The 72,089-nt window shown below is 37.2% G+C and overlaps 4 protein-coding genes across 5 annotated transcripts; 2 read left to right on the top strand and 2 right to left on the bottom strand.

Annotated features, from left to right (window-relative positions):
• The first annotated feature begins 55,885 nt into the window (after positions 1 to 55,885).
• On the top strand, positions 55,886 to 57,905 carry LOC143627320 (putative phospholipid hydroperoxide glutathione peroxidase). The gene is made up of 6 exons (XM_077097169.1): positions 55,886 to 56,123; positions 56,787 to 56,863; positions 56,940 to 57,001; positions 57,086 to 57,204; positions 57,525 to 57,692; positions 57,781 to 57,905. Exons 1-6 carry the CDS (start codon positions 56,082 to 56,084, stop codon positions 57,811 to 57,813), a joined length of 501 nt encoding a protein of 166 aa, XP_076953284.1. The 5' UTR covers positions 55,886 to 56,081; the 3' UTR covers positions 57,814 to 57,905.
• A 49-nt stretch (positions 57,906 to 57,954) lies between these two features.
• Positions 57,955 to 58,571, bottom strand: LOC143627319 (kiwellin-1-like). The gene has a single exon (XM_077097168.1). The coding sequence runs from the start codon at positions 58,569 to 58,571 to the stop codon at positions 58,044 to 58,046; it is 528 nt and encodes a 175-aa protein (XP_076953283.1). The 3' UTR covers positions 57,955 to 58,043.
• An 847-nt stretch (positions 58,572 to 59,418) lies between these two features.
• Positions 59,419 to 62,153, top strand: LOC143627318 (glutathione peroxidase 1). 2 transcript variants are annotated; one of them, XM_077097166.1, is made up of 6 exons: positions 59,419 to 59,524; positions 60,533 to 60,609; positions 60,728 to 60,789; positions 61,526 to 61,644; positions 61,734 to 61,901; positions 61,994 to 62,151. In XM_077097166.1, the coding sequence occupies exons 1-6, from the start codon at positions 59,480 to 59,482 to the stop codon at positions 62,024 to 62,026; spliced, it is 504 nt and encodes a 167-aa protein (XP_076953281.1). In that variant the 5' UTR covers positions 59,419 to 59,479; the 3' UTR covers positions 62,027 to 62,151. The 2 variants fall into 2 exon arrangements, with proteins under 2 accessions (XP_076953281.1, XP_076953282.1); XM_077097167.1 differs by lacking the exon at positions 59,419 to 59,524 and having other exon boundaries at positions 60,389 to 60,609; positions 61,994 to 62,153.
• Positions 62,154 to 62,183: 30 nt separating this feature from the next.
• On the bottom strand, positions 62,184 to 64,702 carry LOC143627317 (AT-hook motif nuclear-localized protein 5-like). Its single transcript, XM_077097165.1, has 5 exons — positions 63,567 to 64,702; positions 63,273 to 63,340; positions 62,802 to 62,933; positions 62,554 to 62,715; positions 62,184 to 62,473 (listed from the first exon to the last, which is right to left on the bottom strand). Exons 1-5 carry the CDS (start codon positions 64,108 to 64,110, stop codon positions 62,354 to 62,356), a joined length of 1,026 nt encoding a protein of 341 aa, XP_076953280.1. The 5' UTR covers positions 64,111 to 64,702; the 3' UTR covers positions 62,184 to 62,353.
• Between the last annotated feature and the right edge of the window lie 7,387 nt (positions 64,703 to 72,089).

Here is a 72,089-nt window from a genome sequence, read left to right as displayed (position 1 = left end):
TGCCCTAATAATATCTGCGAATGTAGGGAACAGACTGTAACACCCCGACCAAAGGCGGATTATACATCGGGGCGCCACATATTGTTTCATTACTCGTGACACTATTGGGTGTCAATATTTAATAAATACATTCATTCGCGCACGCGCAGGGTAAACAAGATAACATAAAACATCATAAATCAATATATTATAAATCATAATATTCGAACAGCAAAAACTTGTCTTGATACATTTTAATCTAGGTCCAAAATAAAGAAAACTTCCTATGTGTCCACAAGCTCCAAAACAGCTACTGCAAACCTGAACATGTGTTAAAATAAACGTCAAACACTTGCGTGTTGGTGAGAAATCAAGTTTAATACAATACATAGATAACAATAAATCTGAGCGCAACATGTGTATGTCTGGTTTTCAACAAGGGTGTAATCTGATCGGGACCAACTCTAAGATTCATAAGACTGCCAGTGCTCACAATTGAGCTCACAAACAAGACAAACTGTGCATGTGCAAACAAAAGAGAAAATCATAAACGATAGTTCTCCCGTGTTCATCTAATGGTACCATGAAAACTGCGGAATAGACCGACAAGACGGTTAATGATCCACACATACAAATAAACAGCCAAGTCTACGTCCTCAACACATGGGATACTGCGCGACTAAAGTTCATAAACAAGTTTAAGACTAAGTTTGTATGAACACATGAACATCCCAAAACATTAAAAGCAAAAAGGGATTACGTACGAGATTACTCACATGATAAACGATGCGGTGTAAGATAAAGCAAGAACCAACTTTAAACAAGCACAAGTTAACCTATAAATAAGATTATTGTTTTAATGAATTGATTTTAAGTCTTGATTATAAGTTAGCATAATTAATAAGTAAATTATTATATATAATATATATATATTACCGGAAAAGCAGGGCAGAACAGAAAGGAAGACGGAGGCAGAGAGGAAGGCGGCAGAGAGAGCAAGGGGCAAGAGAACAGGAGAGATTAAGTATTTTGTGTGTGTAGTGTTATGAAAATATTATTATTATTTATAGGAAAACCCTAGGAGACATAATCCCTAGAAAAGGGGAAAGGATCTTTAACAGGATCAAGCAAAAGATATCAAAAAGCATAAGAATCCAAAAGCAAAAGATATGGAAAGATATGGCAGCTGTAGAGGCAAGATAAAGCTGTCAGGGAACAGTAAAAAGCATGGGCGGATCAGATAAAGGTACTGGTCAAGCATGGAAAAAGCAGATCTCAAAAGATAATGTCAGTCACTTTTTCTGTCAACCAATGGGGTTGGTGCGCATGCTGCGCCAAAAGTGGCTTTTCAGACATAAAGCAGATTAGGTCAACAGCACAAAAGATAAGACAACACAAAAGCAAACGGCTAGATTAAACAGAAGAAAACTCAAAGGGTTCAGCGCGAGAAGGCTAAGGCGCGCCGCGGGAAGAATCACATTTCTTAGCGCGCCGCGGGAGGAACTATAATTCCTAGCGCGCCGCGGGAAGAACTATAATTCTTCGCGCGTCGAGGGATGAACTACGATTCTTAGCGCGCTGCGAGAAGAACTACAAATCCTTAGCGCGTCGCGGGAAGAACTACCGTTCTTCGCGCGCTGCGAGAAGAATTACAATTCTTAGCGCGCTGCGAGAAGAGTTCGTCTCGCGTATCGCTGGAACAGATGGTCTTCACGCAGGCTTCCTTGAAAGGAGTCTGGCGCGTGGAGCTGCGCAGACAACCTTAGGCGGGAAGGAACAAAGGACAAGCAAAGAGTTAGAAGAAAAAGAGGGAAACAAGGCGTAAGGGCGGGACGGCGACAAGAGGGAAAAGAAGGCGGAAAGAGAGAAGGAGAGGGACGGGACGGCGGAAAGAAAGAGAGAGAGAGAGGCGGGAAGGAAAATATATTATTATTATTAAAAGTAAAATATAAGTATAAATAAATATTAAATCATAAAAGAAAGAGGTCGGGTCAGAGAAACGGGTACCTGGGTCGGGTCGGAGCAGGGCAGATGTCACAGTCTCCCCTACTTTAAGAAATTTCGTCCCGAAATTTATCTCGAAGTAGGTTGCGCAGAGAACAGGTGCGGGTACTTGATCTTCATTTGATCTTCCCTTTCCCATGTAAACTCGGCTCCGCGCTTGGACTCCCAACGAACTTTCACGATAGGGATACGACTGCGCTTGGTTTGCTTAACCTCGCGATCCATAATCTCAACAGGCTTCTCCACGAAATGCATAGTTTTATCAACTTGAACTTCATCAAGCGGAATGTGAAGGTTCTCGTCAGCTAAACACTTCTTGAGATTGGATACATGGAACGTTGGATGCACATTACTGAGCGCGGGCGGCAGGTCAAGTCTGTAGGCAACTTTTCCTACACGCGCGAGAATCTTGAATGGACCAACATAACGAGGAGCAAGCTTACCCTTCTTCCCAAAGCGGACAACACCTTTCCAAGGCGACACTTTGAGGAGAACAAGATCACCAACTTGAAATTCGAGAGGCTTTCGCCTACGATCTGCGTAACTCTTCTGTCGGCTTCTGGCAGTCAGCAGATGATCACGGATCTTGGCGATTTTATCGGTTGTCTCTTGAACAAGTTCGGGTCCTGTGATTTGAGCTTCTCCCACTTCGCTCCAACAAATCGGGGAGCGGCACTTACAACCGTAAAGTGCTTCAAATGGGGCCTTACCAATACTGGAATGATAGCTGTTATTATAAGAGAACTCGATCAAAGGCAGGTGCGAATCCCAATTACCTCCAAAATCAAGAACACAAGATCGGAGCATATCCTCAAGAGTTTGAATAGTTCGCTCAGACTGACCGTCAGTCTGGGGATGATATGCCGTACTCATGTCCAAGCGAGTTCCTAGCGCAGATTGGAGAGATTTCCAAAAGCGAGATATAAAACGGCCATCGCGATCGGATATGATGCTCAAAGGAGTACCATGGTGGCAGACAATTTCCTTGACATAAAGCTGCGCGAGTTGCTCAACACGGTAGTTTTCACGAATGGGCAGAAAGTGAGCAGACTTAGTCAAACGATCCACTATTACCCAAATGCTATCATGTTTGCTTGCTGTCAAAGGTAACTTGGTAATAAAGTCCATCGCTACACATTCCCATTTCCACGTAGGAATTTCTGGTTGTTCGAGCAAACCAGATGGGCGTTGGTGTTCAGCTTTTACTTTAGAACAAGTCAGGCATCTAGCTACGAACACAGCAATATCCTTTTTCATACCGGGCCACCGATAAGTTATGCGCAAATCCTTGTACATCTTATCAGCGCCAGGATGAATAGAATACCGAGATTTGTGCGCTTCACTCAGGATATCAGCGCGAAGATTCTCATCACAGGGAATCCAGATGCGATTAAGATAGCAGAGAATTCCACTCAGATTAGGGACAAAGTGCGCTTCCGCGCCACACGCTAACTCGGCGCGAAGGTTACCATTACTGATGGATGCGCGCTGCGCGTCACGAATGCGCGATTCAAGGTTGCTTTGGATCGGCGCGAAGTGAAGCTGCGTGCGCGGCAAGATACAGTTAAGCTGGCAGGGTTTTCGGCTGAGCGCATCGGCTACCACATTAGCCTTACCAGGATGATACCGGATCTCACAATCGTAATCGCTGATGAGTTCGTTCCATCGGCGTTGCCTCATGTTAAGTTCCTTCTGATCAAAGATATGCTGAAGGCTTTTATGGTCAGTGTAAAGGATACACTTAGTACCATAAAGGTAGTGTCTCCAGATCTTTAAGGCAAAAACAACTGCACCAAGTTCGAGATCGTGAGTTGTATAATTCTTTTCATGAACCTTGAGTTGCCTTGATGCGTAAGCGATAACCTTGCCTCGTTGCATAAGAACACAACCGAGACCTTGGTTGGAGGCATCGCAGTACACGACAAAATCATCATTACCCTCAGGTAGCGCAAGAACAGGAGCTTCACACAACAAACGCTTGAGCGATAGAAAGGCTTCTTCTTGCTTCGAGCCCCAAATATACGGTTTACCTTTGTGCGTTAGAGCTGTTAAAGGCAAAGCGATCTTCGAGAAGTTCGAAATGAAGCGCCGGTAATAACCAGCTAAGCCCAGAAAGGAACGGATCTCAGAAGGAGAGGATGGCGTAATCCAGTTCTTGATTGCTTCAATCTTGGATGGGTCGACATGAATACCCATCTTGTTTACAACATGACCAAGAAACTGTACTTCATCAGACCAGAATTCACACTTGGAAAGCTTAGCATAGAGTTCCTCAGCTCTAAGCTTTTGCAATACCAATCGGAGATGTTGCTCATGCTCGGCCTTGGTCTTAGAATACACCAGAACATCATCGATAAACACAATCACGAATTTATCCAAGAAAGGCCTACACACCCGATTCATTAGATCCATGAAAACGGCGGGTGCGTTGGTTAAACCGAAGGACATGACCAAGAATTCAAAATGGCCATAACGAGTTCGAAAAGCAGTCTTCGGAACATCTTCATCGCGGATGCGCAACTGGTGATAGCCAGAGCGGAGATCAATCTTCGAGAAACAAGAGGCACATTGGAGTTGATCAAAGAGGTCGTCAATACGCGGTAAGGGATACCGGTTTTTAATGGTGAGTTTGTTCAACTCGCGGTAATCTATACACATGCGAAACGATCCATCTTTCTTTTTAACGAACAACACCGGAGCACCCCAGGGCGAAGAGCTAGGGCGAATGAATCCTTTAGCAGTCAACTCTTGAAGTTGGCTTGCCAATTCTTGCATCTCAGCGGGCGCAAGACGGTAAGGAGATTTGGCTACGGGGGAAGCACCAGGGACAAGATCAATACGGAACTCGACTTCACGAGCGGGAGGGATACCAGGAAGATCATCAGGAAAAACTTCAGGGAAATCACGCACAACAGGGATATCGCGAAGCTTCTTTTCTTCAGCAGGTTTAACCACATGGGCTAGAAATGCAATACACTTCTTCCGCATGAGTCTTTGGGCTTCGGCGCAAGACATAAGTTTAAGACCACTGGAGGGTTTTTCGCCGTAGATGTGAAGATCACCGTTTTCTCGAGGAATGCGAATCAACTTCTTGGCGCAAATAACTTCGGCGCGATTCTTCGAGAGCCAGTCCATACCAATGATAACATCAAAGCTTCCAAGAGGCATAGGGATGAGGTCAATCAGAAAATCGTTTTCGTTAAGATTAAGCGTGCAATCTTTAATCACAGAGTTAATTAAAACAGTTTCGCCATTAGCCAATTCAACTGAAAAATTTTCTTTTAAATCGTTGCGCTGTCGCGCAAGCTTCTGCTCGAAGGCGCGAGAGATAAAACTTCGATCGGCGCCAGTATCAAAAAGTACAGAAGCATAAAATCCGTTAAGTAAAAATGTACCATTAACTACGTCATTATTCGCTTGCGCTTGGTGCGCGGTTATATTAAAAGCTCGTCCACGCGTCGCCTGGTTCGAAATCTGGTTCACCGGATTCGCTTGCGTGATTTGCACTTGTAGTCTCGGGCACGCGTTCCGGAAATGACTGGGATCACCGCAGTTAAAGCACGATCTGGGTCGTGGGTTTTGGTAGGTTGGTTGTGGGTTCTGCGGGTAGACTGGTGGTGTTGGCGCAATTGGGTTGGCAGGAAGGACTCTACAGTTCTCAGCAGTGTGACCAGCGCGGCCACATCGGGTACAAAGTCGACATGGGACTTGAGGTGGGTGGTGAAGTCTACAGGTTGGGCAAAAGGGGTGGTTTCCTGTGTAAGGTTTCTTAGGTGGCGGGGCAGGGAGTGCGGGATTGGTTAAGGCATAGTTATGGACTACAGGAGGTGTTGGGTAGGCTGACAGAGGGTTAGGCGCATAAACTGGGTGTTGGTAAGTGGGTTGCTGGACGATGGGCGGGTTGGTAAGCGCATAGGCCTTGCGCCTGCGCTTGAGGTTGTTACGGTTTGAGGGTTCTGGTTTGGTTTCTGTTGGTTCAGGAACAGTCTTGGTGAGTTTGGTCTTTTCTGTTCCCCGCAGGAACAGGGTTCCTGCTCTGACATGGTTGTCGCTGAGCACGGCGGCCAACTCGATGGCGTCAGAGAGGGTTACTGGGTTTCTGGCCCATACAGAATCTTGAATTTCCATGGGGAGACCCCCAAGGAATTTCTCTATGGCTCGGCGGGAAGGGGTAACAAGGTGAGGGACAAGCAGGCTTAGTTCATGGAAGCGCGTCGCGTACTCGCGCGCTTCACCGCTGTATTGCTTAAGATTCCAAAATTCTTCCTCCAGGCGCTTAACTTCGTTGGGAGGGCAGAATTCTCGCGTCAAGAGATCCTTAAATTCCTCCCAGAGTAAGCTGGAAGCAGCTTCTGCGCCACGCGCATGGGCTACTCCATTCCACCATGTAAGCGCTCTGGATTCCAGGACACTGGAAGCATAAAGGGTTCGTCTGTCTGAGGGGCATTGGGTGTGGAGGAAAGTGTTTTCTATTTTCTCAAGCCACTGGAGCATCACGGTGGCTCCTTCAAGACCTGTGAACTTTGGAGGGTTACCCGCGTTAAAGGACTTAATGTTGTAACCAGAGGTGTTGGTATTGTTTTGGCTCAAAGCTTGGGCTATTGCGGCGGCCATTTCCTGGGAACGTTGCTGTCTACGCATGCGCGAGGCTTCTCTTCTCTGAAATCGGCGAGATAGCGGAGGCATTCTATAAAAGTTTTAATTTTAGTTAATATCTTGGTTTTAGCACAAAGTATAACCTCGAAAAGCTTGGTTTCGCGGAGTCAGTTACTATCAAAAGTTAAAGTAAAATAAATGATCCTAAATGCAGACTTAATAAAGGTAACAAATTCGAATCAAGAATCGACAATTCATGTATCACCATGACTTTCCGAATTCCCAATTTAAAATATACGAGCAAACGAGTATTGGAGATTGACGATTCATGTATCACCATGACTTTTCAAGTCTCCAACCTCAGAACATAATCGTAAATGGAAATTGAAAATCAACTATTCATGTATCACCATGACCTTTCGGATTTTCAAATCCAACAAACGAATATGTAAGTAAAATCAATAAAAATCGAAATTCAACAAAAATCGAAATATCGCGAAATAAAACATAAAATCATATACTGCGCAAGCGCGAGCATATTCATAAATAACGAGTAATTAACAATAAGCGCGCAAACATGAGATTTCTCTCATGCGCGAGAAGGGACTCTTAGGTATTCTAGGCCGTTACGTCTAACCACCTATCCTAAAGTCAACGAGCTCTGATACCAATCTGTAACACCCCGACCAAAGGCGGATTATACATCGGGGCGCCACATATTGTTTCATTACTCGTGACACTATTGGGTGTCAATATTTAATAAATACATTCATTCGCGCACGCGCAGGGTAAACAAGATAACATAAAACATCATAAATCAATATATTATAAATCATAATATTCGAACAGCAAAAACTTGTCTTGATACATTTTAATCTAGGTCCAAAATAAAGAAAACTTCCTATGTGTCCACAAGCTCCAAAACAGCTACTGCAAACCTGAACATGTGTTAAAATAAACGTCAAACACTTGCGTGTTGGTGAGAAATCAAGTTTAATACAATACATAGATAACAATAAATCTGCGCGCAACATGTGTATGTCTGGTTTTCAACAAGGGTGTAATCTGATCGGGACCAACTCTAAGATTCATAAGACTGCCAGTGCTCACAATTGAGCTCACAAACAAGACAAACTGTGCATGTGCAAACAAAAGAGAAAATCATAAACGATAGTTCTCCCGTGTTCATCTAATGGTACCATGAAAACTGCGGAATAGACCGACAAGACGGTTAATGATCCACACATACAAATAAACAGCCAAGTCTACGTCCTCAACACATGGGATACTGCGCGACTAAAGTTCATAAACAAGTTTAAGACTAAGTTTGTATGAACACATGAACATCCCAAAACATTAAAAGCAAAAAGGGATTAGGTACGAGATTACTCACATGATAAACGATGCGGTGTAAGATAAAGCAAGAACCAACTTTAAACAAGCACAAGTTAACCTATAAATAAGATTATTGTTTTAATGAATTGATTTTAAGTCTTGATTATAAGTTAGCATAATTAATAAGTAAATTATTATATATAATATATATATATTACCGGAAAAGCAGGGCAGAACAGAAAGGAAGACGGAGGCAGAGAGGAAGGCGGCAGAGAGAGCAAGGGGCAAGAGAACAGGAGAGATTAAGTGTTTTGTGTGTGTAGTGTTATGAAAATATTATTATTATTTATAGGAAAACCCTAGGAGACATAATCCCTAGAAAAGGGGAAAGGATCTTTAACAGGATCAAGCAAAAGATATCAAAAAGCATAAGAATCCAAAAGCAAAAGATATGGAAAGATATGGCAGCTGCAGAGGCAAGATAAAGCTGTCAGGGAACAGTAAAAAGCATGGGCGGATCAGATAAAGGTACTGGTCAAGCATGGAAAAAGCAGATCTCAAAAGATAATGTCAGTCACTTTTTCTGTCAACCAATGGGGTTGGTGCGCATGCTGCGCCAAAAGTGGCTTTTCAGACATAAAGCAGATTAGGTCAACAGCACAAAAGATAAGACAACACAAAAGCAAACGGCTAGATTAAACAGAAGAAAACTCAAAGGGTTCAGCGCGAGAAGGCTAAGGCGCGCCGCGGGAAGAATCACATTTCTTAGCGCGCCGCGGGAGGAACTATAATTCCTAGCGCGCCGCGGGAAGAACTATAATTCTTCGTGCGTCGAGGGATGAACTACGATTCTTAGCGCGCTGCGAGAAGAACTACAAATCCTTAGCGCGTCGCGGGAAGAACTACCGTTCTTCGCGCGCTGCGAGAAGAATTACAATTCTTAGCGCGCTGCGAGAAGAGTTCGTCTCGCGTATCGCTGGAACAGATGGTCTTCACGCAGGCTTCCTTGAAAGGAGTCTGGCGCGTGGAGCTGCGCAGACAACCTTAGGCGGGAAGGAACAAAGGACAAGCAAAGAGTTAGAAGAAAAAGAGGGAAACAATGCGTAAGGGCGGGACGGCGACAAGAGGGAAAAGAAGGCGGAAAGAGAGAAGGAGAGGGACGGGATGGCGGAAAGAAAGAGAGAGAGAGAGAGGCGGGAAGGAAAATATATTATTATTAAAAGTAAAATATAAGTATAAATAAATATTAAATCATAAAAGAAAGAGGTCGGGTCAGAGAAACGGGTACCTGGGTCGGGTCGGAGCAGGGCAGATGTCACACAGACCCTAATAATATCCGTGAATGTAGGGAACAGACCCTAATAATATCCGCGAATGTAGGAAACAGACCCTAATGATATTTGCAAAGGTTATAGGGCGTAATGCTCTTAAAAACGTATATGTATGTATGTATGTAAGTATGAAAGAAAGAATGAATATATGAATGTATGTAAGTATGTGAGGAAAGATGAAGGTAAGTATATTCGGATACGTATTTATGAAGGTATGTTGCCTGATTAACTAGAACTCACTCAGCGTTGCTGACTTTTAGTATGCACGCAGGTTAATAGACTGAGATAGCTGATTTGAGAAGGACACATGGCAAGATTGAAGAGGCTGACATTTGAAGATTTGTCATGATGTTTTAAATACTATGTTTATGTATGTTTTTAAAAGACGAGTTATGGATGTTTGTAATGAATGGTTGACTTTTTATATTATTCCGCGAAAGTTTTAATTAACTCTGATATTTAGAACTGTGTATATGAGTAAATCCAACGTCCAAGTAGGGCACCGGGACCGGGGCCTTACATGAATAACTGTACAAAATGACTATCTTACCCCCTAGAACAATTTTGTGTTGAATGAAATGTATCTGTTTAGTCAGTGCTCTTAATAACTATACAAAATGACCACACTCTAATTATAGCCAATCAAAATACATCTTAAAACAAACTTTTGTTACAACCAACCAAAATAGATCTTATAAATAGTTTACCAAGTCATTGACACAAATAACTTAACACTACACACATAAGTTGATAAAACCCCTACACATCAAACAAGTCTTAAGCTACATTTGCTTGCTCACTCCATTGTTGAGTTGTATTTCAAAGGCATTTGACAATTTAGGCCACAAACTTTCAAGTATTACTCCTGCAACTAAAAAGTCAATGTTTGAAAGAAATAATATGCTTTCATCATAATAATATGTATGTTTCTTATGGTGACCTTAAGGTTAAAATTGGTCGGCTCAACCTATACATAACCTCAAAATAAAGTTATAAGCTCATAATCATAAGCTTAAAAAGCTAAACCAAATACTAAATTAAGCTTATTTGTAAAAAAAAGCTAAAAAAGCTAGGCCAAACACCCCCTAAGTAGTCCCTAGAGCAATGTTTTAAAAACTTTATTTTTATTGGCACTGAATTTGATTCAAAAATGGTACAGTTGGTTGAAACACGATATAAAGGTTACTTAAACAGTTTAATAAGTAATTCCATAAAAATACAATTCAACTTAAAAAGGTAACTCAAAAGTACATTAATAAACATCACACATGAATCAAACATCATAAATGAAGTCAAATAGGAACTTTGTATTTTTTATGCAAACTTAATCAATTACAAAATATTCAAAGAAACCAACATTTGATTTGCTGGACACAAAATATGTTGATTAGCAAATCATCTTAACCGGGTTTACTCGTTTCAATTTTATTCGTTGGTTTTAAAACCAGTTTGTCGGTTTAAACCGGTATGTTTAAAAAAACAAGCGGTACGATGTTCTAGTAAACCGCACAAAAATACCGAGCTCTAAATATCGGTTGTCTTACCAATATTCGATAGATACGATTCAACCTACTAGTACGTATCGGTTTTTAAAATATTACCCTACATGACATGTACCCAATATAGAAGAAAAAAGAAGAGGGTTTTGGTTCGCTGACATGACTTTTTTTTCTTAAATAAGTTACGCCGAGCATGATCCGTTTAAAAAATGGATCTTCTCAAACACAACTTGTAAGTTGTGAAGAGTTTTAAGAGAAATTAGTATTTTGATTTTACAAATGGGCATTAAAATTTAAAGTTAGATATTTTGATTATTATATATATTTATATAAAAATTAAGTTTTAAAAGTAAAACTAATAAATTTTGTAAACTTTTTTTTCTGATCTTCACTTCTAGTAGTAGGCATTACACATATTTGTAAAGAAACGTAAAATGGGTCCACACGTCATGAGTTTTAAATGTATTGGGCAAGTTATGATTGAAAAACCTCCATACACCAGCCCACCATTTTAAACGTATAAACCCAATTGTATACCCATGATTAACACTACCTAGTTGAAACCATTTAAATTGAAGTAAGTTGATTGGTTTAAATGTTTAATTGGTTAGGAGTGAACCTGTCTGGTTTACAATTTATGGTTCATTCAACGAAATATAAGAATTTAGAAAATAAATTAAGACATTTTAAATCTATGAGAAAACTATGATTTGCCTCCCTGTGTAATATCAGCGGGCGCACGTTGAACCACTGAAAACTAAATTTTGGGTATTGAACCCATGTGTTTTTCTGGCGGGATCATTATGCCCCACACCGTGTAATTATTGGTTAAATGGCTAATATACCCTTCATCTTCATAACCAACATTCAAACACAAACCCAGATCTTCATCATCATACCCAAAACCTGAAAATCTCCGGCTAAGAACCCTAACCCAAACCCAAACTCAGAAAACACATAAATCTTATACAAACACATAAAGTTACATCATCAACATACCCACTTAAACCTAAGTGGGTATGTTATACAAACCCATAAATCTTATATCACCACCACCACCGTACATAAATTCGACGGAGGTGACCGCCGGAAAATCAGGAACACGTTGCCAGAAGTTCAAGAAAGATATCCTTCATTAGAGTTGAGAATGAGCCGGCGCACTGCCACCATCGACGACAGTCGCCATCACCACCGTCTTCATCCTTCATTGTCGTCGTCTTCATCCGCCGCAACCACCACTGTCTTCATCCACCACTATGATTCCTTAGTGTTTAGAATTGATTCCAAGCTATAAAATTTGTAAAATCCCAAATTATTTCGAAACCCTAGGTTACTAATGTTCATAGATCTTGCAAACTGTAAGAAAATCGACACATGGGTTTTGTTCTTCCCGAAAAATCACTTAAGATCCATATAAATTTTTTTAGATTTGGTGGTGATTTTAGAGAAATATGGTAGAGAGAAGATGATGAATATGATGTTCTTGAGGATGAAGTTGAGAAGATGATTATGATGGTGTTCACATGAAAATGATGATGAGTTGCTCTATTATTATTATTATTATTATTATTATTATTATTATTATTATTATTATTATTATTATTATTATTATTATTATTAATCTAATTACTAAAGTGCCCTTGAACCTAGCGGTAACTAACAGTCAACTTAAAAACAGAGGTTCAATATGCGTAACCAGTGGCTCATATCAGCATTATAAAATTACATGGGTTCAATACCCGAAATTTAGTTTTCAGGGGTTCAACATGCGTCCGTCGATATTACACAGTGAGGCAAATCGTAGTTTTCTCTAAATATATATATCTCTTCTCTACTATATATAAAGCTTGAGTTAGGGACCTCTTAAATTTTAAAAGGTACCTAACTTGTTGCTTATTGTACAACATACTATGCATAAATTTAAGAAATTTTAAGGGTAATGTTGTCTTTATGGTTACTTTAGTTTCTTACATAATAGTTTCAATTTTAGTCCTCCAACTTTAATCAAATTTTCTTAAGTTATATAATAATTACACATTCACCCCTAATTTAAAACAAACTACCACCACGAATTTTAAACGTCTATAACTTTTTCACACGTCAATATTTTTTTAAAAAAATAATTCTGCAAAAATGAATATTCTATTCTCTTTAATTTGAGTATGATATTGCTAGATTTTATTAATTTCAAAAAATCAACATTTACGTGATTATCGGTTTGTAACGACAATGGGTCAGGTTGGGTGGTTCGAATCATGGGTCAAAATGAATTAGAGTAGGAACATGTCAATACAAAAGCTGGTTAATTTGGTTATGGTCGGGATGGGTTCAGATCGAAAGGGGTCATGTCAAAAGAGTATCGGGTCGAAATGGGTTTCGGGTTAAAACAGTGTCTGGTCCAGTTGGGTTTCGGGTCAAAATGGGTTGGTTTGAAAATCAATTTATTGAAATTGTTGCACATTATAGGCGTCAGTTACGTGATGACATTGTTTACACGTACTCCGCTCATAGCGCGGGCACATCTAACAATACTATTAAAGCAAAACTTATTGTCCACAAGTCACTCAACTAGGCTCTTCAAAACCTATTGTCCACATATCACTCAACTAGACTCTCTACATCAATGCCACACCATTGCCAACTCACCTATTTCCTTTCCTATTATTGCCAAATCATCTCATACACCTTATTTAAACATTAATATTTGTCACACCCCAAAACACGGCCTAGGAGTGTGACACCTTATGTTGGTACCAAAAGTGTAAACAAATCAGAGTTTCGTTGTTATTGCGGAAGACTTATAAAACTTGTGGATTAAAGTTGTAAATATTTACATAAGCAAAAGTCGGGATTAAAAGATTCCCGAACTTAGTTTAAAAGATTATGTGTTTTATATTACAAAACCACCATTTATATATTAAAGTTTATACAAAATATTCCGAGCCATCGGATTCAAATATAGCACTTCGATACTCCAAGTGCTAATCTTGTTCACCTGCAAAATGTAAATAAAATACGTCAGCAACGAATGCTGGTGAACACGCTGACGCAAAAATATTTTCTTTTACTTTATTACCCCTTGAGACTACGCCTGCCTCTGCCCAACGTGGCTTAGGAATAACAAAGTTAAATAACACATTTATAAATTCGAGTCTCTACACTAGGTCACCCCAGCAAACACCGCAGCGTTTGACTTAGTTAAGTACCCGTAAATATACACAAAGGTCGTACTCCCTGTAGGAGAGCGTCCTACGACCAAGGGTGGTGCGGCGTGCCCACCGCGTAGTACCACCTATGTAAGGATCCAGACACACGTATACCACAGCCTGAGGGCTAGGCTCATACTCTTATTTATAACGGTTTTAGGAACACATAGTTCCTTGTAAACAATTTTCATATAACATGTTTGACTCATTTGAAAACAAGTTTATAAAAGTTTGGGGGCGTATTCACCTTATCGCTTTGGGATCGGCTTCACTCACCGTCCGAGGGTCTTTCCCTTTCTATCTCGCACCTATAGTACGAGTATAACCATTTATTAGTCGGATATACAATCCGGCTTAAGACCTTTAGTCTTGTTTTATACCTCGATGAACCTGTAGTTCATATATCTCATTTACTTGAAAACCTTTAGTTTAAAAGTAATTATAAACCTTTAGTTTATATAAAAACCCGATGTTTCTTCTTCTCTAAGAAACGTATTCTTTTTCTTTTATTATTTAAGAATATTCATTATTACTTGAATAATAATTCCATAACAAAGAATATAATCATATATACTTTCACACATATATATTTATCAATACTCATATTCTTATTTTCTTATTTCTTTGTTATGTTTTCTTTTCTCTTTTATCGAGGTATCGAGTATAACCTCGACTTAAGGTTTAAGCCTTTATAATATTTCATTATTATATTCATTGGCGTTTAAGCCTTACCTTAAAGGCTTATGGAAACCCTAATGATTCGAGCAACACTCCAACGCCGCTTCTCTTTTCTCGATCTTAACTTTGCACTCAACGACAACACCAATCTTCGACAATTGATGGCAAACCTTTCGAGAAAAAGCTTTTTGTTGGTCGAATGTGGGTGGAGGATGGCACACACTTCGAGGAAACGTCAGCACATAAATCGAGGGATCGGGGCTGCTTATCGAGGCAGATTGTTAATATGATTGTGGGAATGTAGTAGGATGATAGAGAGAAAGGATTACTGAATTTGAGGTGTGGATTGTGAGAACCCGGATGTTGCTACTTATAGGCAAAATCTGGTGTCCCATCGCGTATCGCGATGGGCTCCTGACACCCATCGCGTAGCGCGATGTAGCTCAGCCAGTCACACCCTAGACCTGCCACGTGGCAGACGTTGCGCCACGTGACGACACGTGGCGGAAAGTGATGCCACCGTGTGCCACGTGGCACACGTGTCACAACGTGTCAGGCCACGTCATCGCGGTACGCGACGACATAGGCTCAACAGCGATAGCTCTATCAAGAAACTTGGACCAACACCAATCGCGTATCGTGATGGGCTTTTCTTTTTTTTGTCGCGTAACGCGATAGGACAAGAAAACATATTTTTCAATTTAAACCCTCAAGTTTGGAATTTGGAAATTTTAGTCCTTAGACTTTTGAAAGTTTTATATTTTGAACTCGAAATTTTCACGATGTTACATCCTCCCCACCTTGAAACAAATCTCGTCCTCGAGATTGCTTTACAAAAACAAGTGGGGGTATTTTTTTCTCATTTTCGATTCGAGTTCCCATGTATATTCGGGCTCTCTACGCGAGTCCCATTTTACTTTCACAATTTTCAACGTTCTTCTTTTTAATTTCTTTGTTTTCGAATCTTCAATTTGAATTGGACGTTCTACGAATTTTAATATCTCATTTATTTCAACGTCTTTTAATGGCATAGTTAACGATTCATCGTTTAAACACTTATGCAGATTCGAAACATGGAATACATCGTGTATCCATTACATTTCCTCGGGCAGTCTCAAATGGTATGCAACAGTGCCGATTCGTTCAAGTACCTCGAAAGGTCCAACGAATCGAGGGCTCAACTTTCCTTTCTTACCGAATCGAACAACGCCTTTCCAAGGCGAGACTTTTAATAACACTTTGTCACCAACTTTGAATTCCAACAGCTTATGACGGACAACGGCGTAACTCTTTTGGTGATCACGTGCCGTCTTAAGTCGTTCTCGGATTTGGAGAATTTTGTCGGTGGTTTCTTGGACTATCTCGGGTCCAGATAATTGATCGTCTCCGGTTTCAGACCAACACACAGGCGTTCTACACTTTCGGCCATATAACGCCTCGAATGGTGCGGCTTGAATACTTGCGTGATAGCTATTATTGTATGAAAATTCCATTAAAGGTAAGTGGTCATCCCAACTTCCACCTAAGTCGATCACACAAGCGCGAAGAATATCTTCCAACATTTTGTAAGGCCCCGTTACCGGTAACCCTACTTTCATGTTGGATTTACTCATAAACACAGTTCTAAATATCAGAGTTAATTAAAACATTTATGCGGAATATAAAACTTTCATAAAACATTACAATATTTCATAACTTGTCTCAAAACATCCTTTGTCTTTCACATTAAAACATTAAAGTTAAAACATCATAAGTCTTCAGATGCCAGGCTCTTATCCTTCTGCCATGTGTCTCCGCTCAAGCCAGCTGTCTCATCCTACTCACCTGCGTGCATACTAAAAGTCAGCTACGCTGAGTGAGTTCTAGTTAATCACATAATCATACAATACATTCCTTACACTTCATACTTAACCTCTTAACTTTCTTTCATACACACTTAAGTGCTTTTACTTTCATTTTTACTTTCATACTTTCTTTACATTCCTAATCATACGTTCATTTTTACCTTCACGCTTTCCCTACATACAAAATCATACTTTTTAAAGAGCCTTTTGCTCTATAACCTCACAGATATTATAAGGGTCTGGTCCCTAGTTTTCGAATATTAGAAGGGTTCGATTCCCTAACATCACAGATATCATAAGGGTCTGGTCCCTATCATCATAGATATTATAAGGGTCTGGTCCCTAGTTTTCGAATATTAGAAGGGTTCGATTCCCTAACATCACAGATATTATAAGGGTCTGGTCCCTAGTTTTCGAATATTAGAAGGGTTCGATTCCCTAACATCACAGATATTATAAGGGTCTGGTCCCTATCATCACAGATATTATAAGGGTCTGGTCCCTAGTTTTCGAATATTAGAAGGGTTCGATTCCCTCTTCGTTACCATACAACCATACATCATACCTCGAGTATTAGTAGGGCTCGGTACCCTTTTTGTAACCATACAACCATACATCATACCTCGAGTATTATTAGGGCTCGGTACCCTTTTCGTAACCATACATTATCATTTCTTTCTTCTATTATCTCTATCATGTTCATACACATAAACATACATAACATACTTACCTTATACATAGCGTTACAACCTGACAGTACGTGCAATATCCGAAGATCGTTCACGTACTATCAAGCAATCATTCATACATTTCACATTATCCACATAAGGCATACACTTATCTCTTAGGATAAATGTATTAACAAACATATTGAGTATGCACACAGCCCCTAAAACGTAACACATAAATGGGGCTAGAAACTCACCTGAATACGGTTACGTTCTCCGTTGAGCGTAATCCCTTTCTTCAGTTGTGCACGGCTGACTGTATAACAAGTATACATATCAATTTAACTATCACTACTTATAACATCTTTCTAGTCTTAATTACTACCCACAACGAACGGGGGTCCGGGGGCAGCGCCCCTGGCAGCGGGGTCTAGGGGCGGCAGCCCCTAGCAGGGTCCAAGGGGCAGAGCCCCTGGCTGGGGTCGAGCTGACCTGGAAAAATTTTATTTCCATTAACTGTCTTAACACATTTTTCATTAGGTTTTTAATTTATTTTCTAAACGAACTTGGCTTTAGGCGAAGTTAAACCTCAGGCGAACTTGTCATCAGGCGAAGTTAAACCTCAGGCGAACTTAGCTTTAGGCGAAGTTAAACCTCAGGCGAACTTAGCTTTAGGCGAAGTTAAACCTCAGGCGAACTTGTCATCAGGCGAACTTAAACCTCAGGCGAACTTGTCATCAGGCGAACTTAAACCTCAGGCGAACTTGTCATCAGGCGAACTTAGCTTGCAGGCGAAGTTCATCAGGCGAACTTAGCTTGCAGGCGAAGTTCATCGCTTGAAGGCGAAGTTGCCCAGATGAAGGCGAAGTTGCCCAGATGAAGGCGAAGTTGCCCAGACAGCCTGCTGTTTGGTTTCTGTCCAATATTTCGAGCGATTTTAACACCCCCGCTATGGTTCAATATCACCCACTACGCTTCCCGACCATTTCCGGTCACTTAACACTAAAAAGCTTGGATCTTTAAACTTCAAAGTTCAAGAATCTTACCTTTTTGAGCTTGTAGGATCTTGTTTCCTTGCTTAATCACAACCAACCGCTCTCTCTTCTCTCTCGGATCTTGGTCTCTCTCTCTACGGCTCTCGGCGTCTCTCTCTCTCCTCGGATCTCGGCCGCCGGTCGGCTTGTGTATGGGGTGTGTGTGTTTTGGAAGTGTGAAGGAATAGATGTAAATGAAGATATTTTTGGGTTTAGGGGATATTTATATCCTTTAAATCCCATTCTCATTTAACCCATCTCAATTAATCCAAGTCCCTGATCCGCTCCTACCCGATAATAATAATTAAAAACGCGAAATCACTAACATAACTTTCTTTATTCAGCATTATAAATTTTAGGATGTTACACATTTGAATCGTCCTTTTGCTTTGCCCATCAGTTTGCAGATGATAGGCAGTGCTAAGGTTAAGCTTTGTACCGAGAGCTTGTTGGAAGCTTTTCCAAAAGTGAGACGTAAAACGACTGTCTCTGTTAGTGCACGGTCTTGCGTCTCAAGTCTTTGTAATTATCATTAATGTTTATTTGATTATTTTAATGTAATATTTTAATGTTATTTATCTAATTCGTTATGTTTAGTCTAGTTCGCTAGGAATGTTAGCGAACTAAGACTAGTTCGTTAAGATTAAGTCTAGTTCGCTAGGGATGTTAACAAACTAGGACTTTATAATGTATTCCCTCCTGATTCGTTAGGGGATGTTAACGAATCAGGGGGTGGTTCGTTAAGTTAAGTTATTTAACGAAGGGGATGCTGGTTCGCTAGGGGATGTTAGCGAACCAGATCGTCTTCTATAAATAGTGAACCACTGTTCACTTGTAAAGTGTTGAAGTTTTGAGAGAATTAACATTATTCAGAAAGTTTAAAGTATTCTCTCTCTCTCACAAGCTTCACGTTAATCTTATTGATAATATATATATATACTACTAACAATCAAGCTAAGGTATTAAAAGAGTTAGATCCGTTTAATTAATATCAATGTATAGATCTGGATTAGATCTAAGATATTGATTAGCACGAGTGATAACAAAGAAAGGGGATCAAACAAGTGGTATCAGAGCTTTCGGGTCTCAATTCACTTGGTTTGATTGTTATTGTTATAGTTTTGTGTTTATTTTCTGTTTGGTTTGAATTTGAATCAATTTGGGTTGTTTTGGATTGAATCTGGATGGATTAGAGTGAATCTGGTTTCGTTAAGGTATTATTGATGTTCAATTGAGTGGAATTGGATTGTGGATTTGATTTGTGATGTTTATTGGGTTTTCGGTTTGAGTCCGTGAACAAGGGATTAATTGTGGTTGAAATTGATTCGTGTATTGTGATAATCGGTTACGAGATGTGTTGGGTTGAATTCGCGTTGTGATTACGAAGAATTTGGTATATTATTTGTTAAATTTGGTTAAGAATTGAGTGTATATTACAGATCTGGAATTAATAAGTTTCTGGGTTTGATCTTCATATTTCTGGAAAATTGTTCTTGAATGTTTGAAGATTTGAAGATGAATGCGATTCGTTATAAAGTTTCATGCGATTCGCTATGTCTTTAACTTGATTCGCTATCAGTTCTTGCCATTCGCTAATCAGTTCGCTAACTGATTCGTGTGAGTTAATCAATTCGTGTTATCTAGTTCGTTAACTAGATAACTGATTCGTTTGACACGTGGTTATCTTGGAATTTGTGTCATAACAACTTTTTGCCACGTGGCAGAAAGGAATCAAGTTTGTTACAAACGGTTGTAACAACCTGATTCGTTATAGTATAATTCGTTATAGTTAATTCGCTAAGCTCTCCTTAGTAATTCGTTAAGTTGACTTGGTCAATTCGCTTGATCAATTCGTTAAGTTGACTTGGTCAATTCGCTTGATCAATTCGTTAAGTTGACTTGGTCAATTCGTTTGTTCAATTCGTTAAGTTGACTTGTGATTCGTTAAATCTTCATCACATTCGTTATCTGTTTCGCCATTTGGGTGATTCGTTAAATTTATTTGTGATTCGTTAAGTTGACTCGTTGGGTTGACTTTGATTCGCTAACTCACCCACCTCATTCGTTAAGATTTGATTCGTTAAAACTCAATTCGCTACATTATTCACAATTCGCTACACTGTTCACTGTTCGCTATTGCTGATTCACTGATTCGTTAAGATATTTTATTATTTGTTTAATTTTCAAAGATGGCTGGTATGTATGCATTGGCGTCTCAAAATATGTTGATGCAATAAATGTTGCAACTTGATACCGAGATAGGTTCACATTCTAAATGTCCAAGATTGATGAAGTTCAGTGACTTTGCCAAATGGGAACCTCGGTTTCGTGCACATTTGGGATCTGTTCATCCTGACTGTTCTTATTGTCTTGATGAGGTTTATGTTGCACCAATGATTGGTGATGATACTATTGGGTATACTCCTAAAGCAGTTTCTCAATACTCACAAGAAGAGAAGAAAGCTTTAGAAATCGAGATAAAAGCATATTCTACTTTGACTATGGCTTTACCAGAGAATATTTTTCATCAAGTTGGAAGTATCAAGAGATGTGCATCTTTGTTTCAACATCTGCGTATGAGAAGCATGGGAAACACAGCTGAGAGTAAGAAAGTGATGCTCAAGTTTCAATTTCGAAACTTTAATTTTTTGAAAGGAGAAACAGTTGAAGAGATGACTACAAGATTTAGTCACTTAATTGCTGAAATGGACAAAATGAAAATAGAAATTTCTGAAAGAGATAAAATTGACACTATCAAGAGTGTGCTTCCTAGTTCCTATTCAACATTTCTCATGGTTTTGAAAGAGAATGATTATTTTCTGAATGAAGATTTGACAGCACTTGAATTTCTACAAAAGATCGAAGCTAGAGAATATGATCTTAAGTGTCAAAAATCTTCCAAAGAAAATCAAGATCCGGCTTTCTATGGTGGAAGTATGCCTCTGAGTTCAACGATTTCACCTATCACTGCTTTTCTTACTCATGCTGCTAGTGAAAAAGAATCTGCTATATTTAATGATCCAAAAGTTTGTTTCTACTCTGCTAGTAATTCAGGTGGTTCTGGAAGTTCTACTAGTACTAATCCATTTGCTACACCACCTAGTGTGAATGTGAAGGAAGCTGAGCAAAACTTTGCTTTTCTGACGGCATTTATGTCCTCATATGAAAACTTGGTGAGTAGTAAAATTGCCACGAGTGAGTTAACAGATAGGATTATGATCAGATATATCCGGATGATCTAGAGATCATGGATTTGAAATGGAATATGGCCATGATCGTTCGTAAAGTTAAAAGATTCATGCAGAGAACTGGAAAAGATCTTCCAGCGTTAAAAAAGAAGTTGGGTTTTGATAAATTGAAGTTGAAATGTTATAATTGTCAAGAATTCGGGCATTTCGCAAAGGAATGTGACAAACCAAGAAAAGAATACATTGGACCTCGTGGTCAAAGTCAAAATGCTTCTTCACCACGGAGAAGTGATGCTGAAAAGAAACCATCTTCTTCAACAACACAAGCAATGTTAGCAGACGGGACTGATTGGTCACAACGGCTACTATGCAATGATGTTCAAGCAAATTTAGCTATGTTTGGGTTACATGAAGATTGTCAAGATGCTACTGCTAGTGTGATGTCTTCAGATAATGATTCTGGATCTGATTCTGACGATTATTGCGACAAGTCTTCTGAATCAATGTTTGCTTGCATGGCTAAGATCAATGAGGTTAGTAATTCTATTTCTTCTACTTCATTTGTTAAAGCATCATGTGTTGATTGTGAATCTAGCAACTCTAAGTTAGAAGCTTTGAAAAGTCAAAATGATAATCTTATAAGAGAAATTGCTTCTCTTAAGGACACTTATTGACAATCTCTTGAGTCTCAAATGAAATCTCGAGAAAAGATTGAAGCATTGTCGACAAGTAATCATGATCTCAAAGCCGAGTTATCTGTGAAAATGACCATTAATGACCAAAAGTTTCAGGAAATCTTGAAACATCGTTCTAAGATAACTGAGCTTGAGAATGAGGTTCTTGAGTTGAAGAACAAGTTGGGTAAATTTCGGAATTCTTTATTTTTATTGAATGAAATTATTGAAGTTTCTGGAAAACAAAAAGATTCTAAGAAAGGTATTGGTTTTGTTGAAATTCCACCACCTTTTCATAATGATTATAAAATTAATCCTTTTGCAAGAAAAGAAGAGGATTTGATTCAAAAGGAATCTGTGATTTCTGAAAAACCTAAAATGATTAAACCTGAAATTGTTAAACCCCAAGTTGCTCCTCAAAAATCTCATGTCCAAAGCAAAAAGGTGTTTGTTGAACACAATGACGAGGTCATTATCGAGGATGTGTTTGAACCAGAGATTATACACAAGAATAAGAACATTCCCAGTTCTAATCATATTCTGTGCGAACCTCACGAATTTGAGGAAGCAGTGTATGGTTCACACAAACCTCAAGCGACAAAGGAAAATTCAAAGAAAGTGAACTCTATGAAGGCAAAGAAGTCAGTCAAACTGAAAATTTCTGATGAGGATCTAATGCGTTTCATTAATCCTTCTAGTTCTAAGCCGTCTGCTGCTAGAGTTTTTAAGTTAAAAGGAATGGACACAATGTTCACTGAAAAAGACATTCCAATAAGTATTATCAAACCTGAACTTATTGAGAGTGTTTTTGTCAATGAAACTTCAAAATTTCAAGAACTTGAAAGTGTGTATGCTCAAACGAAAACATCAGTTCAGTGTGATCCATTGACTAAGGCAAAACAATTTTTAAAACAAGCTAAGAAGATTAATTTTGTTAAGTCAACTGGAACAGATACACTAAAAAGTTTTTCAAATAGTTCTAATTTAGATTTTTATTTAAAGAAGAAATCTGAATTATCTGATGAGTTTGCTAAGAGCATGACTAAAAATGTGAGTCATCATCAATCATCTGCATCATTTATTCCAATTTCTTCTAAACATCATCATGTAGACATGCGAACGTGTTTTTTATGCGGTCAACAAGGTCATGTTGTGAGAAATTGCAGTCAACAGAACTATCAGAATCTTCATCCTTTTCTCAAGGACAAATCTAAGCCAATTCCAATGGTTAAGGAGATTTTGAAATGACCAATGTCGTTTGCTGATGATACTCATATTTTATTCTCTGATGTGAATCCTCGGAAGGTGTTTCAGATCAATGAGACACACGGTCAACCAAAATTCATTCCAACTGAACCTATATGTCAAAACAGAAATTCAAACATTGTTCAAGCAGCATACTTAAGACGAAAGTCTAAGAAGCCTGTAACTTATTCACAAGTGGCTGAACAACAATTGAAAACTGTTAAAGTTAATGATCAAAGAGAAAACCAAAAGGTGCCCAAGACTGAGGCCTGGGCTGCCTTTTTGAACTAATCACTTTTGTTTATGTGTAGGGTTCATCCAAGACCATTTCTGGTGAAAACTGGATCATGGATAGCGGATGTTCTCGTCATATCACCGGAAATCTCGACCTATTAACCAACGTAAGAAATATTCAAGGAGGTTATGTAGCGTTTGCTGGGAATTCTGGGGGCATGATCACACAAGAGGGTGAAGTTTCAAATGGTCACATTACGTTTGAGAAAGTGAATTATTGCGATGTAACATCCTAAAATTTATAATGTTAAATAAAGAAAGTTACGTTTAGTGATTTCGCGTTATTAATTAATTAATGTCGAGTAAAGAACGGATCATGGACTTAGATTATTAAGATGGGTTAAATGAGAATGGGCCTTAGGTCCATGGGCTTTAAGGGATATAAATATCCCCTAAACCAACCTAAAACCCTAAACCCTCATTTCATTTCCATCATAATCTCTACACACTCAAAAACACACACATACACTACACCATATTCGGCCGAGAGAGAGACATCCGAGACCAAGAATCAAGCCGACCGTTATTAGATCTTCAATATACGAGATAACCAAGCAAACCGCGACCACACCGAACGTATAAAAGGTATGTTCTTGACCTTTAAAGTTTACGTAGTATTGAACGTTTTTACCTTAAAGGTCCAAGCTTTATAGTATATACGGGATATATATACGAACGAAAACGGTTAGGGAACGTAGGGGGTGATGTCGAACCATAACAAGGGTATTAAAATCGCCAAAATGCTTGATAAAAACCAAACCCGTGGCTGACCTGAACAACTTCGCCTGCAAAAGCTTAACTTCGCCTTCAAAGCATAACTTCGCCTTCAAAGCTTAACTTCGCCTACGGCCAAGTTCGCCTAACTGGTAACTTCGCCTAAGGCCAAGTTCGCCTAATTGATAACTTCGCCTAAGGCCAAGTTCGCCTAATTGATAACTTCGCCTACGGCCAAGTTCGCCTAACTGATAACTTCGCCTAAGGCCAAGTTCGCCTAACTGATAACTTTGCCTAAAGCTAAGTTCGCTTAAGGTTTAACTTCGCCTAAAGTTAAGTTCGCTTAGAAAATAAATTAAAAACCAAATGAAAAATGTGTTAAGACAGTTAATGGAAATAAAATTTTTCCAGGTCAGCTCGACCCCAGCCAGGAGCTCTGCCCCTTGGACCCTGCTAGGGGCTGCCGCCCCTAGACCCCGCTGCCAGGGGCGCTGCCCCCGGACCCCCGTTCGTTGTGGGTAGTAGTTAAGACTAGAAAGATGATATGAGTAGTGATAGTTAATTGATACGTATACTTGTTATACAGTCAGCCGTGCACAACTGAAGAAAGGGATTACGATTAACGGTGAACGTAACCGTGTTCAGGTGAGCTTCTAGCCCCACTTCTGTGTTATGTTTTCGGGGCTGTGTGCATACTCTATATGTTTGTTAATACACTTATCCTAAGTGATAAGTGTATGCCTTATATGAATGATGTGAAATGTATGAATGATTGCTTGTTAGTACGTGAACGATCTTCGAATATTGCACGTACTGTCAGGTTGTAACGCTATGTATAAGGTAAGTATGATATGTATGCTTATATGTATGAACGTGATAAAGTTAATAAAAGAAGGAAATGATGGTTGTATGGTTGTATGGTTACGAAAAGGGTACCGAGCCCTAATAATACTCGAGGTATGATGTATGGTTGTATGGTAACGAAGAGGGAATCGAACCCTACTAATATTCGAGAACTAGGGAACCGAAACCTACTAATATTCGAGGAAAGAGGGTACCGAGCCCTAATAATACTCGACGAAAGAGGGTACCGAGCCCTAATAATACTCGAGGAAGGAGGGTACCGAGCCCTAATAATACTCGAGGAAGGAGGGTACCGAGCCCTAATAATACTCGAGGAATGTAGGGCGTAATGCTCTTTATAACGTAAGATGTGAAAGTAAGAAAGTATGAAAGTATGAATGAAAGAATATAAGTTATAGTGTATTGTATAATGTATGATTAACTAGAACTCACTCAGCGTAGCTGACTTTTAGTATGCACGCAGGTGAGTAGGATGAGACAGCTAGCTTGAGTGGGGACACATGGCAGAAGAATAAGAGTCTGGCATCTGAAGACTTATGATGTTTTAACTTTAATGCTTTAATGTTGAAAGACAAAGGATGTTTTGAGACAAGTTATGAATTATGTAATGTTTTATGAAAGTTTTATATTCCGCGTAAAGTTTTAATTAACTCTGATATTTAGAACTGTGTTTATGAGTAAATCCAACACGAAAGTAGGGCTACCGGTAACGGGGCCTTACATGCGATAAGGTTGATCATAACTTATTGAGTGTATCGCAGATTTGTGATAAAAAGTACACTACAATATTTACTGACAAAGAGTGTCTTATCTTGAAACCGGGTTTTATTATTCCTGAGGACATGGTTGTCATGCGATCACCACGATCAAATGATATTTATGTCTTAAACATGAGTTCTAAGATATCAACATCGATCGAAACATGTTTTGTCTCGAAAGCAACCGAGAAAAACTCGATTCTATGGCATCGAAGAATGGGTCACATTCATGTTAGAAAGATGAATTATTTAATGGCAAATAATTTAGTTGAGGGTGTCTCGTTAAAGAACTTTAAGTTATCTGATCACTGTGTTGCATGCAAGAAGGGCAAACAGAAGAAGAAGACACATCCTTCTAAGTTATTGAATTCCATTAATACTCCTCTTGAATGACTTCATATGGATTTGTTTGGTCCAGTGAATCGTGCGAGTATTTCTGGAGACTGGTATTGTCTTGTAGTGACAGATGATTATTCAAGATATTCATGGGTGTTATTTATGAGTTCAAAAGATCAAACACCTGTTTTGGTACAAAAACTTATTACTAAGATAGAATCACTGTATAAACAAAAGGTGAGGAGAATCCGATATGATAATGGTACTGAATTCAAAAACACTATTTTGGATTTCTTTTGTATTCAAAAGGGAATTCACCAAGAATATAGTGCACCTTATGTACCACAACAAAACGGTGTTGCTGAAAGGAAAAATAGAACTCTAATTGAAGCTGCACGTACAATGCTTGCTGATTCAAAGCTTCCTATTCAATTTTGGAATGAAGCAGTGAACACAGCTTGTTATATACTTAATCGGGTTCTAACAGTAAAACGACTCAAGAAGACAAGCTATGAAATATTGAATAACAGAAAACCTAATTTAAAGTACCTGGAACCATTTGGGTATCCGTGTACAATGTTGAAGAAGGATTCAGGTAAATTCGATGAAAAGGCTATTGAAGGATATTTCTTGGGATATGCGTCTCCAAAGAAAAGAGTATTTAATTTTACATCTGGCTGTGTTGAAGAATGGTACCATGTGGACTGTCAAAAGTACACAACTCCTCCTCAAGGGAAAGGTCCAGACTGGATGTTTGATCACGATAGTTTATTTAATTCTTTTACTCCTTCGACTGATCACATCGATGAAGATCTGGTTAGAGCATACTTTGAAGAACACTTGAACATTCCAAGCTCTTCAATTTCAAATGCAATTGACGTTCAACCAGATGCTCCAACTGAAGACTCACATGTTGTTCCTCCAGTTGTTATTGACAGTGCTTCTACTTCTTCTGATGATGATCAAGCTAAGATTCAAGTTATTGATCTTGATAGTGATAATGCTTCATCTCCCGAGTTGGGTGAACATTACACTAATTTATTTGATAATGTTGTTGTTCCTGAAAATCCTACTCTTCGGATTCATGGATATCATCCACAGGGCAATATCATTGGAGAACTTGATGTGGGCGTCCGTACACGTCATCAAGTTGCTTCGTCAAGCGACAATAACATATTGTGTGCTTACACTAATTTACACTCTTCGGGAATTGTGAATATTGCTAAATTCAATTCCTTTCTATCTCAAGTTGAGCCAACGACAGCTCGTAAGGAACTTGAAGATTCTTCTTGGGTAGAAGCTATGCAAGAGGAATTACAGCAATTTGCACGATTGGGTGTTTGGGATTTAATAGACAAGCCTGCTAGGGTCAAGAAAGCTATTCCAACGTCAGAAACAAAGCACGTTTAGTGGTGCAAGGTTTTCATCAGCAAGAGGGTATTGATTATACTGAGGTATATGCTCCAGTTGCAAGATTAGAGTCGATTCGAATCTTCCTGGCTTATGCTGCTTACAAGAATATCAAGGTCTATCAAATGGATGTTAAAAGTGCTTTTCTCAATGGTGAACTACATGAGGAAGTGTTTGTTCAACAACCACCTGGTTTTGAAGATCCTGATTATCCAGACCGTGTTTACCATTTAAACAAGGCCCTGTATGGTCTACATCAAGCCCCAAGAGCTTGGTATGGCACGCTCGCCGACCATCTGACTGATAATGGCTTCAAACGAGGAACTGTTGACTGCACTTTATTTCATAAACCTGTTGGTGATGATCTTCTTCTAGTCCAAATTTATGTTGATGATATTATTTTTGGGTCTACAAACGACACTTTATGTAAGGAGTTCGAGAAGTCCATGCAAACAAAGTTCAAAATGAGCTCGATGGGAGAGATGAATTTCTTTTTAGGGCTGCAGGTTCATCAATCTAATAAGGGAATCTTCATTCATCAGACTAAATATGTGAACGATGTCTTGAGCCGATTCAAGATAACTGCCGGAAAAATCCCTTCAACTCCTCTTCCAGTGGGTCACAATTTATCACCGGATGAATTGGAGGATACCGTTGATCCGACCCTTTATCGTGCTATGATTGGTTCTCTAATGTATTTAACTGCTTCTCGACCCGACATAATGTTTGTTGTTTGTGTGTGTGCTAGGTACCAAGCTAGTCCCCGAGTGACTCACCTGGCAGCGGTCAAGCGTATTTTGCAATATCTACGGGGAAATCCTGACATCGGGTTATGGTACCCCAAATATAATACTTTCGATTTTACCGCCTATTCAGACTCAGATTATGGAGGATGCAAGATCAACTTCAAATCAACGACTGCAGGATGTCAATTCTTAGGAAACCGGCTTGTTTCCTGGCAGTGTAAGAAGCAGACAACGGTCTCTACTTCAACCGCCGAAGCTGAATATGCTGCAGCCTCGAGTTGCTGTTCCCAGGTTCTGTGGATACAACAACATCTTCGCGACTACGGTTTGAAGTTTCTTACTACTCCCATCTTGATTGATAATTCTGCTGCGCTTAGTATCACCAAGAATCCCGTACAACATTCTAAAACGAAACAAATCGAGATTCGATATCATTTTATACGGGATTGTTATGAAAAGAAATTAACTGATCTTGAGAAAGTACACACTGATTTTCAAAAAGCCGATCTGTTTACCAAAGAGTTTGATAAAACACGTTTTATTTTTTTGCTTGGTTTAAATGGATTGAAGACCCTTGTTGAAATCCTAAAATTAGGATAATTATCTTTTAATTGCTTTATAGATTTAGTCTTATTTTTTAATGTTTTAGATTTTAGGGGGTGAAAAGTATAGAAAATACAAAAAGAATGTGTTTTCGTTTGTATAGATAAAATCCAAAAACATTAAAAAAATTTTTTTTTCAAAATTCAAAAAATATTGTGATTTCTGTTCTTAAATTGTCTTTTCCTTTAAAATTCAGAAAAATCAAAATCATTTTAAAATTCTGAAAAACCAAAAAGAATGTGATTTATGTTTTTGTACAGAAAAACCGAAAATTAAAAATATTGTGAAGATTATTTCGTTTGTAAGAAATTTAAAAAAAAAACAAAAATATTGTTTTTTTTTAAGTTTTGTACAGAGAAAAACCAAAAAGATTTTTAGATTATTTTCTCGCTGAAAATTATGTCGGTTATTTAAGATTGTGAAGCATGCTTGCATGTCTTGGTCCTATGATTCACTTGTGAATTGAAGGTTAGCCATTAATTTATTCTCTTAAGTTAACTGGGGCGATTAAGTTATCTTTATTTTGTTTTTTATGCTCCTCAAAATTTTGAGTTTTTGAAGCAAAAAGAGAAAATGATAGTACATTGATTATCTTGACCCCAAGTTCAGCAAAAAGTAAGCTTAAAAGACTGTGTGCTTAATTGCATTGGTGCATTGGTAGGTCTTAAAACAACCCAGTAGAGTAAAGTATGTGATATAAACATAAAGAAACGCCAAATTGAAAGGGGTGTTAGTCTCTGGCAAAAGTCTTGGTGAGGATGGCAGAAATGTAATAACCAGTCATACTCAAGCCTTATATTTGTTGATCACCCAAAAATCAAATAAAGCAAATAACAAGCGTTAGGATTCTGAACATTGTGAGTCTTTATGCGGCTTAACCATCTGGGTATTCATATGCATGAATATTTCACTCGCTTTCTAGAGCAAACCCAAAGTCATTAAACTTGATCACCGTTGTACCTCGTACAATTTACATTACTGACTTGATCAAAATCCGCTGTTAGTTATACAATTGTTCCTCCCTTGCGTGCGTCTTAATACCACTAAGAAACGGACCCCAGGGGATACAATGTATGTAAGCCGACAGATGGACTCGTGCATACTCACTCACAGTAAAGGAAACGTGATGCATTGCTTAAAATTTCTTAATTAGTATCAAAATTTTTGATCAACAATATAATGGTTTAAGTCAAGTTGGGGTGATTTGGCAAAAATCAATTTAAGCTTGAACCAAGATTAGAGGCTGATAATTTCTGATATTCTGTGCTATAATTGAACTATTTAATCATATCACAAAAATGTTTGAATGTGTGTTATTAGACTTATGTGGACAACAATACCAATGACCGACTTATTGCCAGTCATAATATCGCTGAAATATAAAACTGTGATGGAAGGGCAGTTTGGTCAATATGATTCTCTGCTCAAACTCGACAAAATTACAAAAATATGTATTGTTTTTGAAAAATCTTTGAAAAATACAAAAAGATTATTTTTTTTAATAGTTCGGATATTTTTCTGTAAATACATTCTTTAATTCTTTAATTTTTACAAAATACCAAAAAAATATTTTCGTTTTCTTTATACTAAATTTTTTAAATAATTTTTTAAGTTAAGTTTCGGTAATCTAAAACAATTTTAACGTATTAGGTTGTCGGGATATAAAGGTTTCTCGATATTTTAACTTATTGATTTAATTTAACTTATTGATTTATTTCATTAATTTATTCATTTATTTATTTAATTTAAAATTAAATAAAAGGGTTTAATTCGCTAAAATTCAATTCGTTATGTATGGTTAACGAACTTGATGATTCTTTAGCGAACTAGCTTCTGGTTCGCTAACCTAATTCGCTTCCGCACTCTGTAACGAATCATCCCTTCGTTATACATATTTAACGAATCATGACACGAATCATGTCTTGATTCGCTATCTTTAATTTAACGAATCACATTGTGATTCACTAACCTAAGGTAACGAATTGAGTTAGCGAATGGGCTAATTCGCTAAATTTAAGTTATACGAATCGTCTGATTCATGCAAGCTGTGCCTAGGTTTTCGTGTATCGCTATATAAGACAAGATAACGAATAGCATTTCACTGTTCGTCTTCTTTCTTCATCTTTCAGAAACTATTCAAATTCTATCTGATATTTTCGATCTTTGTGTTTGAACATTTCAAAGATTAATTTGAGTTTCTAAGGTATACATGTCTTTGGCGATATCATTTTCGTCAACAATGACATTGATTTAACTGTTTAATTATGTGATTTTAGAGGTTTAAGGGTTTTGAACTTCTGAAACCGTTTTGTGTATAATTTATGTTTTTTTTAATTGTCTGATTTTGATATAATTTTGATCGGAATCCCTTTCCGATACCCTTGGTGGACTCTAATCATCTTTTGAATATTGTTTGCTGGGTTAATTATTGTTGTGTATTCTTGATGATTGCTGTTGGTTCGTTGATCCTTAGTACACTTAGGTAATGAGTCTCAATCTCATTCACCTACAATTAACGAATGTGTTTCCGAGCTCAACGAGCTGATTATCGTGATAGTTTAACGATGATTATGGCCAAATTGAATCTGGGTTAAGATGTTGACTATTATTGTTCTTAATAATTTTGACCTTGACTTTGTGAAGTCAAAGAAAAAGTTTTAATTTTGACCATTCGTTAGTCTTAGCGAATTGGAACTGTTTCGTGTCCAATTCGTTAAGATTTCACACGAACGAGCTTAGCAAATAAGACGTCACACGAATCAGAGTTTGATTCGCTTAAAATATAACGAACTAGAGTTTAGTTCGTTAACTTAATTAGTGATTCGCTAGGTCCAGTTCGTGAAGTTATTTACTTGATAGCGAATCGCCTGATTCGTTATCTTTGTATAACGAATCAGTGTGATTGTTAACGAATGACATTTAAAAAAAAAAAACTTTAATTAATTAATTAAATTGAATATTCAATTAATTTAATTAAAGGATTTAAATCGTCTAATACGCGTAACTATATTAAATACATATTTTTTCTATATATATTGTGTGTTATCTATTCTTATATACGGTTTTTAATTTATATAGTAACAATGGCTGATCACGAACAACAAATTCAACCGCCACAAGAACAACCGTCACAGGAACAACCACAAGGACAACAACCACAACAAGCTCAACAAGTCGAAATGATTCTATTACCGTCCGATAAAAAGCACAACATATGTGCTTATGTCGATCATGATGTGGCTGATTTAAGGACGTTCGAAGCTATGTTGAATTTCTTACGCCGTTCAAAGATACATTATGCAATCACTGCCAAACCTAAGGTGTATCTTAGTATTATCAGGCAGTTCTGGAACACGGCAGTATATGTTGAGGAGAGTAATTGGGTTCAAGCTACAATTAATCAGCTTCCGATCACGATTGATGTTGAGGTCATTCGTCGGGTACTTCAATTTGACGACAGTGACGATTACCCGAGGGAATTTGACAGGACGCTGGTTAGGGGGTTATTCACAAGATTAAATTATGGGGGTGATATTCGTCGATCAATGTTGAACAAGAATGGGTTGTGTCCACCTTACAAGTATTTGTTGCATGTCTTGCTTCATTGCTTGAGTGGACGTCGCGGTGGTTTCGATGAATGTAGACTGAGCTTACAATCGGCATTTGTTGCTTTAATCCTGAACAAGCCATTCAACTATTCAGAACTCATCTTTGATCATTTGAAAGAGCAAGTTCAGCAAACTCTACCGACAAAGAAGTTCTTGATGTATCCACGCTTTCTACAATTAATTATTCAAGATTTGATACCGGATTTGGTGATTGATCGATCGTTGGTGAACGATGTTCTTGATATGGAACATATGAAAGCTGAAACGGTGCATCGGATGTTGATTTATCGAAAGGATAAGCCACAAGACAAAAGGATGATTGGTCATATAATCAATCCAGATTATGTATGTCCTCCTAATGAGCGCTGGATCCATGATGACTCGGATTCCGAGCGTGAAGGGGGAGAAGGTGGGAACAATGATGATGGGGATGATGATGGTAACGATGGTGATGGTGATGATGGAGCTGGTGAGCGAGCTCTAAAAGAACAACAAGATGCAGTTGATGCTGCTCTAGCTGCCACCATGAAAGCTCAGCAAGAAAGAAAACGAAAGGGTAAGGCTGTAGCTACTGATGAGCCACCAAAGAAGTCCCGTGTGTCCTCTGGGGCTAGTGTAATTATTGGTGCACCACCACCTCGTCAATCAACTACTCAAAGCTCGGCGGTGCCGCTAACTACTAGCACTCCGATGCTCACCTTGACAACGACGATGGTGTCTAATGAGAGGCTCGGTTTAATTCCTCAAATGGCGTTGACCGAAATACCGAGGCCTCCTGCTGTACTGTCAACTGTTTCTTCCACCACTAAAATGGGACCTCCTCCTCTGCCAACAACTACTTTTCCTCCGCCTCTGCCTAGTGATGTCTCTTTCATGAGAATCACTTGGCCTCAGGGACCTATTCAACCAGTTCATCCTTCTGTATACAATTTGTCACCTGGACGTCAAACGGAAATGCTGCTTAATCTGTTACACTTATATGAAAATTAAATGGCAGCTGACCGACTCAATCAAGAACGACTCATGGAGAATCAAAGAAAAATGATGAGTTACATTTCGTTCTGTCAGAAGGAGACCAAGTCGTTGCGTGCGATTGTTGAGTCTCAGGGGGTGAAATTAAAAGAACAAGATGAGTTAATTTTACAATTAACTTGTAAAGAAGATGACCTCAAGAAACTCAAAAATGATGATGATGAACCTGACGAGTCTGATGCAGGAGATGAGCCTAAACAATCGCATGGTTCATCCTCTGGAGCTGGTGTGAGTGGCGCTGATGACTCAAACAAGCAGATAATTTCATTTCAAGATCCAACAACTGCCAAGCCGATAGAAATGATTGAGGCTAACACGGTGATATTTATTGACGAATTGGGGATAGTTAGAAGTATGGTGAACAAAGATGAGATACAGATCGGTGAGTTTGTGGTTAGATCTTTAACAAGGGAGCAGATCTCGATTCTACTTGGGCTAAATGACGATCAGCTGACTGCATTAGAGACTGAGCCCGATGTCGAAGTGATCAATGAGAACGAAATGGAAGATGATCCATTATTTATGAATACAGATTTTATTTATGAGAATGAGGAGATTGATATGGAGGACGTTACAGCTGATGAGTATCCGGACTTGTATCAACACGCAAATGTTGATCAAGGTGCTCCGGTATTTCATGAAGACGTAATTAAAGAAACTGAGGATGATTTGGAGAAGATTGTGCAGCGAACGGTTCCTTCACTCAAAGAAGTGACTGATGATGACATTGAAAGATGGTTCAAACGCCGGAAAGTGGGTAAGATCATCAGTGCTTTTCGATATGTAGATAAAGAAAGAAAGGATACCGCTGCTGCTTGGATTGAGGCAAATCAAATGACTACCTTCAAGACTGTTTCTAAGGTACATGGTGATATTTTCTCCTGGCTCTATGATTCAGACCTTAAGGTATGTATTGTTAAATGGGAAAAAGGTGTGCAATATTACGAGAGGATAATGGATGTTCTAACACTACCGTGTTGGGATGTACGCACCCTCGCGAGACGTCCATTTATCAATCGTGGGGGCAACCGAACTGCTGAGTGGTTTCATCAACACTTACTGTTCGAGGTCAATCATGGCTTCAAGTTCTTCAAGCCTCAGGTCCCAAGACGTACGTACTGATGAGATTGATACAAGGACCGGCTGGAAGAAACTTGTTTTGAAAGTGAAGCCACCAAAGACAATGAAAAGAGTTCCTGTGAAGACAATGCCGCAAGATATTTATCTGTCTTTCAACCGTTGGTACTATGACAATCGTACTAGCGAGGCCATTATTGTTCGTGGTCGAGGACTACAGACTGAGCTCATCAAGATAATCGAACCGATGTGGTTGGTTAATTTATCAGAGACAGACAATGACGTGCTACACAGGAAGCAGATTTTGTTTGAACGCCAAGAAGATTACGACCTGGCTATGCAATTCCAACGTGTTGTTCGTGTATGCCATGAACATGGGATTCATAGTTGCAGAGATTAGCAGACAAAGCGTTTCAAATAAGTTAAAGACAAAGAGCTCAAGACGAGGGGGTGTCTGTTAGTGCACGGTCTTGCGTCTCGAGTCTTTGTAATTATCATTAATGTTTATTTGATTATTTTAATGTAATATTTTAATGTTATTTATCTAATTCGTTATGTTTAGTCTAGTTCGCTAAGAATGTTAGCGAACTAAGACTAGTTCGTTAAGATTAAGTCTAGATTGCTAGGGATGTTAACGAACTAGGACTTTATAATGTATTCCCTCCTGATTCGTTAGGGGATGTTAACGAATCAGGGGGTGGTTCGTTAAGTTAAGTTATTTAATGAAGGGGATGCTGGTTCGCTAGGGGATGTTAGCGAACCACATCGTCTTCTATAAATAGTGAACCACTGTTCACTTGTAAAGTGTTGAAGTTTTGAGAGAATTAATATTATTCAGAAAGTTTAAAGTATTCTCTCTCTCACACAAGCTTCACGTTAATCTTATTGATAATATATATATATATACTACTAACAATCAAGCTAAGGTATTAAAAGAGTTAGATCCGTTTAATTAATATCAATGTATAGATCTGGATTAGATCTAAGATATTGATTAGCACGAGTGATAACAAAGAAAGGGGATCAAACAGTCTCGATCAGAGATTATAGACAGCGGTACTCCATGCAAAACAACGATGTTGTTTACATAAATACGCGCTAGTCTATCCATTGAGTACGACTCATTGATGGGTATGAAATGTGCGGAGTTTGTTAATCGATCCACAATCACCCAAATAGCATTGTGTTGGCGAGTCGTCTTCGGGAGTTTTGTAATGAAATCCATGGTTATTAAATCCCATTTCCATATGGGAAGTTCGGGTTGCTGGAGCAGTCCCGAAGGCCTTTGATGTTCAGCCTTGAATTTCAAACAAGTTAAACATTTCGCAACATGCGAAGCGACATCCCTTTTCATCCCATTCCAACAATAATTCGCTTTGAGATTATGGTACATTTTATCACTTCCAGGATGCATCATGTATTTTAACTTATGAGCTTCGTTCAAGATTTTCTCACGCAAGCCTCCAATGATTGGTACCCAAATCCTATTACCGAGTCTAAGGATACCATCGTCACCCTTGACTAGAGAGTCAATGGTGCCGTTACGTTTTTCATTGGAGATTTGATTTTCGTTGATCGCTTGCGTTTGAGCCAATTTGATTTGTTCGATGAGATCGATTTGGAGTTCTAGGCGCAATGCTCAAACTCTTTTGGGCTTTTCATGTTCCTTGCGACTTAAGGCATCGGCTACGACGTTGGCTTTGCCTTCATGGTAAACAATCTCACAATCGTAGTCGTTGAGTGTCTCCATCCATCGCCGTTGGCGCATGTTAAGCTCTTTTTGATCAAAAATGTGTTTTAAGATTTTATGATCAGTGTACACGGTAAATCTTACTCCTTAGAGATAGTGCATCCATATCTTAAGTGCAAATATTATGGCGCCCAACTCTAGATCGTGAGTCGTGTAGTTATTTTCGTGCACTTTTAGTTTACGAGAGGCGTAAGCGATTACTTTCTTGCGTTGCATTAGTACACATCCCAAACCATAATGGGAAGCGTCACTAAAGACCACAAAATCTTCGGTACCTTCTGGCAGAGCCAGTATAGGTGCTTGGGTGAGTTTTTGTTTAAGTACATCGAACGCCTCTTGTTGTTTCGTTCCCCATTCATACTTGATGTTCTTGCGAGTTAAGGAAGTTAGGGGAACAACAATACGAGAGAAATTTTCGATGAATCTACGATAATAGCCGGCCAAACCTAAGAAACTTCGAATCTCGGTTGGCGATTTTGGAGTCTCCCACTTAGAGATGGATTCAATCTTAGCTGGATCGACTTGAATACCATTGACATTGATAATGTGACCAAGAAATTGTACCTCGTGTAACCAGAACTCGCATTTTGAGAATTTTGCATACAACTTCTCGGTTCTAAGAATTTCAAGCAAAGTTCGAAGATGGACTTCATGATTAGCCTTGGACTTTGAATAAATAAGTATGTCGTCGATGAATACGATAACAAATTTATCCAAGTAAGGCTTACAGATACGGTTCATCATGTCCATGAACCAGCCGGCGCATTAGTAAGTCCAAACGGCATAACGGTGAACTCATAATGGACGTACCTTGTTTGAAATGCAGTTTTCGGAATATCCTAAAAATGGACTTTGAGTTGGTGATAGCCGGAACGAAGATCGATTTTTGAAAAGAAACTAGCACCTTGAAGTTAGTCAAAAAGATCATCGATTCGAGGAAGTGGATAACGATTCTTAATTGTAACTTTATTCAACGCACGATAATCAATACACATTCTCATTGATCCATCCTTCTTCTTGACTAGGATTGGCGCTCCCCAAGGCGACGAACTCGGTCGAATGAAACCCTTTTCCAGTAGCTCATCGAGTTTTTTCTTTAACTCCTTCATTTCCGTTGGCGCTAAGCGATACGGATCTTTGGCAATCGGAGCAGTACCGGGAACAAGATCGATCCTAAACTCTACTTCACGATCGGGAGGAATTCCAGGAAGTTCATCAGGAAAGACGTTAGAAAAGTCGGAGACTATAGGTACGTCCTTTATCTCCTTTGGCTTTGATTCTTCAGTGACTTAGGCCATGAATGCTAAGCATCCTTGATTTAAACATTTGTTAGCCCTAATCATGGAAATTATGCTAACTTGGTCAGCGTCTTTGTCCCCTTCAATTCGAATCGTTCATTTATCGGGGGCCTGAAGTTCAACAGTTTTGCTATTGCAGATGATACGGGCATGGTTATCGGATAACCAATCCATACCAAGTACAATATCAAAACCAGCCAGACTCATGGGTAGCAAACAAATTGGTAGAATATAACCAGCTAAAAGAATTTTTCCGTTTTCAAGGGCTTCGAAGATCTTAATGATTTCGCCACTAGCAGTCTCGACGCTTAGAGTTTTATCTAACTTTATTAAAGGTTCGTTTAATAGACTACAAATACTATAATCCATAAAACTTCGATTGGCACCCGAAACAAATAAAACTCTAGCATAGGTGTCGTTGACTAGAAACGTACCGGTGATGGTTTCCGGCAAGGCAGTGGCTTTCTTTGTGTTGAGTACGAAGACTCGAGCGTTTCCCTTCTTGTTTTGGCTACTTCCACCCGCACCACCAGTCGCGGGTTTGTTCTTTGGGCACTCGAAGCTCAAATGGCCCATCTCCTTGCAATTGTAGCAAGTCATCTTCTTCTTCCAACAGTCAGCAGCCGCATGACCCGTACGGTTGCATGACTCACAGACTTTAGTAGGCGGGGCGAAATTGCATCGACCCTTGTGATACCTCCTACAGGTGTTGCATGGCGTAGAGTTGTTTCGATTTACGCCCTTTTCTTTGAAGTTAGCACTTCCTCCAGCTCTCCCTTGGGTTGTTGTTGTTGTAACCTTCTTTTCCTCTTCCTTGTTGCGGACCATGCCGCCCATTAGATAACCGGCTAACTCCAACGCAGAGTCAGCGGTTTGAGGTAGGTGTGACCTCACCATGTCGCGGATTTCCCGCGGCAGTCCCCATATATACCTTGTAACCTTGCTGGATTCAGGATTCACCAGCTGGGGAACTAGACGGCAATACTCGTGAAACTTTGTGTTGTATTCACGGAGATTCTTCCCCACGACCTTAAGATTTAGAAATTTCGTTTGGATCTGGTCGGTTTCATGAATGGGACAAAATTTTCCCATCAACAAAGACTTAAACTCTTCCCAGCTCAAACCATACATCATCTCTCTCCCTTTGCTCATCAACAGAGCATTCCACCACTCAAGTGCCTCACCCTTGAACATAAGGGCAGAATATTGAATCTTTTCGTCCTCGGAACAATTACTCGTTATCACAATCGTTTCCATCTCTTCTAGCCACCTCACAGTTGTGATGGCTCCTTTATCACCACGGAACTCTTTCGGTCCATTAGTATTTGAAATCTTTAAACGAACACCCACTTATTTTGAGTTTCTTGAACTCTCGCCTAACTCCACCATTGGCGTTAGACTCATGAACACTCTCCTCGACTTGAGACGGGTTCGGATGGGATTTAACGGAATTTAGGGAAGGATTATTAGAATGAGAACTTTTAGTTTGCCTAGATTGAGATCTAGCCATGGATTCTTCCCTAACCGCATATTTTATCATCTTTTGTATTTTATTCATGTATTTTTTGGGAATTTCTTCCTCTTGTTCTTTCTCGGGACCTTTCCCATTTTCTTTTATTTCTTTTTCTCTTCTTGCATTCTCATTGTTGTTACTTTGTTCAGACATTTTTCTTTTTCTTTTGCAATTAAGTCTGAAAATTTTAACAACGTTTCTTTTATTACACATATTGTATTATACATTCATATATATATATATATATATATATACATATATATATATATATATATATATATCACAAAGGATATATATATTTATTTCATAATACATATACACATTTATATTATACCAACGATATATATAGATCATCCTATTCTTTATTCTAAGAACGTTTCAACGTTCTTATTACATATATTTCACATAACATACAAAGCTATTTTACACATAACTTTTTCTTCATATTGCCTCGTCGCTATTGCCTCAATCTTTCAGAAACCTTTAAACAACCTTCGTCAATTTGTTGCACTTGTGAAGAAGTTTCTCTCCCATCTTCTTCTTTTTCTTTTCTTCCTCAGCCACCTTCTTCATCCAATCATCGGTTTCATGTAGAGCACGGTCCAAGTATTCTTCATATGACTGCGGGACTACATTGGGGTATCCATATTGTGGAGGTGGGTCGCGGTAACCCAATGTCACCATCTCGTAGTGATTCATCGGTTCAGGATACGGGACCTCAGTCATGTCGGATGCAAGGTAGAAGAAAGTCTTGGCAGCTTGGTTTTGCTCTCGTATCTCATCAACTTGCTCTTCGATTGATGGAATCCTTCCTTGGAATGGCGGGAAGCTTGACGAAGCTTGGTTCTTGAGTTTCTCAAGGTATTGGACATATGGGTCCACAGAACCATAGCTCGGGTTTTGGGAAGTAAGTGATCCATCCATTGAGCTTGATATCTCGTTGGGGTTTTCAGGATGCTCTTCTTCCAGTTCCTCCTCGGACTCTTCCTCAGGGTCCTCTTCTTCGGGATCCTCCTCTTCTTCGGGATCCTCCTCCTCTTCGGGTTCCTCTTCTCATCTTCCTCCATGGGTTGTGTAGTTTCATCCACCATCGAGGGAATTTGAAAAGTTTCATAGGACATCATAACCCACATTCTTGGTTTGTGGGATGTCCCTTCATCATTGTTTGGTTGGGAGTTAACTTCAAGGGCAGTGGAGCTTCCAGTATGCCACCTTCGTTGATCGGAGTGGCATTGCATCCAGTCAGAAGACGGGGATCTTGGTTCTTCTTTTATTGGTCGATTTGAAAGGAAGGCATAGGACGGGTGTGGATTTGGTAGATATCCAGTTGGGTAGTATTGCGGTATCTCCGAAGGTTGGTATGTGGGGATCTCCGATGGATGGTATGTCGGAACTTCGGAGGGAAGGCACATAGGTATGGTTGGAGGATGGTAACTTGAGTGTCTTGGTGGTTCAAGTCTTTGTTTCGGTGGACTATCGGGAACGTCTATTGGATAGTGTTTACTTCCGGGGTAGTATACATGTTTGGTCAAATCATGTTCCACATCTTCGTCAAAGTACGTTTTATAGTAACCATCACTCATGTTGTCCTCGGGAAAAGGTTCCGCGATTCCGGCCTCCTTAGCCTTGCGCACATAATTTTCCATATGTCTTGAATGGCATCTAACAATTTGGGTGGTTTAGAATGTAGTGAGGGAAAGAAAAGGTTACCAGCCTATCTTATCCCTAAACACATAAACAATTATTTCCTATACTTGAATCGAAGCTTAGGTATTGTTTTATGATACCCAATTCGCTAAGATTGATGGCTTCGATACCAGCGCTTGTCACACCCCAAAACACGGCCTAGGAGTGTGACACCTTATGTTAGTACCACAAGTGTAAACAAATCAGAGTTTCGTTGTTATTGCGGAAGACTTATAAAACTTGTGGATTAAAGTTGTAAATATTTACATAAGCAAAAGTCGGGATTAAAAGATTCCCGAACTTAGTTCGAAAGATTATGTGTTTTATATTACAAAACCACCATTTATATATTAAAGTTTATACAAAATATTCTGAGCCATCGGATTCAAATATAGCACTTCGATACTCCAAGTGCTAATCTTGTTCACCTGCAAAATGTAAATAAAATACGTCAGCAACGAATGCTGGTGAACACGTTGACGCAAAAATATTTTCTTTTACTTTATTACCCCTAGAGACTACGCCTGCCTCGGCCCAACGTGGCTTAGAAATAACAAAGTTAAATAACACATTTATAAATTCGAGTCTCTACACTAGGTCACCCCAGCAAACACCGCAGCGTTCGACTTAGTTAAGTACCCGTAAATATACACAAAGGTCGTACTCCCTGCAGGAGAGCGTCCTACGACCAAGGGTGGTGCGGCGTGTCCACCGCGTAGTACCACCTATGTAAGGATCCAGACACACGTATACCACAGCCTGAGGGCTAGGCTCATACTCTTATTTATAACGGTTTTAGGAACACATAGTTCCTTGTAAACAATTTTCATATAACATGTTTGACTTATTTGAAAACAAGTTTATAAAAGTTTGGGGGCGTATTCACCTTATCGCTTTGGGATCGGCTTCACTCACCGTCCGAGGTTCTTTCCCTTGCTATCTCGCACCTATAGTACGAGTATAACCATTTATTAGTCGGATATACAATCCGGCTTAAGACCTTTAGTCTTGTTTTATACCTTGTTGAACCTTTAGTTCATATATCTCATTTACTTGAAAACCTTTAGTTTAAAAGTAATTATAAACCTTTAGTTTATATAAAAAACCCGACGTTTCTTCTTCTCTAAGAAACGTATTATTTTTCTTTTATTATTTAAGAATACTCATTATTACTTGAATAATAATTCCATAACAAAGAATATAATCATATATACTTTCACACATATATATTTATCAATACTCATATTCTTATTTTCTTGTTTCTTTGTTATGTTTTCTTTTCTCTTTTATCGAGGTATCGAGTATAACCTCGACTTAAGGTTTAAGCCTTTATAATATTTCATTATTATATTCATTGGCGTTTAAGCCTTACCTTAAAGGCTTATGGAAACCCTAATGATTCGAGCAGCACTCCAACGCCGCTTCTCTTTTCTCGATCTTAACTTTGCACTTCAACGACAACACCAATCTTCGACAATTGATGGCACGCCTTTCGAGAACAAGCACCTTTCTTGGTTGAATGTGGGTGGAGGGTGGCACGCACTTCGAGGAAACGTCGGCACACAAATCGAGGGATCGGGGCACGCTTATCAAGGCGGATCATTAATATGATTGTGGGAATGTAGAGAGATGCTAGAGAGAGAAAGGATTACTGAATTTGAGGTGTGGATTGTTAGAACGCGGATGTTGCTATTTATAGGCAAAATCTGGTGTCCCATCGCGTATCGCGATGGGCTCCTGACACCCATCGCGTAGCGCGATATAGCTCCAGCCAGTCACACCCTAGACCTGCCACGTGGCAGGAGTTGCGCCACGTGGCGAAAAGTGATGCCACCGTGTGCCACGTGGCACACGTGTCACAACGTGTCAGGCCACGTCATCGCGTACCGCGATGACGTAGGCTCAACAGCGATCGCGTATCGCTGTTGACGCTATCTAGAAACTTGGACCAAGCCCCATCGCGTATCGCGATGGGCTTATCTTTTGTCCTGTCGCATAGCGCGAGAGGACAAGAAAACAGATTTTTCATTTTAAACCCTCAAGTTTGGAATTTGGAAATTTTAGTCCTTAGATTTTTGAAAGTTTTATATTTTGAACTCGAAATTTTCACGATGTTACAATATTTTCCAACCCTAATCATTTTAATCTCTCTCTCTCTCAGCTTATTACCTCCACCATCTTCTATATTCCGGTAATGTATATGAGGATTAATCGTTTTTCGGTAATGTTATATTTTATACTCTAATGGCCAACAATGTTATATGATTTTCCGGTAAGGTTATATCTTTTTCCGGTAAGAATTTATATTTATTTTAATTATTATATGATTATGTTATCGTCTATTAGGTTGTATATCAAAATCCAAGATTGAATTTCTATTTTTAAGTTATTTCGGTTTTCCGGCAAGACTGAATATCTTTTTCCGGTAATATTTTATATCTATTTTCGTTTTTGTTTATATTTATATTAATTATTATATGATTTTCTTATAATCTCTTTAGGTTTTATATCAAAATCGAAGATACAATGGAGATTTTCCCTATTTCATTTTTCCGTTAACGCGATTCAAATATTCCGGTTATCAATTAGAACATTTGTTTAAATAATTCAAATCTTCCATAATTGATAATTTATTTATTATGTGATATTAATATTAATATTTTATTTTCCCATTTCAGGTTATGTCTCTAACTTAATATAGTTAATTTCATGGATTGAGAATTTGTCGATAAGATTTCTTATTTTTTGTTTAATATTTATGTATATTTTTATTATTATTCATGTATTTTTCATAATTCATGTAATTTATTTGATTTTTATATAATCAATCTTGTATTATTGTTGGTCAAATTCCATTTATTATATTTTAATCATTTTGATTCATTTAAAATTTAATATCATAGCCAGTTAAATCACCAATGTCAACGCAATTTAAAACATTATTATATTTTCCAATATTATCGTACTTTTACATTTTAAAATAATACACATTTAATATGACATTTTAACACCGATTTGCACCTTTCAAATTCGGATTCTCACCATTTATAAAAAGGTTACAAAAATATGATATATAGTTTGACTTTCACCAGTTATTCAAAAACCGAAATTTAATGAATAATTGACCATTTTATAATTTTTTAATATTCATGCCTTAAATAAAAAAAAAATATTTTTAATGGCCATTTCTAAATATTTCAAGTTATTATGATTTTAATGTCACTTTCAACTAAATTCATTAATATATTTATTCCTAAATGTGAAAAATAAAATATATATATCTAACCAAATATCAAATTCTGATTCTCAAAAGAATATGAATTCATAACTTATAGAGTTTCATTTTAATAATCATAATTTCTAATGATTTAACAAAATCAACACAGTAAAAAAATATTATTTTTATTACACAATTTTAATTAATATTATTACAACTTCATATTTAATCTTTATAGTATATATGTGGAATGAATCCTACAAATATGTCACAAAAGATTTTACCTTGTAATATGTTTAACTTTTTATCTTTAAATTCTTTGATTATATCATACATTATTGCACTAAAAATTTAGTAATAATAAGTTTTCAAACCCAAAATATTTACCAAAATTGAAATAAAATATTCCATTCAAATTAAAATCCATGATATGATACATTTTTTTGTAAATAAATATTAATTTACACAATTTATTCAACAATATATAATTTTTGTTACTACATAATTTTAATAATTAGACGAAAGTTAACAAAAATAACCTTATAATATTTAATGATTATATACGCGACATATCAGCCATGCATTCTTCAAAGTGTTCAAATATATCTTCACAATTTCTCTACAACTAATTTAACTTTTGTATGATATATTATTTTTTGTTTCACAACTTATTAATTTATTTCCAACTTATCAACGATGAAATTCGAAAGTTTGACCATTATTATATATTGATATTTAAGTAATAACAATAATATTAAAACCATGAATTCTAAATGTTCCAACTTATGGTAAATTAAAGAAAACAATATTTGATGGTGATACATGTACATAAAATTATTTTTTACAAGACATTAATGATGAATGTTCTGTTGCAAATTGTTGTGGCTATTATATTACTGAATGTTAATATTTCTTTTATTACTTAAATATTAAATATATAATTATGGTCAAACTTTGAAATTTCAAGTTAGATCAAATTAAATTCTTGATTGTGCTTATAAACTTATTTTTGTTAAATGTTTGAATCCTTTATAATTACAATAATTTGTTTCCAAAATGTCCACATTTAAGTTATTCATTCACGTTTATATTTATATTGTGTATGTATTATTTTGTTGTATTTTGTTTTAGCAATTTTACTATGTTTTAATTTGTAGTCAAAAATTTGAATTTTAAATAAAACAAATTAAATTTTTAATTGTTTTTACAAACTATTTTTGTTAAGCAGTCAATAAATTAGCTTAAAACGGATTTGACATTTCCATAATAACAAATTATATTTCAAAACTTTTTAGAGTTAAATATGTAGGTTCCCAGCCGGATCTACACGGAATATCTCGTTCTACGTAGGTGCGGAATCCCTACGTAAGACGTTACGAGCGTAGAAGACAATATACGTTAACACGATCAAACACGCGTTACAATAAACAAAGACTCGTTGTATTGCAACTGGAAACACGTGATATCAATCACTGATTACACACACACGTAAACTCGTACAATACTTGATTTTATCTGTTATATTCTAAGTCGTAACCTAAACACCTTATAAACACGACAACTTCGCCTGGCATGTTCAGGCGAAGTTGTTACTAACTTCGCTTGGTTCACAAGTTCGCCTATATCAGCGAACTTGTGAGCTAACTTCGCTTAAAACAAAATACAAATCCAACTAACTCGATTACAGACACTATATACTGAACTACTGACATCATGTACCAACAGACTCCCCCTTGGAAGTAGCTTCATATCTCTATCTTCAAGCACGTGTCTTGTAATCTTCAACAATCTTGTATCTTTCATCTTCAAGCATGAACTCCTTCTCGTACACAAACCGAAACAACTCTTTGATATTTCTCCGCTTCTTCTTTCCAAGCAGGAATATAAAATATTTTCTTCTCGTTCAGCAGCTGCAGATCAGCTTGAGACAAGTTCACTAAATGCATAGGATCATATACTCTCATCAGCTCTTGTTCATCTTCATCCTCCATTACTGCCTTAGCTGTTTCACAATCAACGTACCACCACTTCAGATCTTTGAGCACATCCTTGGGCATTTGTTTCATCGGCACTTCTTTTAAACACCGGATCGGCTTATACTTCATAATCATCCAAGGCTTGCCATCTGCTCTCATCCCTCTATCTTTATCTTCAATAAGTTTTCCTTTCTGTGGTTTCAATAGCTCGAACTTCTTCTCTTTTATACTTTCCTTCCAAACAATCTTCCCAATGACTCTAGCCATGTTATCATCACTCCTGTTTATTAACCCCAATCTGGCTAAGTCCTTCACTTCACACTCTGGCAATGTATTCAACGATCTCAACAGTCTTTTGAAGTAGTGGACACCATCATACCTCTTAATCACAAAGAGCCTCAACTGCTCATCATATATCCAGCATATAATCCCCTTTCTCGATTCAGCATAACCTCTAATGTTGTAACTTTTCTTGAACATAGTAGGGACCGCCGGTTTCTTCGTTTTTACAAACCACTGAGCATAGCCTTCTTTCCATCTTGGCTGCTCTTCCCATTCCGTCTCATCACTTCCCATATCTTTACTCATATCTGCCTTATCAACATCCGGAATCTCATGCTCAATATTCTCCTCTACAATCTCTCCCTCTTCAATCTCACTATCAATAACAATCTCAGCACCAATCTTCTCTATCTCTTCAACTGGTAATACATCATCATCACCTATAAACTCATCATCCATCTCCTCAACATCCACGACCACCACCTCATCACCTGTACCGCCCGCTGCACTTGTTGACTCCCCCTGAGATGTGGAAGTCCCAAGAGCTTGTTTAGTTCTTGGCAACTCTCCACCTACACCTTTCGATGCATTGGGATCATCGTCTCGATCATTTCGCTTCTTAGTCCTCAGCTCATCACCTTTACAGCTCGTCTCCCCCTGAGATGCCAAGAACTCCTTCAAAGCATTAACGATTTTTCCATGTTCTATCAGCAGGGACGACTGTATCTGATTCTCTGCAACGAGGCGCTGAATAGCATGGGTCTGGATAAGATTCACCCTTGATTGTTCTGCCACGACCCGTTCAAGTGCTGCTATTCGTTCAGTGTCGGATAAGGTTGCATCGAAATCAAACCTCAGATGTGATATATCTTGAGTATACTGAGGAGGGATTTCCAATGTAACCGGGACCTCAGAAGTAGGCGTAAACGTAACCGCAGGTGGTATCGTAACTGACAACCCTGCAGTCGCAACAACTGTCGACTCAATAAATCTTGCGATGACCTCCGATGGAGTAAGAGTTGGAGGTGGCAAAGATACAATCTCCGGAGCCAATAGGTGGAATGTAGTGGGTGGGAGGCCAAAGGAAGATGAGGTAGCCACCACGGGAACATCCGTGGCGCTTGGCCTTGTAACTGGTAATGGTGTAGGAACCAAGTCATACCGGACAGTGCGGGTGGAGTGAAACGAACCACCCTTGAGCTCTCACCAGCTCCTGAACCTGCACCTGTCCGTTCCCTTCTTGATCTGCGAACCAACTGATGTACTTCTTCCTCATAATCTGACTCGCTGTCATCATCGGTTCTCTTCCTTTTCCCATGAATTCGTTCTTGAGTTACCAAAATTCGTCTCGCTTCAGCCACATCATCATCAGAATCAGAATCAGCCACCGTTGTAGCTGCCCTAGTCACATTCACACTCGAAACCCTTTCAACTGAGACTTGCACATTTTCCTCTGGATCAACCCTCTCCATATCAAAGAATCCTTGACCGCCAAACGCAGCATCAAGGTCTACATTCTCCTCCGGTGACACAACAGGAGCAGCAGGTATAGCTTGAGGTGCTCCAGCCTCTTGTGGTTGAGGATCCCGAAACTCGTCCCCACGAGCCGGAACATACTCTGGGTTGACCAAGTACCCAAATAGTGGAGTATGTCGAGGACGGAGCTCAGGTTTGCTCCTCGCACTGGAAGATCTGCACTGGGCGAAGATCCTTTTACTTACACTTTCCACGTATCGAATCGGCCGACGCTGAGGTAACGTGGGAGCAACATGATTCAAGATCATTTGGAGGAATCTTGGATACATGAGAAATCTCTCACGCGCCACCGCTCTTCTCTGACGATCTATCTCGTAGAAGACCATCTGACTGAAGCTGTAACGCTTATTGTAAGTCAGAGCAGTCATCGCCGACTGCATGGTCGCGCCCATCCCATCAGTACCAGCCTTTCTCCCTGACATGCACACTATCATCACATGCATGAGAAAGCGCCACTGGTCGAGCAAGAACCCCTTGCGTCTCTGAGTGTCCCCCAAGGGACCAGAGTATCCCATTCTCAGAAACGCTCCATCTCGGAATGGAGCCACAAAATCTATCGGATCGTCTCTTGTTTCATCTCCGAACCGCAAAGCCGCCCGGATCTGTTCAGATGAGAACTGAACAATCTGATTGTTGACCGTTGCTCGCATAACCGGGGGCTCGACTCGACAGTCATATTCCACTGTCTGCCAAAAATCCTCAATGTTTGGCAAGGATATCGGCAGTGTTGTGGTAATCGCGTGGAATATACGCGAGCGGAGAAGAAATGTGATGATCTCGCGGAAATCATCAACACCGCTCGCATCTGGGTCTAATGTTATGTACATGTTATGGCCCGGGAAAAACTGCCGTTGGTTGTCTCCTCCGTCATCACCACCTGCACCACCTGCTCCAGCTACAGCAGCCATTTCTGCAACAAACAGGCTAAGTTAGATAAACGTCAAGGCAAATCACAAGTTCGCCTCTTACCATGAGCGAAGTTATGATTTATTCTGTATAGGCGAAGTTAGAGGTGGGGCGAAGTTGGGAACAACTTCGCCTCAACTTGAACTTCGCCTGTTAACAGTTAATTAAAATTAAAAGGGCCAGGCGAAGTTAATGATAACTTCGCCTAACCACAAGTTCGCCTCATATACTGTTACATAATTAATTATCAGGCGAAGTTAAACCTCAGGCGAAGTTACGGATAACTTCGCCTAAACTGTAACTTCGCCGAATCTGAATCGGCAACAGTTTAATCTGTTCAATCGATGTGTAGTTGGTGAATTTGGAGATTAAAGATCTCGTAGAACATGTTTTTAAGACGATCTAGACGTCCAAGTTGATTACGACCACGTAATAACAAGTTTGAAAATTGGGTGTTAAGGTTTCGAATAAACAGGGTCGCGTATCGGGTCGAAACGACCTTTGATTAACCTTAATGAACGTGATTATACGAAACTACAACCCGACACACCTTTAATCACGGATTAGAACTGGAAAAATGAACACAGATGAATCGAGATATAAGTTCGCTTAGGGTTTCAGAAGATAAGTTCACCGGTTTATGAAAATAATGAACAGTTTGACCTTAAAACTTCTTTATATAGGGTCAGAGTTATACCGGCGAAGTTATGGATAACTTCGCCTATTGCAGGCGAAGTTATGCACAAGTTCGCCGATATTAAACTTTACAAAACAAACCCCTATAATTTGAACAATTTGCAATTAAGTTTTAAAACATCCTTTAAAAAGTTAAGTGATACGATCAAGACCAAGTAACCAGGTATAAAATCATACAACTACATAAGTAAAAAAGAATTTTAACAATAAAGTACACGGGATCAAATTTCAGTCTCAACAGGGACCACTATGTTTTAGAAAAGATCCGAACAGTAATCATACTAATTAAGTGACTGTCACACAGATCCGTGTTCAGCTGTATTATGACATAAAGAAACAGGTTGTAAGCAGGTAAATAACTTAAAATGGTTTTCATCGCTTCTGTGATACGGGTTAGGTTCAATTAAGCTCAAAACTTAAATGGGCAACAACTCAGAGATTACGATGCCTCCTATCTATTCTCAAAGCGTATTTGGCTTTCCCCAAGTCACCCCGAGTTGACCTCGACCCGTAGTATCTGATTAAATAGTAAGTACTCTTTGATCTTTAGACTCTTCATCCCGTTCTCTTTCTTACATCTTGATTGAGAAGTATGAACATTATGAACTCTAGAATGTCTCAATAACACACCTTTTTTTTAAGTATTTACACAACTTCAGAGTAGTAAACAACTGCAAGTCCCGAATCTGGATCACTGCAGTTTCTTGACACGCTATCTTCACGGGAATCAGAACACTCACGGGCTCGTGTATGACTGGGTAATCGATTTTCTGCCTATCATTCGGAAAGATATATATGGACACATGCACAACTCTTAAGGAGTTTCCACGTAAAATCGAGTAGATTTAGTTAGTATCACTTCTACTTTTACGCACCATAAGAAGCTACCATGACATACAATGACTGTTCTAAAGTCTTTTAGGCCTAATAACTTCACTAGTTAAGCACACAGAATCAGTATATCTATCACTTTCCAAGGTTGGATCAATTTTCTGTTAAACATAGTAAAGGAACTTCTTACGAAGTAGTAGACTTGAAAAATAATTTCATCTCCCAAAAAAAAATTTTAAGTTCTATCGCCCCGATCAAATTGAAGTTTTCAGGTAAACGGCTATCCTGAAGATCCAATGGATCAGCTGGACCGACCACATACGAGTATGTGTCCTTCTAACTAAGTATGAACGACTAATTTTCAGCGAAAGAATTCAAAACACATCATAAACCGCCCCGGTCACTTTCAGTCATCTGGTTAATGGCTATCCTTATATTCTACAAGTAGAAATGAGGACCAAACATATCCGAAGATATATCCTTCAAACTGAGGCAACCGACATAATTCTAAGCGATAGTGACGTTTTTTTTTTTTTTTTTAAACAAAGACAAAAAACACGGTTACTCGGGATTGATCATCCCATTTAGCTCAACAAGGTTTTGAAAACGATTTTTGTCAAACGCTTTAGTAAACAAGTCAGCGAAATTATCTAATGTATCAACCTTTTCGAGCACAATCAGTTTCTTCTCCGCACAATCCCGTATAAAATGATGACGGATGTCAATATGTTTAGTTTTGCTATGCTTTACGGGATTGTTAGTTACTGAGATAGCAGCAGTGTTATCAATGCAAATAGGAGTATGAGTGAAATTCAGACCATAATCGCGCAATTGCTGTTGAATCCAAAGAACCTGGGAGCAGCAGTTCGATGCTGCCATGTATTCTGCTTCACAGGTTGAAATGGCGACTGAGGTCTGCTTCTTGCACTGCCATGACACTAATCTTGTAGGTCCCCGCGGGGCGTCGCTGATCGATACGAGATCCGCACGAGGTCTAGGAGTGCGGAATCCTCTTAGACTCGTTTAATGGTGTAGAAGACGAAGAACACGATTACACACATACAAACACACGAACAAACACACGAATGTGATAAACACATCTGCAGATCTTTTATATAATAACCGAAACACATTACATACCAATCACGAAAACAAATGACGGCCGACCCGAGGTGAGCTCTACCTCGGGCCGTCCCACACGACTCTCCCTCTCGGTTTCTCTCTAGACAATTAAACTGATCACAAAACACTCTGACTTTCTGGATACTCAAACCTAAACAAGACACATATATATATAGACAAAACAACTTCGCGGGCTTGGGCTTGGGCCAGTAGGCGAAGTTGTTATAACTTCGCCTATGGCGAAGTTGTTCTAACTTCGCCTAGGTGAAGTTGTTCTAACTTCGTACTTCGTTTCCGCTGATCAGAATTGCATAGCGACGGTCACAAAATGCACCAAAAGACCCCCCTTTGACCGTTGCTCTCAATTCTAACAAACACAAAAGATCATCTGTTACAAAACATGCACCAACAGACTCCCTCTTAACTGATGATCTTCTGTTTGCTCTTCAACCAGCCGTGTCTGAAACTGTCTTGTAGCTTCACAAATCTACCAATCACCCAGCGTCTTCCATATCAGATCTCCCCTTCAGTGTAAGCTTCTCCGACTATATAGATCGAGGTCTTTGAAATGCATGCATCCCCGTGCCTAATTGATCATCTCAACCAATCACGTGAAGTCCTTCTGACTTCACCAACACGTGAAGTTGGGCTCCCTCCACAACTTCACCAACACGTCGGCATACGATAAGGTTTAATCTTCAACTACTCAACATCAAGTGATCAATTTCATCACAAAACCACCTTGACAGAATCTAACACACATGACCATTAATTAATCCAAAGCATCTTCAATCACCAGGGATAACGATCAAGAACATAAACACTTTAATTCCCGATTAAATCCAACTTGTTCCAGAATTTTCACTTTAATAAATAAGCATCACGTTTCAGGATCCAATTCTCGAACGCCTTGAAAATAACATAAATAATATGCTCTGACCGCAATCCAGTAATGACAAAAACCTTCAGTTCAATTTGACTTTCTTCAGTTGGTCAACCTCGAACAACAACTATTTCATTGCCCACAAACACCCAAATATGTGTCAATATCCAGTTTCAATCAATATCCCATTCACAACCTCAACTCCAAATCCAGAGTTGACACGTATTTGTTAACACGTAAGACCAAGAGATAACAAGTTTCACTCGTTGACGGAACAACGTCTTCGGTCTCACAATAATCGTGTACACCTGACCATACAGAAGAAAACTCCAAACAATTTTTTTTTTTTTTTTAAATTTTTTTTTTTTAACTTCGCCTAAAGTCAACTTCGCCTAAAAGTCAACTTCGCCCCTCCTTAACTTCGCCTGTCCATAACTTCGCCTGTCCATAACTTCGCCTGTCCGTAACTTCGCCTGGCCATAACTTCGCCTAAACCCTAAAATTTAAGCGACAACTTCGCCTGAACCCCATAACTTCGCCTGCAGCGGCTGTTCGGCCAAAAACGCATCAGAAACGTGCCAGAAACACCAAAACGCATATCTCGAACCATAGCATAAGAGCCTAAGGCTCTGATACCACTTGTAGGTCCCCGCGGGGCGTCGCTGATCGATACGAGATCCGCACGAGGTCTAGGAGTGCGGAATCCTCTTAGACTCGTTTAATGGTGTAGAAGACGAAGAACACGATTACACACATACAAACACACGAACAAACACACGAATGGGATAAACACATCTGCAGATTTTTTATATAATAACCGAAACACATTACATACCAATCACGAAAACAAATGAAGGCCGACCCGAGGTGAGCTCTACCTCGGGCCGTCCCACACGACTCTCCCTCTCGGTTTCTCTCTAGACAATTAAACTGATCACAAAACACTCTGACTTTCTGGATACTCAAACCTAAACAAGACACACATATATATAGACAAAACAACTTCGCGGGCTTGGGCTTGGGCCAGTAGGCGAAGTTGTTATAACTTCGCCTATGGCGAAGTTGTTCTAACTTCGCCTATGGTGAAGTTGTTCTTACTTCGTACTTCGTCTCCGCTGATCAGAATTGCATAGCGACGGTCACAAAATGCACCAACAGACTCCCCTTTGACCGTTGCTCTCAATTCTAACAAACACAAAAGATCATCTGTTACAAAACATGCACCAACAAAATACATATTTTTAATGGGTCAGCTCGGGTTTGATTTTCCTTTTAACACACACACAAACACACACACACACACATAATATATATAAATGAAAATCCAAAATTCCTAGGTGTCGCGATGTGGTCGCTCCCCCTTTTTTGGAGTCATCAGATTTGCTTGATTTTTAAATGGAGCATTCTCATGCATTTGACCCGAATTCACGGGTATGCATCTTATCAAACCCATATATTTCTTAAACGGGTTATAACATCTCATTAAATTAAAAACTAATCTCACCAAATATTTGATATAATAATCCTATAAAGTAAGGATATACTAAAAATTAATATATGATTTATTTTTAAAAAAATATATATTATTTATAATTAAAAAATCAATTTGTAGTAAAAAATATAAACGGGTCTTTGGTCTCATCAACCCATATAGCTTTAAAACCGGATTATAACATCTCATTTGGTTGTGAAACAATTTATCATCAAACCATAAGTATATTATTAACTTTCATATAATAAAAAAAGATAAAAATTCAAAAAATAAATAATATTAGAAACAAATAATATAAAACAACCCCCGTAAATATATATATATATATATATATATATATATATATATATATATACTTATTTAGCAACCGATTTTATGATAAAAACCGAAACTTACACACTTTAATGTTCAAATTTAATATTCAAATTTAGACAAAAACTGACATCATAAGTAATTCGATCACATCCTTACAAAGTTTATCTAAATCATCTATAAATAAAAACCGTGTAATAATTTTTTTCAAACAACTTCTATTATTAACCGTATGATAATATGATGACTATCTTTATATAATTTTATCATAAAATTCATTCTTTCATTCCAAGGATGTACATAGAGATTTTTGATTTGTTTATAAGTTTGTGAATTGTATTTGTACCTTTATTTTTCTTATTAACAATACATTGAATTTGATTTTGTAGTGATTTTAGTTTTCTTCTTTGTAAGTACAAAAAATTACAAAACAATTATTTCTATTTCCTTGATTGTTTAATAAACAAGACTTTATGACTTCATATATCATGATGTAGGTATTATTGATATATCTTTTTGGCTTCATGGATTAAGTTCAAAAGATGTTTTAAGTTGGTATTTTACATTATTTGTTGTTGTATATTATTTTGTTTTACTAAAAACAACAATGTAATATCTTCTAATAATTGTAAAATTATTTTTTTTTATAAATATTGCACTATCAATTTACTATTATTATTATTATTATAATTGTTATTATTATCATCGTCGCTATATATTTATATACAATTTTCTCGAGTATGATACACATGTTACTAGCCATTGAAAGATATTAAAAATTTTACATTATTGTTTGAGTCTTCGTCTATAATTCTTCCAACGTTATAGAAAGACATTTTTTAATATGTGACAACATTTTGTTCTAAAAATTATTTTTATACACATAAAATGTATAATAATATCGGTTTGAATGTTTTGTTTTAAAATAAATCAAACACCAAAGTGTGGTTTGCAAATTATAGTTTATAATTAATAGTGTATAAATATATCAAAAACTTATTATAAAAGTCATAAATAAAAATCATTATATAATATAACTCAATTACGTATTACATGTTATATTTTTTTTACGATTAGTATAACTTTCATCCGTGTGTAACACGGACTTTCATTATTAAGCATGTTATTATTTAAATGGTATATTTAATTTGGATTATATTGTTTTTTTTTAATTTTCAGGTAGTGAAGCAAAATTAGTTTTTTTTTAGAATATTTGAAGAAGTTGATGATGGTTTAATATGAAAGAACATGTTTAGGTCTTTTGTTTGTTTTTTTTGTGGTTTGGCGTATACTAACTTATTGTAACTTTAAACTTTTAATATCTAGAAATTGTAAATGGTTAACGCTTTGGTATGAAAGTTGAAGAAGTTTTGTGTACTAGAATTTGTTATTTAAATTTATTATGTTTGTTGACATGTTTTTTTACCTGTGTGTAACACGGGTTTATACCCTACTGACCGGTAAAACAAAAATAAAATAATTAAGTTTTCTGATGACCACCGTCACCACTGCCAGGTCAGCACAACATAAAACCGCCATGCCACGTATCTAGCTCAATGTCCACATTCCATACACGCAAACAAACACCAGTGCAAGATTAAACACTCATCATCAGTACGAGATTTATCATTTATATAAATCAGAAGTACCCCAATGTCGTGCTCATCAGCTCGTGTCTTCAACAACCTTATTATTACTCGAAGACTTCTAGCACTTATCCCGTACAAAACCCCCTTCAAATTATCGGTTAATTTCATCAGTTTGTCATCATTCAGGTTTATCAAAAACATATTGGTCTTCTACAAGATTTGGTAGTTACAATAGAAGTCTAGTGTTGGGTACGAGATTGAATCAATCCATGGCTCAGTCGAAGCAATCGGTTTACGACTTCACCGTTAAGGTTGGTTTCTCTTCATTTTGATCTCTTGTGTTTGTGTGTTTTCACTTTTCAGTTATGGGTATCTTGAAAGATTGTTTCTTGAATTAATAATTAGTATGCATATTTATTCATCGGACTTGTTCGTGAACGATTCACAAACACAATATAAATTAATTTGATTAGGCTAACCGAGAATGGTCAGTATGAACCTAGGCTATCTAGTTTGTGTTTATGTTTTATTATAACATTCATAATCATATATTAATTTACATATAGATATATCAATATACACGTATATATTTTGGTTTTATAGTTAATAATTTTGATTAATTTAAATTTAATTGATAAGATTATAAAGTCATTAAAGAATATAGAAAACCTTTAATGAACAGACATTAACGAACATAAACAGATGTAAACGAACACATTATCAAACATTCACAGACACAATTGAACGAACATGGCTATGGCTTCTTTTCGTGTTCGTTAATTTAGTTAACTGAACGGAATTTCTTGTTCATGTTCGTCCATTTATTAAATAACGAAATTCCAACCAAACATTCAGTGTACTTCAGTTGGTGGCATGTACCCACAAAAGTGAAGATCTTTGAATGTGATCTTAGCATCAATTAGTATTAGTTTATAATGTGTTTTAAATAGTATTTTTGTTTGGTTTTGTTTTAGGATGCAAAGGGCCAAGAGGTGGATCTTAGCCGGTACAGGGGAAAAGTGTTGTTAATTGTTAATGTTGCATCACAATGGTAAAACTATATGTTCCCATAATTAATTTCTTGTTAATTAGCTCTTTTTTAATTAACTTCTAATTATATGTTACAGTGGGTTCACAAACTCTAATTATCCTGAGCTGACAACCTTGTACCAAAAGTACAAGGATCAAGGTTTGTTTTTTTCCTGTTACTGTTTAAACATTTGTTTCACTTTCTGTAACTTAAATCTTTTTAATCTTTTTTGTGATATTATAGGTCTTGAGATTCTTGCATTCCCATCTAATCAGTTTAAAGGGCAAGAACCCGGAAGCAATGAAGAAATCCAAGAGTTTGCTTGTACTCGCTTTAAAGCCGAGTATCCCATCTTTGCTAAGGTTAGTGCTGTTAAGAATCACTTACGATGAACACGCACAATCAAACTGCAGAAAAGAAACGAACACAAGACAAGGATTTGTGTGGCTTGGTCTAAGCTTACCTACGTCCACGGCTGCAATAAGAAATTTATTATTTCTTTATGCTTTGACACTCGTGATAAGAAATTACAAACACGATATCAATATATAGAGACTTATTTAAGAGACTAGTCTATGGTTTATATCAAGTAACTGATATAAACCAACAAGTGTTGTCCAAACTGTTTCATGGAACTGAACAAATAGTGTTGAACGAATTTGTTGACCCGTGCTTAATGCAGGTTGATGTAAATGGCAAAAACGCCGAACCCCTGTACGATTTCTTACGGTCAAGCAAAGGAGGGCTTCTTGGTGACAGCATTAAGTGGAACTTCACAAAGTTTTTGGTTGATAAAGAAGGAAAAGTCGTTGACCGTTATGCGCCAACCACCACTCCGCTAAGCATCGAGGTATGTCACATGTAACACATGTAAAATAACCAGTTGACGTTCGACACTTGTGAAACTCATGTTTTCCTGTTTCGTTTTGTTATTGCAGAAGGATATAAAGAAGCTGCTTGGTGTCGCTTAAGGGTTCTGGTACTCTCGTGTTTTCTTGTTTAGTTTTCATTTTCGTGTTATGTGATTTCGTACTTTGAACTTTATATAAGTGAAGTTTATAGTTTTTGTAGTAATAAAAACAACCTTTTACATGTATATCTTGTGCTTTATGGTGTCAAATGTTTGGTAAACATTTATTGTTACAGAAATGACACGGACCTTACAAACCTAACCGAACTTTACTACACCGTGAAACTTTAGTTAATCGGACCATGTAACCTTCATCCACCCCCAATCCTTTCTCGGGACGCCAAGAGCCTCCCAAACCGCCTCCGATGCATCAACAATATCATTCCGGCACGGTGGTTGATAAGCATGCTCATCGTCGCACCCCATAGTCGAGTCACACTGGTCAACCACCTTAGCTTTAACACTCTTCCCGTTACCATAAATAGTAATATCTTTAAGGCATCTTTTCCCATTATTATACCAACCAGTAGATAACGCGACGACTCTGGTCTTATCCGAGTGAAACTTTTCGTCACACTGGGATGCCCAGCCGCCATCACCACCGTCTTCAAAGCTATTTAGCGTTAAGATGGCTTCTGTTCTTCGTGTCACGGATGGTGAGCAGTGGTAGATGTCATAAAACTTCCCTTCTTTGCAGCATTCCGCCATGTTATGTTCGTTGCAATGGTTTCCTGGCGGTTTTTTGCCCTTAAGGCGGCCACTCGGGCTGCAAACTTGTGCTTCGGTGGACGTACTAAGAAACACGACCAAAAGAATCATTACGATGGCTAGAATATGAGTGCGGTTTGGTTTAGCCATGGTGGTCATTTCTAGCTTAACTAGTGGTTTGGATTTGGAGTTGGGTGCCATCAATGGGACATATTTATAGAGGTCTTGATTTACTAGAAATAAACTTATCTTGTTTGACTTGGGTTATGATCCATATGATGTTAGAGAGTGGTATATGATATATCAATACTGATGCTTTTACATGGATTGTAGAATATGGACTAAATATTGGTATTTTTAATATTGGGTAAAAAAGTCTGTTTGTTATATATATAATACAACTGGAATTGGAAATTCTCAAATTAAACATATTACTAGTCAGCTCTCATAAAGACATTCAATTTTCAAATCCAAAAGTGAACATATATTCTTAATGTGAAATTAGAAAATGAAAACATGTTTTTCACGACAGCTTTAATATGCGATCCCGGTTAGAGCTGTACGATGTTCAAAACTCTATGTTTTATATATATTGTAATATAATGTTATGCACTTGTAAATCTTTGTGGGGTTCCGCTGACTAGTGGACACGTCACGTATATGACATATGTCCTTCATGGTGAAGTGGCACGGGACGTTCTCACATACCTCCGACAGCCTTCAGTATCGTCAATCTTAGTTGTAACCTTTACTCACAACTCTTTGTTTGAAAAACATTTCAAGTGAAATATTAATGATAGATTAAACATGTAGTCACATCAAGTTGTTATCATGATTTGAACATTTAATTTTGATTATCAAAGGATCCAAAAAGGTATAAACTTTATTTGTCATGTCTGTAACTGTAGCCACCAAAGCTAAAGTTAGCATCTTGTCACGCATCTGTCAAGTCAACTCTTGATTATTCAAATTAAATAATAAAATCCAATTTCAACGCAATTAGCTCTCAAAGATCATCCATGGCAGACCAAACCAAGAAAACCCTCTATGATTTCACAGTCAAGGTTTGATCTTCATCTTCATCTTGTTATTTGACTGTTATTACAGTTGACCTTTAGTTTTCAAATTAACAATAAAATTAGACTTAAGAAATTATTAATTAGTCAACTTGGCTCTCTAACTGTCTAGCTTTAGTTTGATCTTATTAATTTTGTATTAGTTTTAGTATTATGTTTCGAGTTGGGTCGGTTTTGGGCTAGAACCAAACCAGACACAGAAACTTCGGTTTTTGAATTTTTGAAAATGGTTCGATTTTGGTTTTTCGGTTTTCAGCTTGGGTTCAGTTGAGCGATAACTGAACTTAAACCGAAAACCTACAAAACCGAACTGAGATTAATCGAAAACCGAATTAACCGAAAATAGGTTATTGGGTTTTTTTACACTCAGTTGACCAAAGTTAACTTAACCCAGTCAAACTATTTATATCTCTATATATTTCGAACTTTTATACCTCCCTTTCATGTATTTATACCTTCATTTTTTGTATTTATGCATTTATTTCATATATTTGTAAGAAAAAATTTAGGTCAAGCTTGATTTTGTTTATTAACCGAGATTGACCAAACCGAAAACCAACAAAGTAACCGAATAAACCGAACCGATTAACCAAAACCGATTGATTAATTTGGTATCGCACACCCCTATGGTTTTTGACGGTCTTTTCGGTTTTGCCATTTGAGTTAGAAAATTTTGGGCCGAAAAAAATTAACCAAAAATAATAAATTTGAGCATAAATCACTTTGTTAAATAATAACTAATTGATTATTATACATTTATGTTAAAATATTTGAGTTACATGTTTGCTAAATTCTTGTAAGTCACTTAAAATAAAGAATAATAATTGAAAATCTATAAATTCAGATTTTTTTTTTTGGTTTCTAGTACATGCAAAACAAAAACCAAACTATAACTTTGGTTTTTACAAAAACATAAAACCAAGCCATCGATTTTTGTTTCGGTTCGGTTTCTTCGGTTTCATGCACACCCCTAATTTGATGTTCAATTTGATGCAGGATGCGAAGGGTAACAATGTGGACCTTAGCGTTTACAAGGGAAAAGTTGTACTTGTAGTTAATGTTGCTTCCAAGTGGTATGCATAGCAAGCTCATGTTTCTTTTTTACTATTTAACTATCTTTCTGAACTGGCTTTGTGGTTATATATTCTAAAGTGGCTTACAGTCAGTTGTGTTGTTGGTTCTTTGTGGCAGTGGGCTTACAAATAACAACTATGATGAACTGAATCAGATTTACTTGAAGTACAAGGAGAAAGGTTTGTCGTTTTTGGTTTCGTTTTCAAATTTTGATATAAAGCGCGTTTCATCTTAAAGAATGAAATCTCGGTTGCCCTTTTGAATTATCGGGGTACGGTTCCAAACAAACTAAGAAAGTGCATAACCACCAAAAACTATGTTGACCAAGATTTATGAATTATGATATTCAAGATGTTAGTTTGGTATGGGGTCATATGAATAATGGAAGATTATGTTTGACTTTTTTAGTTGCAAAACCATAGAAAAGATTGTAATTTGCAAAAAATAATGATCTTGAAGAAAAAGCACGTCATCAATTACACCTGGGCCTACTATCTGTACACCGCCCCTAAAAGTATACACCAGTTTGCATGTCACATCGTACCCATATGACCTTTTTCGCCTATTATGATGGGGCGAAAAAGGTCATACGGCTCGTATGGCGTTTGCCGGTGATTTCTTTATCAGTCAAGAGATCATATTAACCGTATGATTTCGCCATACACCCCGTGAACCTACATAACTTTTTTCGCCCTATCATATGCCTCATATGACTATCAATACGACCCATTCGACCACTTTTCGTCATTGGCGTCTAGATAGCACATCAGTGATGTTTGTATAGCCGAGTCCTCACACTTTTTACAAAAAAAGCATTCATCATTGTAAAGAAAAGTAAGGTTTTTTATTTGTATTATTAGCTATGATGGTATCAGTTACTAGATGAAATATAAGGTTTGACTGCAATGAATGCAGGTTTTGAGATCTTGGCATTTCCATGCAATCAATTTGGGGCTCAAGAACCAGGAACTAATGAAGAGATTGTTGACTTTGTATGCACCAAATTCAAATCAGAGTTTCCCATCTTTGATAAGGTAAAAATCCAAACAATCCATCATCAAAAAACTACTAAATTTTCAAAATTTATAAAAAAGTTTGAAACTTTGATGCAATTTCACCACAGGTCGACGTGAACGGTGAGAACGCAGCACCCGTGTACGAGTTCTTGAAAACAGGGTTCTATGGAATCCTTGGAGGAGACATTCAATGGAACTTTTCCAAGTTCTTGGTTGATAAAAATGGTATACCTGTTGACCGCTATTATCCGACAACTTCTCCTCTTACTATCGAGGTAAAAAGACAAAATTACCCTTCTAAAAATAGTCATCATCATGTTTTGCATGAACTTGTTTGATTTAATGTACCCTTGTTTATTTTTTGCAGAGGGACATTCAGAAACACTTGGGTCTCCTGTAGATTTCAAGATTTGCAGAAACTGTTTGAATGTGTTGAATAATGGCATATTATGTATTATTTTCTGTTGGATGATTGAAAACTTATATTGAATAATTCAAGAAACATGGAAAAACTTGCTAGAATTACCATGAACAAACCCTAGAAATGAACATTAGCCTCAAAGAAAGACAATAGCTACAGATGACAATTGTGCATTACAAGATCTACTGAACAAATAAAAAAGAAAAGCTCTAGAGCTAAACAAACATAAACATGTCAAGTTTTCTTGTTTTAGTTTTGTAACAAATACATCAACACATAGCCCGCCATTAATCTACAAGATAATATCTAGTTAAGCTGAACTCCAGGACTCTTCTCACCTCCTGAGGGTGGCTCAATTGCGGCTATCGCTTTAGAATTATCTCCTCCTCCGCCACCACCACCATATAAGAAACTACTAACCACCACCTGCCGCCAACAAAGAATATGTAATTTGCATAAAATCACTAAAATGAAAGTGAGAAGAAAAAAGGGTGTAAAAATGATACCTGAACAAGGGTGGAGGCGATAAGTTTACCACCAATGGCGCCACCAAGAACTTGACCGTCAGAGTTACAAACGGAAATACTAAGACCGCCGGTTCGGTTGCGAGGGCTACCGGTTTCAGCAAGCAGATAACAACCCGACAAGCAAAGAATCTCAAAACGACCCTAGAAAGTTGTTATAATAGAACAATGTGACAATCATGATTTGACTAATGGGATATCAAATTAGCTTTTAGGTTAAGTGGCCAAACCTCATAAGTCACGGTCCCGCCAGAAGATGTAAATTGGCGTAATGTCACAGTTGAAACAGAACCGTTGCCTGACAAGATGCAGAGCGCCCGTTGCCTTTGCTGTGCAAAAGATAATATCTTTTCTGCAACATCCTGCAACATAAAGATTTACAATAATGCTTATCAGCTCCAATTTCAAGAATCAAGAAAAATAAATTTCGCAAAAAAAAGGTTTTGATTTTTGGGATGACCCGATATAAATCACAGCATTTCTCTCACAAAGTTTTAATCTTTGCCTAGTAATCACTTCAAAGGTATTGATAAATATTGGTTTCAGACTTTCAGTCCACAAGATTCATATATTTCATTATCTTTAATCTTTATAGGGAAATTTTGGATATGCAATTGATGATTGAACATTTTAAACAAATTATGTAAGTGCTGTAATTGTTTTAATAAGAGAATATTAGTTACAAAGACATTATCACATACCTCTCCAACTGATACATGGATGATATGAGGTGTGAAAGCAGATCCGGCTGAATTATGCATCCATTCACCTAACACATTTTAACAAAAAAACAACACAAGAATGAGAAGAATATAGAATTTAAACCAATACATAAAAAAAGTCCAAGATTTATAACAGCCAATGTAGATTTTAGAACAAGATACTAGTATACTATAATCTAAACCAATACATGCATACTCACAAATTAATGATGTAAAAGAATCTGCACAAGACCGATATAAAATGCATAAAGCAACCAAAAATAATAAGCATACCAACGTTTGCAAGCTGTTGCTTCCTTCCGCTGCCAGGAGGGCGTCCCCTTTTCTTTTGTGGTGTCGGTGTGGTTGGATCAGGTGTCGCAACCGGGGGTGCAGGCGTTAGTCCCAAAGCCATGTGGTTCCCATCAGGTGCATACTTTCTAGGCCTCCCTCTTTTTTTCTTTACAACAACAGACTCACTTCCGCTTCCACTTCTAGGGTCTGGAAGAGCGGGAATGGCAGCTGCACCACCACCGCCATCATCACTCACACCACCACCGCCGCCGCCACCTTCCAAGTTAAATCCATGAGGGAAACTATGCGGTGGTGGTGTGTTATGTTCCAAATGATACGAAGAGCCTATCGAAGGTGCTAACCTCATATTGCTATGGCTAACGGGCGATAAATTAGGGTTAGATTGAATCTTGAAACCAGGTGGGACTTGAAATCCTCCACCCTGATTACCTGACCCGCCATTCGAACCCGACCCGACGTTAGAACCCGAGCCCTGAAACCCTCTATTGAGATAAAATGATGGAATTCCTTCCCTTCCATCCATGCATTTACTAACTAATCTCGCACCAACCTAAATACACACACACTTCTAAAACCACAATTGAGCAAAACCCACAAAATTTAACAGCAAACTAACCACAAACACCTGCCAAGATCCTAACTTTTCACAAAATTCGACCTAAAAACACAAAATTGAGCAACACCCACAAAAGATAAACTGAAATTGAAAGAGGGTTTTACATGGGTTTTTCAAGAAACAAGAAAAAGATTGAACCTTTAGTGAAAAAGATTCAAGCTTTATGAGTACAAGCAACACCAAGAACTTACAAGAACAAAATTTGAGGTTTTTGAATCTTGATAATGTAGAAATTAGGGCAGACAAACCTGTGTGGGATGGTGAAAAAATGTGATTTTGGAAGTGAAATAAAAAACCCTAGATTTAAAATTGCAGATGGAAAAGAGTTTTGGGAAAGAGAAATAGGGAGGGAGGGTAAGGACAAAAGTGAAATGGGTTTGAGGTGATTTTGAGTTTTGAATTATATAGTACTTCTCTATATAAACTAGGACAAAACCTTTTTGTTTCTAGGATATAAAATGAAAATAATAACACTCAAGGTCAACATTAGTCAAACCTATGAGATCTATTATTAAAAAAACCTAAGTTTAGAGTATTAATAAAGGGCTTGCTTAAAGGAATGTCCTTTAAAAACTATTTACTTAATGCGTGACGTGTTCAGTTGATTATTTTTCGTACGGTCGTTTAGATTTAACGATTTTTTTAGTAAATGGGCGATAATATTTTACTTTTTTCTTGTGAATGCACATTTAATCCTTGTAAGATTAATGGTAAACAGGCGTATCACTTAGGGGTGTTGATTAATGGATCAGCTGGTATGTGTATATTTTGAACCTTAATAAAAGTTTTATACAATATATATAAATGTATAAAAGCATTTGAGCATGATTGGGTACTAAATCTCTACTAACTTAAATTAAACAAGGTTAAGTCAAAAAAACTTTTTGTAAAAGGGACCACATACCTAATACTTTGGTTGAGTTTGGTACACAAGAGTTTCTTTTGCATGTGATGAGGGTTGGGTTAGAACAAGATGCAGATTTCAAGGGCCCAAATTGCATTTGTAGGTCAAGCAGTTCACCAACTGGACCCACTAAGAGAAACAGATCATGGCCTTTTATGCCTTGTGGTTCTTACTTCTAAAATAAAATTCTAAAAAGACATGAGATAAACACCAATGGGAAGGGCAATGTGGTAAATAGGCAAATAGCATTGACTCCTTCAACCACATCCAAGATCATTCGAGCCTGGTTCAAGACTGCTAATGTCGATTCGGGTCTTGTAGATCTAGTTGACAAAATTGGTGGGAAGCAAGAAATGAAACAATGGTCTTAAACAAGTGAATATAAAAGATTTAGGCTTTAGCAAGTAGCAACAATATAGTATATGAATCCAGGTTGGTAAAAAGCTAAATAAACAGATGCTAAATTATTTCTTGAACATATTCTAATGCTACTTGATATCCATCAAAAGTAACATCCTATTTGGTTTGTTAGTTTAGCTCGTTAGTTAAGCAATTGATCAGAGGAATCAACGTGGCGAAAAATATCACACAGAAACAAAAAGGTAAAACAAGAACACATGATTTACATGGTTCAGACAAAACACCTATGTCCACAGTACTTCCGGCTTTCAGGGGGTGACAACTCTTGGCCTGATCACAACGGTAGGCCCAAAACTTTTTAAAAAATTACACACACACACATACGAAAAAAAATATATGTATTTTTAATGTTTAAACTCAATTACCTAATTCAGTTGAGCTTATTTATATTAAAAAAATCCACATCCCAAACCATAACCCAATAAATCCATTTAAAAATAATTTTTTGAACCCAATATAAAAAGATTTTAACAATTCTTGGAAACAACCCTTTACGGTGAGCTGCAACTAGGTTCAATAACTTAGAAACCAAGAAAACATAAAACAGGCCCAGGCCCTCCTCAAATAAATGGGTTGCCCCCATTTGTCATCTAAGTGTCAAACTGGCCCAAAGGCCTTCACAAAACCGAACAACTACATTGCAACTTGTTTAATAAATTTACAAATCAAATCAAACATGATTATTTTAACCACACAGAAAAAAAAGTTATCATTCATTTAAAAGATTCTACATTCTTTTATCTTTTACAATTTTGAATTCCAAATCCAGTTCATCAAATAAATTACTTTCACAAGTTTCAATTCTTTATAAAATTAAAGTTCAATGAACCCAACAGGCCAACACCCCAAAACTAAACCAATATAGCATTTAAACAAAGAAAAAAACACAATTATATATGAAAATGATATACGTTGTAATGTCATATAGATCGTTAAGGCAGAGAGTGATAGTAGTTTGCATAAGGAAAGATGAAAGCTTGTTACATTATTCATTAAAACACAGGGGGGCTATATATAGCCATACACATAATTACAGACGTGGGAATAACAAAAAAACAATACAATACTAATTTCTATCCTAAACAAACGGTACAAGGAATAGACTAATTATTTTACGCAACACGCCCTTCCTCAAACGTACACCTTCACTGCAAGTGATCAACATCTGCGCACTCTCCATTATTCAACAACATGATCCAAACAACCAGCTAACCAACCGATCTACCTGCCAATTTGCTTGGGCCCTTATGTTGAATATATGACCACAAAATGTGGTCACATTTTTTTGTCATAATTACATAAAAGGTGCTATGTCAGCTAGGGGTGATCTTTTCCCGACAGATAGGGCATTTTGATGCAGCCATGAAAGAAAATGTGACCACATTTTGTGGTCTTCCGGTCTGAGTTGATAAGGCAAGCGTAGGTAGGGGATGCGGGTCAATGCCAAGGCTTCTTCTATGGCTTGGTGTGGATACTCCATATTCTCTCAGCTAGAATAAGAAGAGAGATTACCTTCTTACCAGAGGCCAAAGTGTTATGGAAGAGCCTGGCGCAACATTATGAACGATCAACATGTTATGCTCGATCCTGATAAACTGCCAAAGATCAATGTATAGAGTGAGAAAACATATAAAATTAATAAAACATATTGACAACTCACCATTTTAAAAAATTTTCTACTCTTTTCGTCCTTGGTTGTTCTTCTGGTTCATCTATAACAAAAAAAAAATTTGTGAATCACTCAATCCAACATGTCACAACAAACAAAATTGAACGGAGCAAATTAATAACACAGCCACCAAATTGATAAGAAATGCATCAAATTTTATTAGAAAAATAAAATGTGAAATGGATTAAAACGATTTTGACCATTTCCTAACTGACTTAAAAGACCAACACAAGAAAATCTTAATTATGCGAAAAGAGCTATTTTTTTTTGTCAAAAATCAATAACAAGAAATAGATATCGGGGATATCCGAAAATGAGTCTAAAAAGGTTTATATTGAAGTGTTTTTGCAACAAAAACATATCGTTGTTACTGAATTTGCTCATAAATCATAAAAATGATCTACTAATGATATATCTTTCATAAATCACTTCAAAGTGATTATAAAACATCATCATATAACTGTATTTAAAGTCAACAAGGTTAAAGATCTATTTCAAAACAAGCAAACGTGATCGATAGATTCAACAATGCAAGAATTAAATCAAAAGGCATATTTTACCATTCTCAGTCATTGTGTCTTACTTATTACTTCAGATAAACTTGGTATGTGTGTGTATGTGAATGAAACAAAAGGATATAATTCTTCTTGTAGGGTAAAGTGTGGAAGAATAGAGGATACTTATAGCCTGATATTTACATTATGCTTTTACGTTTTAAATAAAAAATAATAATTTAACTCTAAAATTAATGATCATTAATTCTAAATAATGAAGTAACCGACATAGAAATAATGAATTGAACCATATTGTCGGCTCGGCAATGAACTACATCTTAATCAGAAGCTAACATATATAAATGTCCTCATGTATTTCTAGTTAGGCGTGTGAACCGGTGAATTTGTTTAACTAAATGGGCAGTGTTCGTGCCAACCTAACGGGTTCGCGACTGACCCGTTTATTTAATATTTATATTTTAAATATGTGTTTTATGTCAGGAATAATTATATTATTTTTAAAAATAAACCGATTAAATTAACTATAAAAATTAATGCTCAAACATTAATCAAAATAATGAAATAACAGGCACAAAACGTAACAAACAAACCATACAGTCGGCTCGACAATGAACTGCATCTTAATATAAAGCTATAAGATATAAATTTAACAGCTTTATTTTTAAATGAAATGTTTCATGTCACAGGTTAACAATTACATTATTTTCAAAGATAAACCAATTAAATTAACTCTAGAAATTAATGCTCATTATTCAAAATAATGAAGCAACCGACACAAAACGTAACAAACGAACCATACGATCGGCACAACAATGAAGTACATCTTAATCAAAAGCTATAAGATATAAATTGAACAACTTTATTTTTAAATAAAATGTTTTATGTCGCAGGTGAACAATTACATTATTTACAAAAATTAACCAACTAAATTAACTCTAGAAATTAATGCTCATTATTCAAAATAATGAAATAACCGACACAAAACGTAACAAACAAACCATACGGTCGGCTCGACAATGAAGTACATCTTAATCAAAAGCTATAAGATATAAAATTTAACAACTTTATTTTTGAATGAAATGTTTTATGTCGACACAGGTGAATAGTTACATTATTTTTAAAATTTAAACCAATTAAATTAACTCTAGGATTTAATGCCCATTATTCAAAATAACCGACAAAAAACGTAAAAAACAAACCATACGGTCGGCTAGTCAATGTACTACATCTTAATCAACAACTATAATAAGATATTAATATCTTCATGTATATTTGTTGGGAGTATGAACCCATGAATCTGTTAGCTAAATGGGCAATGTCAGGGTGACCAATATATTTGATTTTTTATATTTTAAATATGTGTTTTATGTCAGCACATGTGAATCATTACATTATTTTTGAAAAATAAACATGTTAAATTAACTCTACAAAATTAATTCTAATTAAATAATGATTATTAATTTGTAGAGTACCTTGTTTGTCTCCGGTTGTTGGTGTTTAATAAAGTTTGTTTTTGTTGGTTGTTCGAAAAAAAAATCTCGCTAATTAAAAATAATGAAGTATCCGACATAAAAATAACAAACTAAACCATACGGTCAGCTTGGTAATGAACTACATCTTAATGAAAAGCTACAAGATATAAATATCTTCATGTATTTCTGGTTAGGGGTGTGAACCCGTAAACCTGTTTAGTTAAATGTCCGTGTTCAATTGATCATTAGATACATCACAAAGAAAAACAAATTAAAACCTAGCACAAATTCAATCTCCTAACTTTCACAGCTCTTGTTAAAACTAATTTGTCACGGTTGTTGATTGGTCTTATCTATACAGGGATTTTTTCATTTGCTATTAAACGCGTTAGAGGATAGGTATTCACAAGAAAAATTTTAAAAAGTTGTAATACTAACTCCCAAACAACACAAATTGTGCAACAATAACAGTCCAACCCTTGCTACATTAATCATTAAACACATGTGGCTATACAATACGAATTTCTATCCTAAACAATTGGTACAAGCAATAGACTGCTTCTTTTTGGCAATGAGCATTTCCTAAAGATTACGCCTTCACTGCAGGGATCAACAACTGCCCACTCTTCATTATTCTGCTTGTAGAGAAAGCAATCACCTGATCCAAATGACCCGCTAACCTACTGCTCCATTTACCCAATTTTCTTGTGGCTTTATGTTGAAGAAATGACCACAAGTTGCGGTCACATGTTCTGTCATGACTGCATAACAACTGCTATGTCAGCTCATGAGGGGGGGTTTCTTCCTGACAAATAGGGCACTTGCCCTGAGCTGACATAGCACTTTTGATGCAGCCATGACAAAACATGTGACTGCATATTGTGGTCATTGCTTTAGCGTAAGGCCCAAACATATTGGGCAGTCATAGGTAGGCGGCCACTGCTATGGTCGAGGTGGTGCTACTTGCATATTTGACGATTGTGGGTCACAGTCAATGCGTCTTCTCTGGTTCGTTGCAGAGGTTTCTAATACCAGAGACCGAAGTGCTATAATAATCAACATGTTATGATCTGATCCGGATAGACTGCAAAAGATCAATGTATAAAGTGAGAAAACAAGATAAATTAATCAAACATAAAAAATAGCAAAAACAGATTGAAAACACACCATTTTGAAAAATAAAAATATACTCTTTCTGTCATTGGTTTCTTTTGCAAAAATTAATCTTTTCAAGTAGTCCTCCTGAATATGGTTGTTCTTCCGGTTCATCTATAAAAAAAAGAAAAATAAATTGTGAATTACGGAATCCAAAATTTCACAAAAAATAAAACTAATTTTGACCATGTATCTAAAATAAAAAAAAATTAACAGGATTAAATTGATTTTGACCTTTTAATACAAATTATAACTAACAATGTAATACAAATTATAACTAACTTAAAGACCAAAATAAAAATTCTTAATTATGCAAAAAAAATGTTAAATTTGTCTCAAATCAACAATAAGAAACTACTTTTAGGGATATCCCGAAATCAAGCTAAACAGATTTAAATTGAAGTATTATTGCAACATAAACATATCGTTATTACCGAATTTGCTAGTAACTAATAAACAAGATCTACTTCAAAGTGATTATAAAACATGATATAACTTTAACTAAACTCATAAAAAAACCAAGCTAAAAGATCCATTTCAAAACAAGCAGACGCGATAGATAGATTCAATGATGCAAGAAATCAAAAGGTAGATCATACCATTCTCAGTCATTGTGCCCAGCTTACTACTTCTGATAAACCTTGGTATGCGTGTGTATGCGTGCAATGGTCAAATATCAGAGCCCTTTTTGTAGGATTGAAATGGGGAAGAAAGGAGAATATTTATAGCCTGATATTTACATCATATTTTAAACAAGCAAACAAAATAACACTATTAATTAATGCTAATTATTTCAGTATATCGAGCCAACCAACACAAAAGATATCAAACTGATTGTATGGTCTGTAATGAACTACTTTTTTAATCGAAGACTAGAAGACATAAATATCTTATTGTATTTCCAATTAGGGGTGTGAACCCATGAATCTGTTTAAAAAAAAACATAGGTAATTAAATATTTACATCATATTCTAAAAAAGGAAAAAAAAATAATATTTCAATATATCGAGCTAAATGACACAAAAGATAACAAATTGATCGTACGGTCTGCAATGAACTACTTTAATCAAAGGCTATAAGACATAAATATCATCATGTATTTCCAATTAGGGATAAATCTATTTGGCAAAACTGAAGGTTAATATTTACATCATATTTTTAACAAACAAAAAAAATAACACTATTAATTAATGCTCATTATTTCAATATACCGAGTCAACCGACACAAAAGATATCAAACTGATCGTATAGCCTGTAATGAACTACTTTTTTAATCGAAGACTATAAGACATATATATATCTTAATGTATTTCCAATTAGGGTGTGAACCCATGAATCTGTTTAAAATAACCGTAGGTAAATATTTACATCATATTCTAAAAAGAGAAAAAAATATATTTCAATATATCAAACTAAATGACACAAAAGATAACAAATTGATCGTATGGTCTGCAATGAACTGCTTTAATCAAAGGCTATAAGACATAAGTATCATCATGTATTTCCAATTAGGGATGAATCTATTTGGCAAAACCGAAGGTAAATGTATACATCATATTTTAAACAAACAAAAAAAATAACACTACTAATTAATGTACATTATTACAATATATCCAGTTAAACGACACAAAGATAACAAACTGATTGCACGATCTGCAATGAACTACTTCTTTAATCAAAGGCTATAAGATGTAAATATCTTCATGTATTTCAAATTAGGGGTGTGAACCCATGAATCTGTTTAGTACAAT

The sequence above is a fragment of the Bidens hawaiensis genome, unplaced genomic scaffold (assembly GCF_021521415.1).
Source record: "Bidens hawaiensis isolate Kalapana, Puna unplaced genomic scaffold, B.hawaiensis_p1.1 tig00004618_1, whole genome shotgun sequence".
Lineage (NCBI taxonomy): Eukaryota > Viridiplantae > Streptophyta > Magnoliopsida > Asterales > Asteraceae > Bidens > Bidens hawaiensis.
Note: the sequence above shows the minus strand (reverse complement) of the source record. Positions and strands in the feature narration are given on the sequence as shown.

Bases quoted from the DNA above. Each gene is read 5' to 3' on its own strand.
- LOC143627320 (XM_077097169.1), top strand. From the start codon at position 56,082: ATGGCTCAGTCGAAGCAATCGGTTTACGACTTCACCGTTAAG. The intron at 56,124-56,786 runs GTTGGTTTCTCT...GTTTTGTTTTAG, and splicing joins TTTACGACTTCACCGTTAAG to GATGCAAAGGGCCAAGAGGT. The intron at 57,205-57,524 runs GTTAGTGCTGTT...TGCTTAATGCAG, and splicing joins AGTATCCCATCTTTGCTAAG to GTTGATGTAAATGGCAAAAA.
- LOC143627319 (XM_077097168.1), bottom strand. From the start codon at position 58,571: ATGATTCTTTTGGTCGTGTTTCTTAGTACGTCCACCGAAGCACAAGTT.
- LOC143627318 (XM_077097166.1), top strand. From the start codon at position 59,480: ATGGCAGACCAAACCAAGAAAACCCTCTATGATTTCACAGTCAAG. The intron at 61,645-61,733 runs GTAAAAATCCAA...ATTTCACCACAG, and splicing joins AGTTTCCCATCTTTGATAAG to GTCGACGTGAACGGTGAGAA. The intron at 61,902-61,993 runs GTAAAAAGACAA...TATTTTTTGCAG, and splicing joins CTTCTCCTCTTACTATCGAG to AGGGACATTCAGAAACACTT.
- LOC143627317 (XM_077097165.1), bottom strand. From the start codon at position 64,110: ATGGATGGAAGGGAAGGAATTCCATCATTTTATCTCAATAGAGGGTTT. The intron at 63,341-63,566 runs GTATGCTTATTA...AAAATGTGTTAG, and splicing joins GCAACAGCTTGCAAACGTTG to GTGAATGGATGCATAATTCA. The intron at 62,474-62,553 runs GTATCATTTTTA...TGTTGGCGGCAG, and splicing joins TCGCCTCCACCCTTGTTCAG to GTGGTGGTTAGTAGTTTCTT.